Below are 69516 nucleotides of genomic sequence, written 5' to 3' on the forward strand. Positions count from 1 at the left end.
TGTGTGTGTGCGTGTGTGTGTGCACAGGTTTGCTCAGTGTGTGTGTCCTGTGATCAGATCACTCATTGTGTGTGTGTGCATGTGTGTGTGCGTGTGTGTGTGTGCGTGTGTGCATGTGTGCATGTGTGTGTGCATGTGTGTGTGCATGTGTGTGTGTGTGTGTACATGTGTGCATGTGTGTGTATGTGTGTATGTGTGTGTGTGTGTGCGTGTGTGTGCTTGTGTGTGTGTATGTGTGTATGTGTGTATGTGTGTGTATCTGTGCGTGCATGTGTGTGTGCGTGTGTGTGTGTATGTGTGTGTGTGTGTATGTGTGTGCGTGTGTGTGTGTGTGTGTGTGTATGTGTGCGTGTGTGTGTGTATGTGTGTGTGCGTGTGTGTGTGCGTGTGTATGTGTGTGCGTGTGTGTGTCTGTGTGTGTGTGTGTATGTGCAGGTCCCTCAGGCGGAGCTGGGCAGGTCCACCCTGGTTCTGCAGGTGTTTGACTTTAACAGGTTCACCAAACACGACATCATCGGGGAGCTGCGGCTCCCACTGGGTGAGGTTGACTGGAACCACGTCATCGAGGAGTGGAGAGATCTGAGAGAGGCGTCCGCTTTCGAGGTAACGACGGGCCTCTGTGCAGGAGAGCTTGAGTGACATCACCTTTCTCTCACTTCTGTTCTGATATCTGTTCTCTATGCAAGAGAGCTTGAATAACATCAGCACTCTCTCAGTCCTGTTCTGGTATCTATGGTCTCTGTGCAGGAGAGTCTGGGTGAGGTCTGCTTCTCCCTACGCTACGTTCCTGCAGCTAAGAAACTGAGCGTGGTGATCCTGGAGGCCAGGAACCTGAAGAAAATGGACCAGAACAGCCTGGCAGGTGGGTGGAGGACCAGGGACAGGTAGATACAGGTAGACACACAGGTGGTCAAAAAAATAACAAGAAGGTTCTGAAGGGTGATACAAATGTACAATTGTTTTTTTACCCTCGACTCCGTTACAGATCCGTATGTGAAAGTGCAGCTGATCTTGGGCAATAGGAAGTGGAAGAAGAATAAGACTTCAGTGAGGAAGAACACACTGAATCCCTACTTCAACGAAACGTTTTCCTTCAATGTGGCGTTTCACCAAATTCAGGCAAGTAGGACTGTAGTGGCATGATAATGATGATGATGATGGTGATAATGATGATGGGAACCCAAGGCTAAGTCATCAGGTCTGGGTCAAATAAATATTTGCTGAAATGCTTTATCTCTTTAGATGTAGGTTATTACAAATCAAAACTTACAATTAAAGAAAGACCAGAATTTCATCCTGAATAGTTGTGAAAAATGGGTGGTATTTTTTTAAATGGTCTTATCACAAGACAATGTATGTCTTTTCAGTTGACTAAATACTGCAAATTTTATAAACCCATCTGAAGAGGTTTAGAGAATGATTAAGATCGATTGATTAAGACGCTTGCAAGCATTCGTGGCAGTATCATGGCAATCATTTATTGACTTATTTCGCCTTTATTTTATCAAAGGTGGCAGCCATGTTACAGCCATTAATACTTGGCTAATACTCCTCGTCGCTGTCCTCATGCCCCTGCAGCAGGTCCAGCTGGTGGTGGCGGTGTGGGACCACGACAAGATGAGCCCAAACGAGGCCATGGGGAAGGTGCTGCTGGGGTGTGGGGCGTCGGGGAACCAGCTGCGGCACTGGGCCGACATGCTCTCGAACCCGCGCCGACCCGTGGCTCAGTGGCACACGCTGCTGTCCGCGGAGCAGGTGGACTCCAGCCTGCAGCTCAAGCGCTCCCTGGCCATCCCCTTCATCAACAAAACCTTCTGAGAGCCAGAGCCAAGTCTTTTTACCCCCACCGTCTGATAACCAACCTCCCATCTTCTGAACGCAAGCCTCCATCTTTTACCGCCATCTTCTGAACGCAAGCCTCCATCTTTTACCGCCATCTTCTGAACGCAAGCCTCCATCTTTTACCGCCATCTTCTGAACGCAAGCCTCCATCTTTTACCGCCATCTTCTGAACGCAAGCCTCCATCTTTTACCGCCATCTTCTGAACGCAAGCCTCCATCTTTTACCTCCACCTTCTGAGCACAAGCGTCCATCTTTTACCGCCATCTTCTGAACGCAAGCCTCCATCTTTTACCTCCACCTTCTGAGCACAAGCGTCCATCTTTTACCGCCATCTTCTGAGCACAAGCCTCCATCTTTTACCGCCATCTTCTGAGCACAAGCGTCCATGTTCTGAACACAAACATCTACAGTAGTGTGCAGTGATAATTACACACCACCACGTCTGTCTAAAAGGGGTCCTAATATATTACTTCTTTAAATTTTCTGGGTGAAAATGTATTGAACAATATTACTGTTGGCAATGAGAACAAAAAAATAATTCCCACAATTACATTGGGGTAAAAGTATGGCTAATAATTCTTTTTTGAAAAATTACTATTTTTGAAGGCTCATTCCATGATTGTTCATGCTAAACAATGTGTTTAAACCTGTTTGAAGCAACATGATGGTCAGTTGTTCCAGTATTTAAGGTAACACGAACTTTGAGCAGTGTCACAGTGTTAAACACAATGGCATGACGGCAGGAGCCCTCTGAGATTGTTTATAGCCGAATTGTAGCCTTACATGATGCCGGTTGGTCACTTGATGAAAATAATCATCTGGTGACATAAAAGTTATGACTTGGCCTGCTCAAGACCTTAATCCGATTGAGCAAATCTTGGATTTGCTGGATACCAAGATAAATAAATCTGTTGTAACAGTGAAAGAATCTCTTTGGAATGAACTTCAAACCATATGGAATGGTTTAATTTTAAAAAATGTGAACGATTAAATGCTGTAATCAAAGCAAAGGGTGGTCACACTAGATATTGACTTTTTTCTCCAAAAGAGACTATTATTTTTGTTTTAGCAATATATTGTTATCTATTTACTCATTTTCATCTACATGAACCAATATTACATTAAATAAATACTTGAATAGTACTTGGTTTCTGATTTATCTTCATTGTGTTAAGTGTGTCATCATCACTGCACACTACTGTACCTTCTGAACACAAGCCTCTACCTTCTGAACACAAACCTCCATCTTCTGAACACAAACATCTACCTTCTCAACACAAGCCTCCATCTTCTGAGAACCAGCCTCCATCTTCTTCCTCCACCTTCTGATAACCAGCCTCCATGTTCTGAACACAAGACTCCACCTTCGTATAACCAGCCTCCATGTTCTGAACACAAGCCTCCACCTTCTGATGACCAGCCTCCATGTTCTGAGAACCAGCCTCCATCTTCTGAACACAAACCACCACCTCAAACACACCCTCAGCCATCATGCCCATCACCTACAGAGCGTTCTGAATGTCTACCGTACTGCCATCACCGCTAAGCACCCAAACCAAGGAGAGCTTTCTGTGACTTCCAATGGGAAACACCGATATGAAGTAGCTTAGTAGGGTCTCAGGCCACCTTGTGTGACCAGTACAGCCTATCTGCTCTGTGGAATATGGTGTTTCGGTGTCTGAAATTCTGTAGGAGGACTGCGACACCACTCTTATTTGGGAAGATCAAGGACTTGCGGCAAGATAGAAGAGAATAATGCTGACTTAGACATTGTTCCAGAGTATTCCATTATTTCTTGATCAGGTACAAATCTGGTGACCGAGAGTGTCATGCTCATTAAAACTGTTGGGTGACCTTTTATACTTTCGATGGGGATGGTGCAATCTTGACAATCATGCCGTGCAAAAGACTCATTACCCTCAAGTGCCATAATATAATGGAACTGTGTTCTTGGTGTATTGTAATGTTGTTGCACCAGGAAAGAAAATGAAATGTTTAAAAAAAGAATTCACTAAATTCACTGAACCTTATGCCCCAATGAGATATTATTATAAAGAGGATTAATAATTATTGTTATTATAACAAAATTACTTTATATTGTCTTGAATTTGCTCCTTTATCTCAGTGTGTCACCAGGATCTAAATAAAGGTGTAGGGGAGTTGAAAGGTCGGTTTGCAGTCTTCTCTCTTTTGAAACCCACGAGGCGGCGCCGCTGGTTGCCATGTCACCGGTGTGCAGTAAATTGATTTTTCCGAGCGGCAGGCCGCCTCTCCGGCTGTCATAACAGCTAAGCGCTTTGATCCTTTAACGGCGTCACCCACACTCCCCAGGCCTCTAACGAGACGCCTGCTGCTGGTGACCCAGCGTTGCAGTCACGATTCACATCAAATGCGCCCGATGCCCGGGCAATTGCTTACATCACTGTCATAGCTGTGGATTTGTGTGAGCGCATTCAGATCGTTATAGGGATGAATTTAGCAGGGATATCACGATTTTCCCGTATTACCGAGATACCTGAGGCTGTCCAATTAGAGCGCGCTATGGCAAGTAAGGTAATTATCCTGCGTTAGTTCCTAATGACAGTTCTCCGTTCCCCGAAGAAGGAGCAGTGTTCCTGGGCCGTCTGCTTGGACTGCTGTACTCTGAGACAACGCGGAACACAGTCAGAAAAAAAAGGTAAAACAAAATCTCGGGTTGAGGAATAATCTACTTGTGTTCTAACTGGGACACTTGTATAATACTAGGAGTACTACTACTACTACTACTACTACTACTACTACTACTACTACTAATAATAATAATAATACGAACAATGTATAATACACCTAAATAAATAACAATACCAATACCATATATTTTGCATGCTTCAATTATGTTAAAAGTTAGGCTATCAGTCATTTGGGTTTAGGAGCATAAATACATAATTATTGGCGTGAGTTGTTGCAAATATTATCCGAATATGAAAACAGACATTGACAGTTAGCGTTTATTTAGTCAAGCACTTTAAAAATTTTAGCATGTGGTAGACCATTAGAACAATCTCAAGACGTCTTAAGACCTATGAGCAACAAAACTACATTTCCCAGCTCCCACTTCTTGTCGCGTTACTGAGGTAACATGATTGTCCACGTGAGCTTCTCTCAGCTGGGTGCTGCATAGCGCGAGTGAATGAAGAAAGGGTTTGTTTTAAAAATGTTATTTTCAGCCGTTAGTACTGTATGTTTACTTGTTTATGCTAACCTCCATGCTACGAATAGTGCATTTTGTGTGAAGGGTAATGTGGAAGCACCGTATTAAACGGGCAGACGCTGCAGTCGCAGTGGATTGGAGATGCTATACTTAGGGAAAGATCCGCAGTGATTGAAAAAAAAAAAAAAAAAAAAAAAAAAAAAATTGGATTTCACGTTTATGTGATGAGTAATAGGCTTTACTTCCTGCACATGTATGAAAATGTCCACGACCTGTGTCATCAGTGCCATCAGTGTTTTGCAAAACGCTATCATTTAGTACCCGTTCGGCTAAGCGTGATGGATCGGACAGGAATTCCATTAGACCTAAATCTGTCCGTTTTTCATATGCTCGAAGGATTGCGTGGGTGTTCATTTTTTGTTGCGCTGTTCAGCATATGTAACTGTTTATGTGCAGCAAACCGCTCTACTGCTTATGAAACCCACACGGATTCGTAAATGTAAAACTACGCATGGGATATGAAAATGTGTTTATTAATTACACGGGGCCTGCCCCCCCTCCTCCCTCTTCCCAGATGGGCAGAAAATGGAATCCTTGGGAAAATGGAAGAAAGATTCTATATCACGTACGTTGGATAAGAAGTTGAGTCTTATGAAGAACAGCAGGACAGGTAACTGATTTATTTGGGAAACGTGTGCATTTGTTGTTCTGTTGGACAGGGTGTTATGCGCACCACCAAATGTACTAAGTCGCAAACTTTTTGCTTGGGCCTGGAGCTTTCAAGATACTACATTCCCGCTCAAGATAATGCACACGTTAAACAGTTGTAGTCATGATTATTGTGACTGATTTGTGGTCATCGCTGTGCCCCTGTTTTGTTGGTTTTTAGGAATGATTGCAAAGCGTCTTCAAGGCACTTTCAAGTTTCACGGTTATTTACGGTCGGTGTTTCCTTCAGAATGTTCCGCGGGTAAGATGTTATTTTTTCCCCCAAAACTACTATTGAGGATTGTATGTGGATACATATTGTTGAATTTAAGACGTCAGAAACAAAGAAGGGAAAAAGGGCACGACGCGATTGGAATTGGGACTGTGTGCGCCGATCTTCCAAAGCAGGTGGCGCCAGTGTTTACAGAAGTATAGAACAATAATCCATTTCGCACATGGGGACGCTATCTTATCTATCCTAGCATTGACCCCTGCAAACATAGATATTTTTCCTTTTTGCCTTAATCGCCACTGAGTTTTTGATGTTAATGTTTAACGCGACTGTATGCAAGCTGTGGACCCTGATAGTCTGTTCTGAGATATGGCTTTTGTGTGTGATGATGCCGATTTGCCAGCATCCCCATGAATGTTATTCAGTTTAGTTAGAATAACAATAATAACCAATATTCAGAGAATCCCCATTTTTTCCTGAACTGATACAATGGATCTAAACCGTGGAGTTAACTTAAAAGGCCGAAAGCACTCCAAGTAGTTGACTAAGTTTGTTTCCTTGCAGTAAGGTTTTAATTAACATATTAATTAGTTTAGTAGCTCCATAGCAAATATTCCGTATTCAGACAGGGAAAACATGGAGATCAACCTTGAAAATATATAAACCTTTATTTGACCAGGAAGTCAAATTCACATTAGAACCTCTTTTGCAAATGAGACCTAGCCAAGACCGGGTAAAGTAGCAGCATACAATTATTAGCGTTTACTTTCAGTAACACAGGTTCAAACCTGAAAGGGTTCAAACTCTTAAGCTAGTGGGGTGCATCTTTGTGCACCGGTATTGTTACACCTGCCTTACATGTTATTGTGTTCGGTTAAGTAGATTTATATAGTCCAGCAGTATTTCCACCACAAAAATGGAAAACTGTAGGACAGGGGTTGCCAATTTCATTCTTCCATCGGTCGGTGTCACCAATTACACTGGCCGAATTATGAATACGATATTTAATGTTGGGACACCGTAGCACAGTAACTTCAGCTGTCATTCTTAAACTTACAAAGGAATGCAGCTGAAGTATTATTTACTAAAGTATTGGGCTAAATAACTACTAAAGAGTTTGGAACTCAGAAAAGGATAATCCTCCTCACCCACCCCCTCCAGTAGAGCAAAAAAATTAAATAAAGTTGTGCATAAGATGTGAAGTGAATAAGATTGTGATTATGAGTATTTAGTTGAATATTGTTGTGCTATATTGTTTACCTTGTGGTCTGTGTTCAATGCAGCCCTGTGGTGACATGGAAGACCATGAACAGACGCAGTTAAAGAAAGGTAAACCCTGTCGAAGGCGTAACCAATCCTGATCCATACCCTGTCTATTCAGAGCCATTTTCGTCAAGCCCACAGGTCCATGTACCCTTCCTGTGTAGCCATATTTATAATATTACAGTTATTACCTCGGGATTGTTTAATTACTTGAAGCGCTGTGTCAACAGTCAAGGGAATTACGGCTCGATATAAAATGAGCAGCCAGCTACTAATAATGCTTCTGTTCTTTCGTTGTTCTCCTTGGCGGTGTTGGGTCTTGTACCCGTGCTTAATTAGGCGGTGTGATTGCTCCTGTTTTTCCGTGTTGATGATCGTTAATGTGTGGCTGCTCAATCAGATGGAGCTCATTAAATGAACCTCTGTTCCACTCATTTTCATGAGAGTGATTTTGAGGTCGTTTCTGGGCCCCTGTAAACCTCCTTTAACATGGGGCCTTGAGGTGTTTTGGGGGTCCCTGTCAGTGTGCTTTAAAATGGGGGTCTCTCCTGGTGTTTTGGGGCCCCCGTCAACATTCTTTAACATGGGGTCTCATGGTGTTTTGGGGGTCCCTGTCAGTGTGCTTTAACATGGGGGTCTGCTGGTGTCTTGGGGGTCCCTATCAGTGTCCTTTAACATGGGGGTCTCTCCTGGCGTTTTGTGGCCCTTGCCGTTTCCTTTAACATGGGGGCCTCTCCTGGTGGTTTGTGGCCCTTGCAGGCTCCTGTCCAGCCCTGATTATGAGGAGGAACGAGCAGCTGGAAGCGCGGCGGGTTGCCATGGCGCTGACCCCACAGCGGGTTGCCATGGCGCTGACCCCGCAGCTGCCCCCTCGCACCCACCGGCCCCTCTGCCTGTCCATCTCCTCCGACAGTAGCGGGCGCTTTAAAGCCCTGGAGACACCGGAGTGGAAGAACAACCTCAAAGCACAGGTACGTCACCTGTAGCTCACCTGTAGCTCACCTGTAGTGTCTGTCTGTCTGTCTGTCTGTCTGTGTCTACTGTGTGTGTAGATGGAGCAGGATCACTGTGTGTGTCTGTGTGTCTGTGTGTCTGTGTGTCTGTGTGTATATTGACCTCTCTGTATACACTGTGTGTAGATGGAGCAGGCCCACAGTGCGGGGGCAGCCAGCAGCACTGGGTCCCTGGAGCGGGCCTCCCTCTTCTGCGCCTCCGTCTCCTCCACCCCGGCCTCCAGCTCCGGCCTGCCCAGCCCGGGGAGCAAGTCCTCCGGCCGCTTCGGCCTGTTCTCGCCCCCCTGGAACAGCAGCTCCGAGTCCGACTCCAACCCGCCCTCCCGCTCCGGCTCCAAGAAGCTCCGCAAGTACCCCCACCGGGGCGCGGCCGGGGGCGGGGTCCCGGCCAAGGGGGACGAGCCCGGCGAGCCCAAACAGGGCCCCCCCGCCGAGCACTTCCACTTCGCCGAGCCGGTCATCTCCAAGGTGACGGACTACATCTACGTGGGCAACCTGAACGCGGCCTACAGCGGCCACACGCTGTGCCGCAACAACATCGACAGCATCGTGGACATGAGCAGCCTGCCCGGCGAGACCAGCCTGTGCCTGATCCCCTGCACCTGCTCCCGCGGCGCGCGCCACACCTGGTCCCGCCTGAAGGTGCACCTGGGCGACCTGTCGGACCTGTCCCACCCGGGCCCGCGCTGCTTCCAGGACATCAACGAGTGCATCGACGCGTCGGCGGGCAAGCGCAAGCGCGTGCTGGTGCACTGCCGGGACGGCTTCTCGCTGGCGCCCACCTGCGTCATCCAGTACCTGATGGTGAAGCAGAACATGAGGCTCCTGGCCGCCTACGAGCTCCTGAGGTCCCGCTACCCGCTCAACATCCGCGAGTGCCACCAGGACGTGCTGGTGAGCCTGGAGCGGGCGCTGAGGCCCGGGGGGGACGTGGACCCCGAGTGCTTCAAGGTGGCCATCTCCCGCCGGGTGGCCTGGACCTAAACCTGCCCCCCTCTCACCCCTCACCCCCCCTAATGTTCACCTGCTGGGCCCACACTGCGGTGTTCTTATTGGTTACTGATTTCTTTTTCTTTTTTTTTTTTCCCCACCAGGAAAAACTGGAAGTTAGTGTATTTAAAAAACAAAAAAAACAAGTTGTAATCAAGTAGTGTTTATTGGTTTACTGACTCCTGGAGGGCGGCAGTGTCTGCTGGGCTGGAGTTAAACCTGCGGACACTGCGGCCCTCCAGGACTGGAAATAAACCTGGTGTCGTGTCCTGATTAACCACATCCAGTTTAAATGAACTGGCAAAAAAAAACTGGCTGCTCAGCTGCTCTGCGTGGGAAATGTTCCTCGTGTTTTTGTGTGTGGTGACGAAACAGCACGCCACTTTCGCCACCTTGGTTTTGGGTACTGGAGTCATGCTCCCATTTCCAAAATGCGGGAGTTCAGCGCCCTTGATTTCAGGGGTGTTGCTGGGAGATCTCAGGTGATCCGATGATGTCATTGAGTTGCGGTCGGAAGACCAGCCGCGGGAGGGGTGGACCAGCTCTGCTTTGGCTCCCAGTGGCGTTCTCACTGGGCCCACGGTACTCTGGAGCTCAAACTGGTTTCTGTTGCGTTCCCACTGGCCACGGTACTCTGGAGCTCTAACTGGTTTCTGTTGTGTTCTCACTGGCCATAGTACTGTTCTGGTGCTCATACTGGTTTCAGTTGCGTTCCCACTGGCCACGGTACTGTTCTGGAGCTCAAACTGGTTTCAGTTGCGTTCCCACTGGCCACGGTACTGTTCTGGAGCTCTAACTGGTTTCTGTTGCGTTCCCACTGGCCATGCTACTCTGGAGCTCAACCTGGTTTCTGCTCTGTCCACACAAAGACCACAGTACTGGTGAGGAGTGCAGACCGTGTTCACATTGATCTGCTCCAACAAATCAAGACGATCAAATGATTTAAAAGTTATTTGCAAATGTTTGACTAGGCGTCGCCCAACCCTTCCACCCCACCTTCCCCATATCACGTCAGCTTTGGAACGGACCAGGAGGGGACCACTTTAAACTGAGATGACTCACGTTTTTGTACCCTTGACTCTTGGCTGAGACGCTGGACTCCAGCCGGTCAGGCTTACAGAGGCCTTGGTGAGAAGGCCAGTTTGGATGGTGTGTCTGGCAGGAGAGGATCATCCAACGGTGGGGAGGACCTGACCCTAACATTCAAAGATGCCACTGAAGTAGCATTCTGCCCCAAGCAGTCTGCTGCTCAGTGTACTTCAGAGTTGTGCTTGTGCTTGTGCTTGTGCTTGCAGCCAGTGAGCTGTGGTGAGGTCTGAGATATGTTAGCACGATGCTAACAGCACCCCAGTGCTAACGCCATCACAGCGTGGTTCTTCGTGAATGGAGACCACAGGTCACAATGCACACCTCCTCTGTCCACCTCATCCTGTTCTACCAGCAAAAAGGAACATGAACAGAACAGGGTTAATGTCCTCCGTGAGGAAACTACTGTCCCGGGACAATTATTTTTAATTTTGAAATGCCATTGGGGTGGGGGTGGGGGTGGGAATAATGAATTGGTGCTTTTGGAAAAGGTGGCTTTTTCTGATTATGCTTCTCAGTGTGCTGTGGAACTGAGTGTCTTGGCGTGTGCGTGTGCGTGTGTGTGAGAGAGAGAGAGACAAGCATCAGGAGTGGATTGGTGGGATCCAGTGGGGAGTTCAGTCTGGGAAAGGGAGAGTATTGCACTGATTATGTAAAAATGCACATACAGGGTGTACCTGCTAGACCCTGCGGTTTGCCAAGCAGTAGGCTCCCTAAGTCCACGTTTACCTCAAATTATAGTCGAAGCGTGATTGTAGCTTGGACCCTTGGAAAACATTTTGTCCGAACATCCACCTTGTGGGACCCCCCTGCAGTCATGATTTGCATAAACCCAAAATCGCCACGGCTGCAAATTGAATTCTGGCAGAAAAGCTTCTATTTCACGATATGCACACGCTAGAAGGTTGATCTAGGGGTTTCCCAGGGTGCTGAATTCAGTGGAAGCGTTATGTATTGATTTAGAGGTCAAGGCCTTTTGAAATCCAATAATCAATGCGTGGGGAGCCTTACTGAAGAAGAATCTTGGTGAGCTGAAGTATTGCAAAGCCAGACGTGTGTTCAGGACGGCAAACGTTCGCGGGCAAACAATGTTTGCAGTAAACAGTTACTGTTGAACCATTTAAATGAACATTCCATTTAGTTTGCCACCAATGACCTTGTCATACAAATGAATGGGACTTGCGTCTAACAATGCTAGTTGTTTGCCTGTGATTTATTTTTAAAGGTAAGAACAAATATTGCATTGCTTAAAGTGTATTATAACAGCGGAATATTTGTCTCTCTTTTCCGATTTTCTTCCCCATCAGCAGCCATTTTTCACCATGCACTACGTTTTCAAACTGTTAACAAATGTTTGTGGCGAACAGAAAAAAAGTTTGAATATGCTGCTGAAGGTTAGCTAACGTTGGCTGACGTTCGCCGTCTTGAACGCACGTTAGGTTTCCATTGGTTGCATGGCAACAGTCAGCAGTTAGTTCCTTGTTGTTATGATGATGTCATAATGCTGCAGTGTCACATGGATACGAGACTTGGGGCCACACACAGCACACTGGTAATGAAATTGTGAAGTTAGTTATTTGGAGTATTTTTTTATTTTGATTTTTTATTTCCGTTTCTTTCCGTTTTGAAATGATCCTGCGTGATTGTGCTGTGATCCTCACACAATACTCTGTATACTGTACACTCATTGGAATATTTGAATAATGAATTTTGTTGTAGTTGTAGACCAAAAACCAGTCCTATACATTGAACACTTTGTGGTGTAATGACAGGTGTCATTCGCGGTTTGACATGGTTGAGTGTTGTCGAACTTTGTGCCCCAAGGGTCAGTTGGTATGCAGTTACAGTATTTTATCAGTGATGAGTCTAGTGATCTGTGAAAGCCAATTGTAATACAAAACCAGACCTTAAATCTCACACTCTTAATATTAACATGATTAGTGCATAAATGCCTATTTTTTAGATCTTTTATTAATTGGCAGCTGTCATTGATGTACATTGTATTTAAAATGAATATTTTCTTGTTGGCGGGTTGTTGTTTCTGAACTTTTGACTCTCAGGCGATTTATTTTTGACCCCACAATATTTTGAATGAATTGCAGAGCATATCACAAAGTATGCAATGTGTTTTTCATTTGCCATGTGTTTAAGGTCATACGTATTTGTATATGGATTTGCAAATATTAAAATGATCATGTCGAGGTGCATAATTCTGGCTCAGTAGTCCTGTTGTCTTTGTCAGTTTCATAGACACAGATTAAGATTAATCTTAGTCCTAAACTAAATTTAGTTTTGTATGTACAATCCCAATTTAAATTGTAATTGTGACTAGGCTTAATCTAGGGGCAGTTCACCCAAAAATTGAATTTGTTCCCATTTACCCAGGGTACCATCTATCCATCCCGATCATTTTACTGAGATGTGGAAAAAACAAACAAAAACGTTTTAGATGCAGTTCGCCGTGATGTAATGGACCTCTATGGACCACTTGTCATATCTCAGTGAATAATGGGTCGATCATATCAGTAAGTGAATGTGGAAATGCACTTTAATGTCTTTTTTGTGTGAACCTCCCCTTTAAGCTGGAGAACGAGCACTAGGGGCTTGTACAGAGGGGTAGATTAAGGGGAACCCGAGGGTGCGGGCTGATGAAAGTAGTTTGGGTCTCTCACTGCTGTAACTCAGTCCGTCTGTCAGTCTGTCTCTGCCCTCTGTCAGTCTTCACGCTGAAGTTTGGCCACTCGGAGGCTGCTCCTGAACCAAAGTATGGGGTTCTCTGGTGTGCTGGCTAGATTCCCAACCCTGACTCTTTCAACCTGCCACCTAATCACCTGCCAACCCGCCCCCCCGATTCAGTTTGCAAAATTGACCAAAATCACTGCTGTGAATTTAAACACGCCTATTTGCTCCTCCCTCATATACGATAAGAGGTCCTAGTTTATAGTAGAGCAGGTTTTGATGTCACCATTCCAGTCTAATGGCACGAAAACCAAAAGCTGAAAACACGAAGTTTAGGGTAACCTCCGATGCGGCAGCAGCTGAACACGGCACGTGAAACCATCTCCTGGCAAGTATTTTTATTTTAGCTTTTAAATATTTATTTAAATCATGATCCATTAGCGTAGCATTCGATGAATCACATTTTTAACACCGCACTATAAACGGTGTGAGCCTAGGCATTAAATGCGCTTAGTCTGCTTGTCAAATAAACCCTCGAACATCAGCTTTCTGTTTTGTTTTGTTGTTTCAGACAGATCTGCCATTAAAACCCTGGAACCCTCCCAAACCAGTCGGTGGAGATACCGCCCCTGGTGGCTTCTGAGCTCAACTGTGATTGGCTGAAACAGGGTGCACATCATCCTGGCTGCCTATTGGCCCATTACTCTCGTTCCTCACTACTCGAGTAACTCGAGTAACTCGACACCCCCCCCCCCCCCCCCCGAGCTTCACACCCCTCTTAATTAGCAGTGCTGCTCGCCTCCCTGTTCTTAGTGGAACGTTGTTACGGTTACCCTGCCCACGAGGGGGGCCAGTGTTACCCAAAACAGAGCTCTTCTAAAAATGATCTCCTCTTCCCTTCCTGTGGGCCTATACCCTGGTTCCCCACAGCCCCCTGAGGGAGGAGTCCAAGCCCATTGCCCACAATCCCCTCATAGTGCTGCCCCCTCAGTGAACTGACTTAAATGGTAAATGGTTGGCATTTATATAGCACCTTTATCAAAAGCGCTGTAAGATTGATGTGTCTCATTCACCCATTCATACACACACTCACACACCAATGGCGATTGGCTGCCATGCAAGGTACCCCCCAGCTCATCAGGAGCAGTTAGGGGTTAGGTGTCCGGCAACCCTCTGACTGCCAGACGACTGCTCTTACCGCCTGAGCTCATGTCACCCTTAAGAACTTAAGAACTTTCCAGATCCAAAATCTGTAGAATTGGACCAAATTATACTACTGGACACTTCAGACTCCTGCGTCAAATCCTGGCCCCATCTCTATCCACTTGGATGGATACATTTGGCGTCGAACAACCCAAGACAAACTACCTGTCTACATTATCTGCTGTTTATCTCCCTCACTTTGACTCCACTTCTCTATCTCTCTCTCCCTGTTTCTCTTTTTCACTTTAATCATCATCTGCTCAGTACCTTTTCCCTCTCTGTCTAAATTGGGTGTTGTCTGCATCAATAATAAAATGAGAATAATCTTTTTGGAGGGGGTTATTTATAATGGAATGAGCTGGGATGGGGGGTGATTTGGGAAGTGTGTATGTGTGGGGGGGTTACAGATAGGGTTTCAGTTGCCCCCCCCAATCCCATTGGTCTGCTGAAGAGGCCACTCCCATACACCGCATTACTGAACTTCCACAGTCTTCAGAGACCACAATATAAACTGAACAATCGTATCAACTGACTGACCAGCGAGACCGTTTCAGTCCTCACTGCCCTGCCCTCTCTGCTGCTTCTCTCGTAGGTGAGGTACGATGCGCTCTCTCTCGCTTCATACCTGCGCTCTCTCACGCTCTATATCTGTAGCTCTTGCTGCTCTCTCTCTATGTAGCTGCTCTCTCTAGCTCTGTAGCTGCTCTCTCTCTGTAGCTCTCTCTCTCTCTCTATCTCTATGTAGCTGCTCTCTCTAGCTCTGTAACTGCTCTCTCTATAGCTCTTTAGCTGCTCTCTCTAGCTCTGTAGCTGTTTTCTCTTTGTAGCTGTTCTCTCTCGTAGCTCTGTAGCTGTTCTCTGTAACTGCTCTCTCTGTAGCTCTGTAGCTGCTCTCTCTGTAGCTGTTGTCTCTGTGTAGCTGTTCACTCTAGCTCTGTTGCTGTTCTCTCTGTAGCTCTGTTGCTTTTCTGTCTGTAGCTCTTTAGCTGCTCTCTCTCTGTAGCTCTGTTGCTGTTCTCTCTGTAGTTCAGCTGTCTCCCTGTCTCTCTTGCTACAGCGATTTTACAGTTTAACACCTGGAGAAGCGGGCTGTGCATCGCTTGTTGCCATGGTTAACCTGTGCGTGTGCGGTCTGCGGGTCATCATGAGTGGCGGAGTTTCTGATTTCGTGACAAACACGTGCGCTGTGCACAGTGTCTTAAAGGACAGGAAACCAGTGGGTCTGATTCACAGATCATGTCTGAAATGGTATTCCTGTAACACTCGTGGCTTGACCAGTTTTGAGAGGGGAGTTGCGGATCATATGTAGTTATTTTACTTGACCACGGTATCTGAGTGGAATTCATAATCTGATGGTAGGACGTGACGGATGGAATTCCTGCTTGCAGTGATTTCTCCAAAGCAATATGCCTGTGCTCATCTTTGAGTAAACAAACGTTTAACTGTCAATATTATTTTCAAGCTGTAATTTCATGAGGTGAGAGAGACTTGTGCTTTGGCTTTTCAGTCTGAAATGTGATCAGCGCAGATTACTCCACGTTAGCACGTTAGCAAGCTATTGTACTCAATGGGTGTCACTTCTCAAACTGTTGTGAATGGGACATTACTGTATTTATCGAATCTGTTTTTATTGCTTTTTGTTTTAAAGGCAACTCCAATTAAATCTACCACTAATTTAAGGTCATGTTTTAGTCTGTGGGAATGTTTCCTGTTATTAATCGGAATGGCTGTGATGGAGACTCTATCCACTCATCGTGCTCTGTGAAGTGCTGCATGCTCATGAAAGCCTTAATTAGCATGATTTAATGAATAGTTAAGGCTTATATTCATGAGTGAGGTTGTGGGTCGAAATTTGGTATTCCAGTCTGGCTGGGTAGACTGGCTGGCCGCAGCAGCAGGCAGGGATGTTGTGGGAACTCAAGGGAACGTTAATCCCACTGGGAACGTTAATCCGACTGGGAATATGAATGGAACCCATCTCATTTCATGCTCATGGAAGTGATGATATTTCCTTTTATGATAATCAGCGATATATGGGCTTCATTGTTAAGATCTGAAAAGGTTCAGCTGTTCACTGCCCTGTTCTATATTTACTCTATATTGACATTTATTTCCAGCATATTTTTTGGGATGTTATTCATTAGTCGATGCCTTTTGGGATCAATCAAACTACGTTATGTTGAGTATGTGGCTGTGTCTTGAGCGTGAAGGTGAAGGAAATGTGAAGTTTATGCTCATGGGTTTAGTGTTGGGAAAGTTGGCACGCTAGATATTCCTGAGGTGTGGCATAGTCTTGGCCTGCTCAGGAAAGTTCTGGAAAGTGAGGCAAGCACTGGCCTTTGCGGTATCCTTTTTTTTTCGCCCCCAATCTCACGGGAGGCAAGCCTATCATAACCACGATATCCAGCTGGCAGCTGATGCAGACCATCCTGACCAAATTTAGAAACATGATTGTGCTTTAGCTAATTTGCCCGGGCTTGTGTTCGGATAATATTTCCCCTCTAAGGTCCCATTAGTCTCATGTGCATCTCCATGCGGACTCCGCTAATGGCCATGTGTAAATGTGAGAATTCCCGGTGGCAAAATGGCATTTTGTGTGTATATGTTGGGGGCCAGTTTCCCTGGTGCTAAATATCGGTCTCGGTGTGCATGGCAGTTCAGTGGAGCCGAAAGGTTAATTGCAAAAGGGAAATAAACGCGGAGTGCTCCTCTCTCTCCTCAGACCGTGAAACGAACGGACGGCCAAGATGTCGGAGTGAGTACACCGCTTGCATTGTCTATGTCGTTACTGTGATTCATACTTCAATATTTTTACGTGTTCCGTTATTGTTGTGAATTAATGCAGCATTTATCTAAAAAAAAAAAAAAAAAAAAAAATATATCATTGAGGGAATAGTTGTCATGTACCATCATGTACCCAAAGCTGTTTGTGGCTTCTACAAGGTAATCGTCGTGAAAATATACTGAATAAATCTACTGTCTGAACCTTCTTGGGAAAATGCCCAAGAAGATTCATGAGAAGTTATTGACAAACAAGCGAAACATAGTACAATCTGTCCCGAATGTATATCGGATGGGGGCATTAAGCAAGCTGTCCAGACCTGGGTTGGTCTGAATCAAAGTGTTTCTGAATGGCTAAAGGGAACTACTCTAAGAAAGTAAAAGCTAGGGTCACTTTGGGATTGGTTACAAATGACTATAAATATATACACTCACTGAGCACCTATCAGGAACACCTGTACACTACCAGGAGATTCAGTTAATGTTCAAATCAGAATGGGGGAAAAAATGTGATCTAAGTGACTTTGATTGTGGAATGATTGTTGGTGTGAGACTGGGCGATTTGAGTATCTAAGAAACCTTTGATCTCTTGGGATTTTCAAGCACAACAGTCTCTAGAGTTTGCAGAGAATGGTGCGGAAAAAAAATAGAAGGTGAGCAGCAGTTCTGTGGGCAGAAACACGTTATTAATGAGATAGGTCAGAGGAGAAGGGCCAGACTGGTCAAAGGTGACAGTAACGCAAATAACCACACATTACAACAGTGGTATGGAGAAGAGCATCTCTGAACACACAAACCTCTAAGTGGATAGGCTACAGCAGCAGATGACTTAAATTAAATAAGTATAATAAATACCTACTAAAGTGCTCACTGATTGTATCACACACATTGTTTCGCATTGTCCTTGCAGGAACTTTCGGGTTTGCTGGGGGCTTTAATGCAGACTGCATCTTTCTCCCTGCTCATGTTCTCGACCAACTGTGTGGCAATTTAGGGTGTTCTGTTGATGCCTGATGAAATAAAACAATGTATTATTTTATAACGAAATGGAGAATTATACGCTTGTGCAGTATTACTTTAAATCTACTTCTTCTCATTTGTTCTCAAATCTGCGACTGTTGCTCCAGCGTTATGGTAATCTTTTAAATGAATCGAATGAGCTGTGATAACTCATCTTTTTAATGGCCCATCTGTCTGTGACCCCAAACAGGAAGAAGATGTCCTCGAGTCGCAAACACAATCTGAAGGTAAAGACCTGCAGTGGAGATTCTCCGTGGTGTAACCTCTGCAAAATCCAGACCCTGAGGGGATGTGGGAGAGACGTCTGAGCAAGGCCAAAAACTATTAATGTGCAAAGATAAATAAACTGACTGTGATTTGTGATTGTATGGCTTGGCTGAATATGATATGATTTGAAATGTTGCTATTGTAGTGGGAGTAAGATAACATAGCGTAATTATGAGAAGAGGCCATTCAACCCAACAATGCTCACCATTTCCGACCACTAAATTGTACCAACTGCTTAGTTTAGCACCATATTGAGCCTGGTCTTGAAACCCCCCCCCCCCAAGATATTATCAGTAGTTGTATCAATGCTATTGTTATTATATTTTTTATTATTGATGAAGGTGATTATGACAATGGTGGTGATGATCACGCTGAACCTTTGCCCCCTGTTTCCACAGAGCTTGATGCTCTCGATTGCGAAGGGCTTGCTGGAGGTGGAGGAGAGGGAGAGGGAGGAGGAGAGGGTGAGGTACATGGATGAGAAGTGTCCCTCGCTCTCTCTGCCTTCAGGCTCACAGGAGATGCAGGTACAGGGGCGCGCTCGGTCTAAACTCATCCCCTCATTTCATCAGACGCTTCATTTTCCTGCCCCCGCGATTCGGGATTTCATGTGGGCAGTGGCGTTTCGCGTACACCTGTGAAAATAAGGACCCGTTCCTAGTTACAATCACCTCTTAACGTACAGTGTCTAATGAACATTGTGTGTCCCCCCCAAAAAAACGTTCTCTTCAGGAATTCTGCAAGAAGCTCCACCATCAGATTGATGAACTCGAAGAGGAGCGATACGACCTGGAAATTAAAGTGACCAAGTGTAGCAAAGAGGTAGAGACCCTCCCAATTCCTAAACTTCCTGTTAGGCTAGTTTTGCCCCAGTTTTCAGAACTCTCCTCAACTGAGGTTCCTGATGTTCCTGTGGTCCCTGTGCTCTTGTCCTGCTGACCAGATTGAGGACATGAAGTTCAAGGTGATCGATCTGAAGGGCAAGTTCAAGAAGCCGGCCTTGAAGAGGGTGCGCATGTCTGCCGACGCCATGCTCAAGGCCCTGCTGGGCTCCAAGCACAAGGTCAACATGGACCTGAGAGCCAACCTCAAACAAGTGAAGAAGGAGGTCAAGGAGGAGGTTGGTGCCCCCTGCTGGTGGCTGCGCAGTACTGAACAGACACCACTTTTGGCTGCTGATGCATGTTGGGATATTGGATCTCCGGCCCAAGATGGCTACCGCAGATTCATCTTAACAGAACCGTGTGCAACAATTTCATGTTTTTGGAGATAAAAAAAACATCTCTATCTTGTGCTAGAGAGAAAAAAATAAAAATAATAATTTTAAAAATATGTAGCCTGGACTGGATCATTTTATGAGCGGTCACTGGGGTATGGCATAGCCACTCATCTGCTATGCCTGTGTACCCCGAATTCCCAAGTCCTACATGAGACCAACATCACTTACTGCGTTTAACTGTTACGCTATTTGTAATATGCTATGAACTAATTTCCCAGTGCTGTACACAGTCCTGTATCATTGCCACTGTTCTGTTCTTCCCCTATGGAATGTCATACTACTCCCACTTTTACTGAAAACCGTAAGCCGTAATTGGGGAGTGTTACTAATAACTGATGCTGTTAGCCATCATAGTTTACATTCATGTCTAGAATATGTGATCTCAAATAGTATTTATTTATTTATATATTTTTTAAACTTTCTACTTTAATGTTCTGCTTGCAGGACAAGGAAATGCGCGATGTTGGCGACTGGCGAAAGAACGTGGAGGACAAGGCGGGGATGGACGGCAGGAAGAAGATGTTTGAGACAGAGTCTTAGATCGGGTTTCCGTTACTTGGCTGCTTGGCGCTTTCCTGAGTTGCGCTCCATTGGTCGATTTGCGCTGCCCATTTTCGGGCATTTTCAGTCTTAACGAACATTCTAACGGGTTATTTACACATGGCGGTCCTCTGTGGTTTAGTGTGTTGAGGTCGGAGCGGGCGGAGATTGTTACAGTATCTGCCACCATTTTCAATTTTCCCCACTTCTGTCCATTTTGCAACCTTTGATTTGAAACCCGCATTTGCCTGCCGCTTAAAAGTTCACTCGCGTCAAAAATATATTTTGCTGAGAAATATATTTTGTTATTTACAACATGTAAATAAATGATTTGAAGGCAACTTATGTTTATTGATTTTTTATTATTATTTGTGAGAAAAGATTTTGCATTTCTCTTATTCTGCCTATTCAGCTGGCTGCGTTTTTAAGATTTGACCGCACGAGGAATTGCAGTCTCCGGAACCGGTAAAAATATGCAAACATTGACCAAATCTCTAAGGTGCACCCCTTTTCAAACTCCGGTGAATAAGCAAAAACTGCTGGTAAAATCCCAGATGGACTCTGTCTGATACAATCTTCAGTCGTCACAGAGCTCGGTCTGGCTGCAGCCAAAGAGTTGAGACTGTCCGAATTTGTTTTATGTATTAGAAATCCAAACTTGGATGCTAACTCATTTTGTATCCTAGTCAGGGCTGTTTTCTGAGGCAGAAGATAATACCAGCAAGGTGATTGCTCATTTGATACTGTTTCTAGTTCGTTACTGTGCGGCTTTTGTGAGCATTTGGATGCGAAAACCGAAGTAACCCAAGTTGCGGATTGAAGTGGCATTGGTTGGCCAGTAGGGGCCACTCTTTCCTTTGTGCCAAATAGAAATCAAATGGAAAAACAGTGTTGTGCAGGATGCAGCTCTTTGAAAGAGATGTTTAAACGGTGTCCTGACTCACTTTGTCCTGACTCACTCCTTTTTTTAAAGCGGGGATGTTAACCGGGTCTCTCCATTTGCCAAGTGCCCATAAAATCACTCACTCTGATTGCCTGAATTATCCCTTGAATTACCCACCCATTTTTTATTCCCCTGGTCATCACTGTAAAAGAGGACCATGATGTCAATTTACCCACCTGCTTTAAATAAAATGAAAATGGTGTCCCAAGTTTAGGGGAATCCAGTGCAATATAATGTTAAATAATATATCATAATACTTGTCTGCAGGCATTATCATGTGCATTCAAATAGAAAATAAACTGGTAAAAAGCAACAACAACAAAAAATGATAAACCTGCATTAATTGAAGCTATATTACTACTTTTGTGTCATGCACTCTTACAATTAGTCATTTGGGATGGTATTTTTATCTAAAAAAAAATAAAATAAAATAAAATAAAAAAAAACACTCACTGCAATGTCACCTTTAGGAAGGCAGGTGGCGTGGGAGTGGTTTCTGGGACACACACAGGGTGCAGGTTCTGTTCACAGGTTGCCCACAATGCTCCGGTGTTCTCCATGGAAACGTGGGGTGAAATGACAGGGATGCAGAATTCAGAGGCAGTCTTTCAGGATCTCCTGATTCGGCGTAAGTCATCTTTTGGAATGCATACTAATCTACTTTGGCTGAAAGAAATAATGTTTAATGCAGTGGATTGGCTCGCACACAGGCGATGCATTCTTTAGTCATATTACGTTACATTATTGGCATTTGGCAGACGCTCTTATTCAGAGCGACGTACAGTTGATTAGACTAAGCAGGAGACAATCCTCCCCTGGAGCAATGCAGGGTTAAGGGCCTTGCTCAAGGGCCCAACGTTTGTGTGGATCTTATTGTGGCTACACCGGGATTAGAACCACCGACCTTGCGTGTCCCAGTCATTTGCTGCCCCGGCCTTCAACGGAGTAGTGCTGAAGATGAAAAGTCTTGCACACCTTCATTCATGAACAAACCAAGTCAAGTGTGTTCAGGGTTCTTTCTGCATTTTGAGCAGTTTATTAGCAATTATTCTTTTAGCTGAGGGTTACAGATATATTTCTGGGCATATCTAATTGTTTTTCCAGCATCTTCCTGAAATTAGTTTTCCAAATTCAAGGAACTGTGAGTGTGAGTGGAGATTGAAATACATAATATTTTATATGTTTAGTATCTTTATATAAGGTTTCAACTGTGTGCGTGTGTTTAGTTCTTGGTTTCCTCCTCTGTTTTATCTGGATGTAAAGGATTTTATGTTTATTTCATTTTTTGCAGAATGGTCGTTCCTTCAGCGATGAGATGAGGAATCGGGCCCTTAGACCATTGCTGATTGCAGCCTTTCTCTTGCGGCCGTGAGTGCGTGTGTATTTCTGAGAGAGCGCTGCACAATTGTCATTTCCCAGCCTGGTCTTTGAAGCAAAAGCATGTTGTTAGACAGGGGAATGGATCACAGTACAGATAGAGATGGGATCACAGTCCAGATAGAGATGGGATTACAGTACAGATAGAGATGGGATCACAGTACAGATAGAGATGGGATCACTGTACAGATAGAGATGGGATCACAGTATAGATAGAGATTGGATCACAGCACAGAAAGAGATTGGATCACAGCACAGATAGAGATGGGATCACAGCACAGAGAGGGGTACAGATAGAGATGGGATCACAGTACAGAGAGGGGTACAGATAGAGATCACAGCACAGAGAGGGGTACAGATATAGATCGCAGCAGAGAGGGGTACAGATAGAGATAGCAGCAGAGAGGGGTACAGATATAGATCACAGCACAGAGAGGGGTACAGATAGAGATCACAGTACAGAGAGGGGTACAGATAGAGATCACATCACAGAGAGGGGTACAGATAGAGATCGCAGCAGAGAGGGGTACAGATAGAGATCGCAGCGCAGAGAGGGGTACAGATAGAGATCGCAGCACAGAGAGGGTAGAGGTGGGGGATCAGCCCCACAGCTGCACCGCTGGATTCACATTCACATGGAGACTTGGCGGCCTGCCGGACTGCCGCCGACACTGAGCTGCATCACACGGTGTCCCAGCAAAGCCGTCTCGACGGGGGCGGACATCTTGCTCATCCCTGGCTGCTGAACAAATAAGTGAATGCCGCAGTAGATAATAAGAATACCGACCCTGAAGGACGCGTTATTTATAATGGCGCACTGGGTGAGAAGGATGGTACCGTATTTCATGACCTTGGGAAGCAGTTGGTCCGGGCGGTAATCCTCTTCCTTAAGGAGATAGTTGGGATTTGCGGTTGTATCGGCGAATGCAATAAATACCATCGTAATGTTGGCACTGCCTTTGAATCGGCAGTGTCTCTGTTCCCCCGGATTGATCCTATTGCCCGCTCGTCCTCCGACAGGTGAGACACTTTACCTTCTCTTCCCCGGTGTGGTCTGTTCTGCCTCTCGACCTGGCCATGACTGCTATAGCATCACCACAATCCGGGGTCTTCTGGCCCACTAAAAAGTGCGTTTGTGGAATGCTTAGTATTCAGTTGCATGTGGGGTTATGCGTATGTTGGTAAAACTTATTTTTGATGATATTTTACTGGAAGAGTTGATTGTAACTCTGTTGCAATGCTCGTAGCATTTGTACTGCTAATACTATTTATAATGTTAATGGTTTAGACTCTGATAGTGATGTCTCCTTCATGTGCTTGATGAAGTTTAGCTTGAAACAAATGTCATTGGCCATGTTTCTTATATTAATGAAGTTCGGAGTGGGATTGTCCAGGTCTAGTCATTAATTTTCTTTTTTTGTCAAAGAAAATTGCTATTCAAAGTAATAGGGACCGTTGTAATAAACCATGAGATGTTCAAGATGACCACAATAGAGGCGCAGATTGCAGGCCCTCTAAAAGATACAAAATAAAACTATAAAACAAAGGAAACTGATAGAAAATATGTTGAGCATCTTAACTACAATAGTTTTGCCTTTGAATTCATCTGCGATCATGGAAATAACCGGATTAGTAGAGATCACTTTGGTCACTGGCCATGATGTGCACAATTTGTGAATGTCCAGCTTCATCTTTGGACATTTTATTTATTTATTTTTTTTGCTATTGTGAAATTATGTTCCCTTCCCTTATTTCTAATTAAAAACCAAAGGGTGGTGCAAAGAAAGCTTAAGCTGTTATTTTAAAGATTGTTTTTATATAAATCATCAACACATCTTTTTTGAAATTTTATTTAGACAGGAAAAAGGGCGTATAAATGAGTATGTGTGAGCAGAGTTGTATAGTGGTGTATTGTAGCCCAGAGTTGATGTACAAACTGGTGATGTGACATTCTGAAACTGAACACCACCGGCAAGCAGTAAATCTGAAAGTGACCCGACGGCCATTTTTCTGCCTGTCAACACCAGCGTTGGGGCGGTGCTCAGAAATCTGTCCCAATACCCAACCTTGTCGGCCGGGTGCTTGAGTTGTGTTGTTTATTCTGCTGTTTGTGCCTCGGTTAGGGGGCTTTCTGGAGTAATTTGAGAGCGGATTATTACCCAGCTGTTGGACCTCGCCCGCGCGACTTGTCCTCCGAGCCAGCTGATGTGTGAAGGCACTGATGCAGCATAAAATATAAATTCAGTTCATGCAAAGAATGTCTGTGAATAGTCTGAACAGGAGTGTTCCCTTCATAGCTGAACACAGCCTTCCAGCTTCAGCCGAATTGCCTTGGGCTTTGGTCCTAGCTGCGGGAGTGTAAGGGTTTTGCCAGTCTGGGTTTATGTTGTTGCGTTCATTCCTTTTTCACAGTGCAATTTTCAACCACTATGGTAGCAGGATATGTCGTTTGAAAGCGTTAAAGCTCACACTTCTATCTCTATAACCTATTTTAAGATGCCATTGCTTTAGCGAGAACAGTTCCTTATTTTTTAACATGTGGGTGGCAAAACAAGTGTGGAGAGACCTCACCGTCTCTGCATTTTGGAAATCCACTACACAAATCAAGGTAATGTCAGTGTCCTTTTCACGGCAAGGGTCCAGCGAACCAAATGCATAATAGTTTTGTATTCTAAAAAAACTACAATACTCTGTATCCACTAAAAAAACAGAAAATAGTTTCAGTGAAGAAAAAATATTCCACTTGCACTGCTCCTACTTCTGTAACTTTGCTTTAATAATATGTAGAGTCAAATCCTGATGGATTGCCTTTCAGAAGACACCAGGATTATGCCTGTACTCAAAAGGGTTCAAGAATAGTAACCATTTAAATTTTGGGTATATCATTTTCCAGCTTGTGTTAAGAAAAGGAGGGGGTGAAACTTAAGAGGGGGGGTTAAACAAAACAAAAACAAATATATCTCGAAAATTAGCGAAGATATTTTTTCAGGTACAGGTCAGTCATAAATTACATGGCTTCAGGGTTTTACGTTTTGAACAACTTCTGTCGCGGTGATATAATGGTGCGAGGCTCACTCGGTTGAACTCGGCAGACATGAAAGCTCCAGAGTCATGTTAACAGTTTAAGTCCCCAAGTCTCTCGGAGCAGTGCCTATTTCTGCGACGTGCCGTCATGTCTCAGCCACTTTAACAATTTTCCAAGGGGTTGGACTGAGACCTCGGGGAGGATAAGTTGGGTTTTAATAACCTCATGGGGGGGCTGGCCTATTATGATTGAGCAACTGTTTGAGCATTACTTGCCCTCCACACCCTGACCAAATTTAGAAATGTTCTGCTTGACTCAAATAATACTGCTCACAGGGGCCTAAGATGGTGGCTAAGATGTCCCCGGAGAAAGAGAGGAAGAGGTCGTCATCACTGATGCTTAGTAACGCTGGTCAAACTTTAAGCAGTTAATTTCATTAAGATCTATCTGTGTCCCCTCATTTTGCTTATGTAATTGCTGGGTCTTTGAACATCCAAGTTCTCAGATTTTGTATGGGATTGCTTAATTTTGACCTTGTTCGTACATTATGAGCAGACGCAGTAGTTCAGTCGGGAAGTCACGAGAGCTTGGACCAGGAGCTGGGTAGTGTCCCTGCTGAGGAAGGGTCAGATTCAGCAGATGTTGTGAAGTGCAAAACCAACATGAATGTGTTCAGGTGGCGATTTGGCCCTTGATAGACATGGCACTGTCGATGAAGAAGTCCTTAGGAAGGCAGAATTTGCCAGGGAAAAAGAGCAGCTTGATCTTGTCAAGGTTTTGTTTGAGCTGATGGGCAGACCTCCAACTGGAGAAGTCCACTTGGGAAGCAGAGATGCCTGCCTCAATCTGAGCGTCAGAGGACAGGAAGACCACCCTGGCGGGAGTGTCCCCTGCTTAGTCTAATCAACTTCAAGTCACGTTTGGTAAAAGCGCCAGCTAAATAACAAATGAGAAATTATAAGATGGAGAGAGGAGCTGAGGGTCATCAGCATAACGATGGCATGTGGGAAGTAACTTGTGGGAAGTAAAGACTGAGTCGAGTGATCCAGTGTATGCAGCAATGACTTGCTGATGCCCTAGCACTTCTTTAACAGTCCCTGCCACAAAGACAATGAGAGAAAGGTTAATTTACAATCTATGTATAATTCAGGAGATTTTAGAATGAGGACAATATTGTCACAAAAATGTATTCGTTTCTAATAAATGTCTATATATTTTAAAATGATACCTAATAAAGGCATAATTAAAATGCACTGAATTCTCATTTCTTTTGACAGTTTGATAGTCTGCAAAGATGACTGAGTAAGTATTCACTTTGTGTATTTTTACATTGTTCATGGTAACGATAGAAAATGGTTGTCACTCATTCCAAGATGTGGATAACCATATTTACTAGCTATGCAATACTGGCCTCTGTGGATTATTTAGTGGCTAGACAACTCCAATAATAGGGTCCTGTTTCAGTCTGTCCTGAATGTTTTACTGTTGGCTTAATAATGACAGTAGTTTGATAGCTGTTGAAATGATATATATAAAAAAAGAAATGATTCTGTGGCAGGAAGCTATAACTGGGAGACCTTTAACTTGGGTACATAAGGGAGAAATTATGGCTTTAGAGGCCATTTTCTTTTTACCGATAGTTCTAGTCGTACACCCAAGCAACCCATAAACTCTCGGCAGGTCGATTTGCTATTCGTATTTTGTGTTTCAATATTCATAAAAATGCCATTCACAGTGATGGAAATGCTCATTTATCTTTTCTCCGTAGAAAAAGGATGTCGTCCAGCCGCAAACACAGCATCAAGGTAAAAATCACCTGCTGGTGTCTTTCCGCTTGTCCAACATCTAACGTATGGTCAGAGGAGCCCTTTGCAGTGTGCATCTGAATCTCGCGAAGGCAGGGTTTTTAGCATACAGAGCCTACTTGTGAACCTACTGTAAAGCTGGTACACTTCAACACACATTTGATCATGTCCAGCCAAATTTAATTGAGGAGTCCATTCTGGATGCTAGTTGGAGAAGGAGTCCATTTCAGATGTTAGCTGTAGGAGGAGTCCATTTTTGATGTTTGCTCTTGAAGGACTTCATTTTGGATATTAGCTGTAGGAGTCAGTTTTGGATGTTAGCTGTGGAATGAAACCGCTACATACTAATGCTGTTCTGGTGTTGGATGGGAAGATTTAAGTTGAAGTTTATCGTGGAAAAGCATCATTGCGTGACACCGAAGTGTATGAACTGAGATGTTCTGAAGTCTATGAGGAACACAAAGTCATATTAATAGGCCTAAATGTATTCAACAAATACACAATACCATTAGTGAAAAAAGATAACGGGTGTCTTAACATGCCTGCAGGGCATGATGCTCCAGGTTGCCAAGGAATTGCTGGAGGCAGAAGCGATTGAGAAGGGTCAAATACGGGCGACGTATATGGAGGAAAATTGCCCTCCCCTGGTCCTCCCTCGGTCTGTGGAGGAATTAAAGGTAACAATTTCTCATCTCTCTCCTTTTTTTCCCGTAACCCTAACTCTGCTTATGTATATTACATGTTTTTGTACTGCAATATATAGTACATATGAAGATAATATCATTCAAACCATTTTCAACATACTTTTATAAAAAATGTCCTGTTGGGCTGATGTGGGGTGGTGTTACTTATACTCGACTGTAGTTTCTGACATGGTTTCAGTAGTATACTTTGCTTTCATTGTGTCCCACAGTTCATCCGATCTAATTGTGTGCATAGTTTTCTGAATAATAAACCATCCCATTGTCAATGTCTCTCTGCAGGATCTCTGCTGCGAGCTCCATGCGAAGCTGGATGTGGTGGATGAGGAGCGATATGATCTTGCAAGCAAAGTCAACTTGGTCGTCCGTGAGGTGGAGTATTTCCTGTCTGTCCGTTGCATGCATTCATTCTTCTTCCTGGGTCAGGGGTCAGTGTTGCCTACCCATGATCCTTTAGACCAGCACTACTCGACTGTGTACCTGCAGGTATTTGCTCCTACCTTGTGCCACACCACCTGATTTCACTGATTATTTTATGTGCTTTGTTCAGATAATAAGATAATTAGCAAAATCGGGTGGTGTACCACACAGTTGAAGCTAATTCCTGCAGACACTGGACAGGACGCAGGACGTGGAGTTGAGTAGCGCTGCTTTAGACTCTGACCCTGGTTACTCAATCCTCACTGGATGTATTAAGCCATCAAAAGTTCCTTCTCTCTGCCATCTGAGCCAGAATGAACTGCACGGACAGTAAATGTACTTTCGTGCAGAAGGTCCTGTTGCCAACCAGTAGTTCAGAATTGGAGAGGGAGGACTGGCACAGGAACTGAGAGGGCTCTTTCCTAAAGCTTATTCTTTACCTCCCACCTCCCTTGTTCTTTGCCTGACCCTGAAGTCAATCGAGGTCGCCGATTTCAGGAAATTCCATTAAATGTTAAATGTTCATTCTAAGCGGCAGAAGCCAAAGTTAGGAGGCTCCTTGAGCAAGAAAACAACATGAGCACATCCATTCCGGAAGCATTTTTTTTGGAATGCGTGCCGTCCAAATGATCGACCTGTGGATCCACCTCGCGTCTGACAAGGCTTCGAACTAGTGTTCCACTTGCCTAGTTCTCGATTCCACCATCTTCACAACCTTTTCTTGCCTTTTTGCCATGGTGGGTGGAGTTAGGAGCAAGGATAGTGGACAATTAGACAGAGGCCTATGTATCTGCAGAGTCAGCAGAATAGGTGACACGGCTATTTGTCCCGTTCTTCCTTCCCCGAAGGTAGCGGATCTAAACTTCAAAATGGTCGACCTCAAGGGCAAGTTTAAGAGGCCCCCGCTGAAGAAGGTGCGCATGTCCGCCGACGCTATGCTCCAGGCCCTGCTGGGCTCCAAGCACAAGGTGACCATGGACCTGAGATCCAACCTCAAACAAGTGAAGAAGGAGGTGAAGGAGGAGGTGAGTGCCCCCTGCTGGAGTGAGATGCTTCCTGCATCCAACTTCTGGAATCCCAGACATGCCCCAGTTCACCTCTCGAGTAGGCTAGATAGGGGTGGGCCTTTGGCTCCAGAAAGGCATCAATTTCGGTTTCTAGAGTGATTCTCCCAAGTAAAGTTCCCAGTTGGAGTCCTCCAGGGAATGACATTTAATGGATTGGACGGTAGCCTGGGGATTGCAAGGAGAAAAAATAATTGTAACAAAATTAAATTAACCTTTTTACATACTCTTAAAATAGCATTTACATTTACATTTACTTTTTTGTCATTTGGCAGATGCTTTTAATCCAAAGCGACTTACAAGTACATAGGTTCTTCCACAAATTAAAGCATCACATCCATAACTAGTAAAGTACACATGAAGTGTTGTTGTAAACATATAGTCATCATAAGTGCAAATTTCTTTCTGGGGGTTAGACAAGAGGGATAGGGATATCAGAAAGGGGGGCGGGGGAAATCAGGAGGGAGGACTAAGGTACAGTTTGAAAAAGTGTGTTTTTAGTCTGCGTCGAAATAGGGGGAGGGATTCTGTTGTCCTGACAGTGGTAGGCAAGTCATTCCACCACTGAGGAACCAGAACGGAAAACAGGCGTGAACGTGCAGCTCGACCGCCAGGTGCTCGTAGAGAGGGAACCATAAGGCGACCAGAGCTGGCAGACCGGAGTGGTCTAGCAGGGGAGTAGGGAGTGATTAAGTATTGTATGTAAGGTGGGGCAGTCCCTTTAGCAGCCTGAAATGGCAACACTAGGGCCTTGAATTGGATGCGTGCGGCAGTAGGAACCCAGTGGAGGCCAATGAGGAGTGGGGTGACATGAGCCGACCTGGGCTGACTGGTGATCAGGCGAGCTGCAGCATTCTGGACCAGCTGGAGGGGCTTGATGACACAAGCTGGGAGACCGGCTAGGAGGGAGTTGCAGTAATCCAGGCGGGAAATGACGAGCGCCTGGACTAGGAGCTGGGTGGCTTTCTCCGTTAGGAGATGACGGATACGGCGTATATTGTAGAGACATTTTAATTTCCATCTATCATTTTCATTCCCTGAACTGTTTCAACTCCCTGGTTGTAATTAAAATGTCTGTCACTAAATCAAGAAATTTACATAAGCTGTATATTTTTTTTACCCAGCCAAGAAAATATTTATTTATACCAACTAATCATGTTAATTTCCTCTGTGGATCTCATTTTCTGTGGGGAAACTAAAGGAATGTGTGGTAGACTCTTCTTCAGTCTGTCTTCAGCAGGTTCACCCTGTTACATTTCTGCATCATGCTCTGCTTGCAGGACAAGGAGCTGCGCGATGTTGGTGACTGGCGTAAGAACATCGAGGACAAGGCCGGCATGGGCGGCAGGAAGAAGATGTTTGAGACAGATGCTTAGATGAATTTGGTTTATGTGATGTAGTCTACTTCCCTCAAACCTCTTAAGTCCAGCAGTGCTTTAAAATGGACTCCTTGTCTTAATTTAAAATTGGATCTCTTTTTTGCACATAAGCATTTCTTTGTGGCAGTTTATACGGAAGTGTAAATGTTGTGGGTCTGCAGGTTTCTGTAGATAAGCCTTCATGTTAGCCACATTGCTGCATATCAAGTCAGTCCTTCAGAAAGTATGTTTCGGTGCCAAATTTACTTTTGTAATTAAACCATCTAAAGGAAATGTTGTGGTTTCTCTCAAACCTCTGTGACATAAGTATCTCTAATTTAATTTAAACACAGTCTTCCTGTATGTCAATCAATGGATTATACAGAGATACAGCAATGACTTGTTAAAAGCCTGGTTGATTTTGGCAAAGGTTGAAAAAAATAAAAAATAAATGGGGCCGAGCACAGAGCCTTGTGGTACGCCACAAGTTGAAGGCATGCAAATAGGACTTGAACTCCCCCAGAGCAACATACTCCATTCTGTCTGATAAGTATGAACTAACTGATCCAGCTCAGTGCTGTCCCTGATTGGTCAATTCAGTCTTGTATGCATTCTAAAAGGATGGAGTGGTTGATCGTATCGAATGCTAGGCTCAGGCCCAGCAGAATGTCGAGGCATTGGCACGTGGCATCAGCCATTATGCAGAGGTCATTGGTGGCACTGAGGAGCACAGCTTTGGTGCTATGGGCTGACTGGATGGGGGCGACATGGCTCAGGCAGTAAGACCAGTCGTCTGGCAGTCGGAGGGTTGCCGGTTCGATCCCCCGCCCGGGCTGTGTCGAAGTGTCCCTGAGCAAGACACCTAACCCCCAAATGCTCCTGACGAGCTGGTCGGTGCCTTGCATGGCAGCCAATTGCCGTCGGCGTGTGAGTGTGTGTATGAATGGGTGAATGGAGAAGCATCAGTTGTACAGCGCTTTGGATAAAGGCGCTATATAAATGCCAACCATTTACCATTTACTGGATACTGCTCTCACAGAGCTTGTAGTCGTTTTTCAAAGACGTTAGAATGAAAAGGGAGGTCGGAGATAGGCCGGTAATTGGCAATGGCTTCAGTTGCCAAGGTCGGGCTTCTAATTACAGTGGTATTGAGAGCTTGGGCAAGGTTAACTGCCTGGGTGATGAGTGGGCTGCATGTAGGCATATTTCGAGCAGGGTGGTTGGGATAGGATCCAGGGTGCGTGAGGATGGTTTCGTCTGGCAGATTGTGGTCTCAACTTCCCCCCCTGAGTGACTGCAGTTAGGCGGGGGGAGGCTAGGACACTGTTAGAGGCTCCAGGATGGGAGAAGAGAGGATTATCATTTTGTATTATTGACCTTTATTCTTACTGGGTAGATTGGCTGAGCATGTATGCTGTTTTGCAGCAATGCCCTTTTAATGCCCCCCCCCCCCCCCCCCAGTAGCATTCATTTTTATTATGGGTGGAAACCCACACAGGCGCGGGGAGAACATGCAGATATCCACAGGCTGCAGATCAGGGATCTGATGTTGATGACTTGTCATTTAAAGAGGTCGATGAGACTGTTACACTGTTCCTCTGTTGCCCCGATGGGAGGTTGGGATTGGGGCCTAAGTAGGTGGTTTATTGTGGTAAACCGGTGTTCAGTTGTTCCGTGTGTTCCATTGATGGATGATAGTAAGGGTTCAGTAAGGTATTCAAATGCATGGCCAGAAGGGGCCCTATGCTACTAAACAGGGGTAGCGGAAGTGGGCTTTTTGGCAAAACCATACGCACCTTTCCAATCACAATTTTCCCCCACACCCCCTGCCAGCCTCCCGGTCCATGACCATAATGTCCCCACCCCCCTGGTAATCTCCACCCAAAATGGCATGCCCCTGCCCCCGCCCAGTCTGGTCCAACCAGTCTATTCGGAGAACTGCAGTCTGAAAACTTAATAATAAATATGGTAGAAATTCAGGTAGAAACAGCCTTTAAGATAAATGCATTAATTTAATAATTATAGATTCCATAGAAATCATAAAATCAATAGAAATTATATTTATTAAATTTATATTGGCAATCATTGGTGCGTTATACCTTTTGTACATAGGATACATCACAAAGTACTTCATATAACAATGAAACAAACAGGGAAAGTCTGTGTACTTAAAATTAATATATATAGGTATATAGAAGATAAAATATCAGGCAAAGAGTATGGAATAAGTCAAAATAAAAAAGGCTATAAAATATGAATCCTATAAGAACTATAAAATGAAAAGAATGATAAGTAGTTTAAAGATAAAACTAAATCGATAAAATGTAAAAATACCTGAGTGCACTATGGTAGGAAGTTCAATCATTTTAATGAAAACTGAAAGCTGCGTCTCAATGTAAGTTTAACACCAACACAATATTAAGAATAATAACAGCCATATCCATTTTGATAGGAATAATAGGTATGACCAGCAGGAAATGTTTCTTGCAGTGCGTATGCCCTCTGGGGTGAGAGGTCAGGAGTGGGTCGCTCTCCTCAGGTCAGTTCTGTCGAGGAATGATAATGTTTGGATTCCAGACTCTGTCCTGTCAGTCCTACCAGGACCTACGTGTGAAACCCTAAATCAGGTAATCATCTCCTGCATCTTTGTTCACCCCATGGACTGATTGATTACTTAAACGGTTCCTGATTCTGTAGTTTTAAGGACTAAGAAATTACAACTTGCCTTCAAGTTACATCCTGCAAACTTAAACCCGCCAATGCTTGTTGTGAACAACTGTGCTTTAAAGCATTACCATGTTGTACATTATTATATAAATTGATCAATAAAAAAAAAAGAAAAAAAGAATCTTCAAATATGGCCAGTATTTTGAAGTAGTTGCCACAGTTGCCCCATATTTCAGTTTTTCTGATTAAGTAGGCGATTTGTTTTTCAACAGAAACGTCCACTTCAGGGTTGATAAGGACTTCTTTTACACTTCAAAGGTAAGCTAAGAAAAAAAAAAACGTGTGAAGTACATTAAACCTGTCATCTGTTACAGCTTGAAGACTAACGGGATGAAATACACAGCTATGCTCTTATGTTGAGACAAGGAGGAAATCTTTAAGGGCCGAGCAAATTTGCGCGAGTTTAAATAAATGGTAAAGTTTGAATGATAGTCCTGAAGGAGGGGTGGGGGGCGGTTATTTATATATAGGGAGCTGTTAAGAGTTTAGAGTTTCAGGAACACCCTTTCCCCATTGGCCTGAGATGGAGACCCGTTGCGGGTTCTCTATAAGGAGAACTGCTCACTTTTGCTGACCCGACAGAGAATGCCATTAAAACCCTGTTTCTGTCACGAGCGCCCGTGTCAGTGCTGAAGCCCAGCTCCTTACTTTTCCTCTCCCAGGTGAGACTCTCGCACGCGGCTGGTGTAATATTCTGCGATAATGGTACCATTTTCAGTGTCAGACTGCTTTAATATCCTCAGCATCTAATGGACACGAGTCTATCAAATGCTCTACCGGTGTGACTTTTCTATTTTTGCAAAAATGTTTGTTAATTTATTCTTTTTTTTTTTTTAACTCTTACTTTTTTTCAATATCAAAAATGGCACGTTTGATACCCTTTCACCCTGGCATTTTGTTTAGCGATATCTGTTGGGCGGATGTGTCTGATGGAACTGGTCCTCCCCAAGCTCTTTGCCACGGCTGCCTTTGGATGCGATAGTCAGGAGTATTCAAATGGGATGCTGCATGTGCAGGAATTTGCATGTCAAATTCAGAAGGGCGAGCATTATATATATATATATATATATATATATATATGTGTGTGTGTGTGTATTATATAGCTATTGAGGCTGTTTTAACCGAGACTTCAATACTTTGTATTTCAAACTACTTTAGGGTAAAGTGTCTTATTCATGGTATTCTGAGATCTGTTTATCCTGATTTCCTCAAACGTGCTGGGATTGAAGTTCTTAAGAGGTATTTACCTTGGTGTGATTCCTGTATGTTATCCCTTAACATTCGTTTGCTGTGCTCCTCGTTTGATATCGCTGGCCTGTGCTGTAGAACAACTTTCAAGGAATTTCTCTGAATGGCGCTTACACCGAAATGACGAAATGCGTAAAAGTGTACAAAACTGAGAAACGTGAAAAGTACAAGCATTTTGTGTGTAAAAAAAAAAAGAAAGAAAAGTTGTTCCACAACTTGGAGAAGCCTCAGCTGCTCCGCGGTCATCATTGCCGCTCGTCCGTCCAATAGGATCACAGAAACCTGAGTAGAGAGATGGAAAAATAGCAGCCGTTTGTCGGGGGGTATCACTTGCTCAGACTGGGTTACTGCAGTTAGCCACTGTATCGCTTTGACATACAAACTGCTGCATGGGTCATTCTTAGAGAGACACTCTAAGATCTTAGCGCATCTTTTGGGAACGAGCTATCCCTCGTTTTTCTCTCGGAGTCCGCAGCTGCTGTTATTCCGCGATGCCGTTTGTTTGTTCCCTGCCCTGTGTACCTGCGACAGGTGAGCTCCCTGGCAATACCTGTCGTAGTTCTATCCAGTTGAGAATATGTGCAGATTTGTGTTTTCTCATGAAGGCGCTGTCACTGTGCTTATGTTTAGTTCTTTATTTAAATGTTTTTTTTTATGTGAAACGGAATCTAAAGTAAAATAGTGCTGGCATGGTTTTATGGACGTTTTTTTATGTTGGATGTTCCCATAAAGATTAGTTGTCATGGCATCACGTGCAGGTGATATTCTAAGAGGATGCTTCCAGGGAAATAATTTCATTGCGTCACCTGCTTGGTTAAAACATCCCCAAGGTTATTTTACTATTCAGGGGAGTAAACTATACTAAATGTGACAAATCGGTCCCTTGGTTTGTTTTAGTCTGTAATCGCCACAGAGACTCTGAAATGTGCTGCAAATAGGTACCAATGTGTCTCTGAATCTCAGCACTGGTCATATTAAAATTTATTTTCTTGTAAAACTTTTTTTTTTTCAATATGGACAAATATATGAAGTATCTACATTTAGTTTGTAGACAAAGTGGCCATTGTATGCTAAATGCACAAATTCAATTTGTTTTTAATCAGTAGATCTTGTTACATGCAATATGTTTTTTTCCCCCCATATACCAACTGGAATTTTAATGGTTGACATCTGACCTTCTGCATGAGAACCAGAGATGTATTGCATAGAGCCTGATGGAAGCATCCAGTGGGGATAATGTTTGTGAGGCAGATGCTGAAATAGGGCCGTAGTGATTAGCACTCAGCACTCAGATGTGGTCATGGGGGGTGAATTTTGGCCACTGCCAATGTTGACACTTCGATACATGGGTTATAAATGGCCTGTCAAAGATGTGTTGATCACAAAGTTGATCTGGGCAGACAACTGTCCTCCCTAAATCCTGTCCAAATTTAGACCACAATTTTTTTTTCCCTCCCTACGTACTTGGCCCTTTATATATCTTAAATATGCTATAATTCTGCTGTTCGTATGTTAACAACCTGATGCACAAATCTTTAGAATTGCCTTCAACCAGGTTTTATGGGAAGTAAAAAACTTTTTGGTTTTTAGGTGAAAGTACTTAAATGTTGTAATTTTAGATTAAAGGGTAAGCAGCACATCATGACATCCTTTAAAGATATTAGACTAATCATTTTTTATTATACTGTAGGCCTATGGGATTTTCATTCATTTAAGATGAAATTGTGGTTAGTATTATATTGTGGTTAGTACACTAATGGTTTATGGCTCTCAGCGACTAACCTCCCTTCCCCAGCAGAATAATGTATGGCAGGAGTCCTGTGTGTGTTTTTTCTTCTACTTATCTGTGTCTGCCTAGATATAATGGGTGAAAACGTAGCAGTTTCAGAGAACTACAAATGCTTGTACTTCTCTCCATGTTAATGGAATAAAGCCGGACCACAAAGTCTTAAAATTATTCTGAACTGATTTATTCCTTGACAGTTACATTTATGCTACATTAGTCATTTGTCACACGCTGTTATCCAGAGCGATGCACAATAAAGTGCAAATCATAACCAGAGAGATACACCTGAAAACCCAAGAGTTCGGAAATACGGAACCCTTATATATTAATCAGATAAACTGAATAACAGCAATAGCAATAGCAGTAACAGTTTGGGCAATTATATTATAAGAGTAGTAAAATAATTATACATAAGCACAACAATTACAGCATACATCATACAACATACAAGGCTAATTAGAAATTACAAGGAGGTTGTTGATGGAAACACACCAGCAGAAAATGACTACGGTGCATGACGTCATGGGGGAACACAGACAGTTTGACTATTAAACCTTCAGGTTATATAATTATGACAGAAATAACAGATTCTGAATCAAAGGACAATATCAATGACTCTGACTCGGTAGAAGACATTGGCATTTGGTTGAACTTGGGCAGATAAGAGAGAGGCAGCTCCATCATCAATGAAGACATATGTGCCATGGCAGGCATATAGTACATGCCAAAACCATTATCCCTCCACTATGATGTACGGATAAGGAGACTGGGTGCTTTGGGCCTCCACACTTGATACAAGTGAATTATGGTCTCATCTTTTCCAGAACTCTGCAGGCTCTTTTAGGTACTTCTTATCACACTGGTCATCCTGTTCTTTCCCACTGGTTTGCATCTTGCAGTGTAGACTCTGTAGTTCTGTTTATGAAGTCTTCTATTAGTCACTGATCCACACCTGCCTCCTGAAAGGTGTTTCTGATCTGTCAGACAGATGTTTGGCCCCCTTTCTTCTTGATGATGGATTTTGGTGAGCCAAAGGTTTGGCATGTATCTCTCGCTGTTTTGGTCTTAGTCTCAAAATGGCTTCCTTGATATGTTCCATTGTACATGTAGGGCTTTGTGGTCATAGATGGGATACAAAATGGGGATAGGAGAGTAACGGGATGAATAGAAATGGCCAGTAATGTATGTATTTATGTCTTTACTGACAACTCATTTTCTGTGTCCGAGTCATCATAAAAAAAACAAAAAACTTTTTGGCACTGCCAATAACAGACCAAAGGTAATCAAAAGCCTAGAATCAAGACTAAATACTAATGTCCCAAATGTTATGGAGCTCACTGTACAAATTGTGCTATATAAAGGATGATTGGTAGATTGATTAGACTGTTTAATTGTACTTCCCACTTTGATCCTACCCACTTATAGTCTATAATAGAGAAATCAATAGAAGTCTGCATTATATGCTCAAACTATATTTCAATGACCCGCTGTTTAAATGACCCAATGTTTATTTTCACAGGGTGTGACCAGAAAAGAGAGCCAAGATGTCAGAGTAAGTCCTCTGCCTGCATTGTTTTCAGTGTTGAAGTTAGCAACTGAGATTGTGATGCAAAGTCAGGGAGTTATACAGCCCTGGGACTGGTTTGTTTGCATGCAGAAAGGTCTGAACTGATTTTATTTTTTATTAGCACTTATGTTTCCGTGAGACGCCTGTTCAAGCATGACAGTTTTGTGTAGACATCTAGGGCCGTCTCAAATTGCAGACTTGTGGCCTAGTTAGTGTGTAAATCAAGCATGGAGGTTCACAAGTGTGCCCCAAACTCAAGTGCAAGTGCCTATCGAATTCGCCGGATGTTATCTTGTTGTACTTGGGAGGACTGACTGAAAAAAGTCTGCTTCAGAACACATTTTCCGTTTCCCAGAAGCCATTGCATTTTCAGAGCTGACAGCGAAGAAGAATTGGAATTTTGAGGGGATTAAACTACATATGTTCGCTAACGTCACCGACTGGGAATATATTTATTTCATTTTAACCTCAATATACATACTGTTTAGCACCCTTTTTACTTCATAAATAAAACTATACAAACATATTTTCACCACAAATTGGTTTAAGAAATATGTTTTTTCTGGTATAACGTAGCTAGCTGCTAGTCGAATGCGAGTCAGATTATGGTCAGAAGACGTACTATCGTGACCTGATAGTACATTTGGATCTCAAATTAACCAATTTCTTATGTTCTTGCATTCTAAGTAGTTGACTTGTTGGTGCATTCGTAAGTTAAGCCAATAAGAACACGAGTGCATCGGACACACTGCCTCGAGTCGGAAGCATAACCTCAAGGTACGGGGGCGACATGGCTCAGGCAGTAAGAGCAGTCGTCTGGCAGTCGGAGGGTTGCCGGTTCGATCCCCCGCCCGGGCTGTGTCGAAGTGTCCCTGAGCAAGACACCTAACCCCCAAATGCTCCTGACGAGCTGGTCGGCGCCTTGCATGGCAGCCAATCGCCGTCGGCGTGTGAGTGTGTGAGTGTGTGTATGAATGGGTGAATGAGAAGCATCAATTGTACAGCGCTTTGGATAAAGGCGCTATATAAATGCCAACCATTTACCTCTGGGATCATCAAATCTGGCCCTCGAACCAAAATCCAACCCTGGTTTTCTTTTATCCAGTCCCTAGCCCAATATGAAGTGGCTCCACCCAAATACGAGGGGTTTTGGCTTTGGTTGAGAAAATTGGGAAAGTTCATTGTAAAATTTAGTAGGGTTTTAATAGAGGCTGAAAACAATAGTATAGCAGTTGTTTTGATTGGTTGAAAAGGTATAAGTTTTGAGAGTGCCATATTGCAGTGGAGGGCCGCAGTGTCTGCAGGTATTTGTGGTTTCCTTTCAATCAGCAGCCAATTAAGCCATTGAGAACAAGGTGTGTGCACTCTTTAGCCAATTAAAGACTCTGAAATGTATCTCTTGTGCTGAAGTACACCAAAAACCAGCAGACACTGCGGCCTTCCAGGATTGGAGTTTGACACCCCTCAATTAACTGATTAGTGCTACCAATCGGCTAGATTGTCTTCTCACCTTCACACCTAATTTTCTTCACACCTTCACAGCAAGAAGATGTCCTCGAGTCGGAAGCATAACCTCAAGGTAAATCCCTGTCCAGTCCCTCCTCTTTACCCAGAAAAAAATTTAATGGTGCCTGCGCTTAAATCGAATAAATAACATAAAAAAGTGAATATTTATCCTCGTATAAGAGGGCTCACCAAACGCCACTGTCTTTACCACCCTGTCTTCTCAAAATGCCGATTAATTTAGTAGTTTACCACGTTTGAAAGCCACCAGACACTAAACAGTGAAGCATGTACTTTTGGGCAGCCTGTGGCCTAGTGGCTAATGTGTTTGACTGGGACCTAGAAGTTTGGTGGTTGAAGCCCCAGTGTGGCCAGATTAAGTTCAGTGCAGCTGTTTGGCCCTTGAGCAAGATGCTTAGTGTAATGAACTGTAGGTAACTTTGGATAAAAGGGTCAGCCAAATAGTTTATTTTGCAGAAATTAAAAAATAATAGATTTCAAATTGTATGGCCACCCCACTAAAGGAGTCCTGTAGCTCAAAGTAAACCTGATCAAGAATACTACACCTGCTCGGAAAAATATATATATATATATATATACAAAAAATAAATGCCAATCCTACTTTTTCATTGAAAGCCTGTATGAAATATGACTGTTTAATGGTGAGAAATTGAGTAACATGCCCACTTCTTTCTGTGTCTGTCCCTGTGTGTGTCTGTCTGTGTGTGTATATGTCCCTGTTTGTGTGTGTCTCTGTGTCTGCATGTCTGTCTCTCTGTGTATGTTCGTTTGTGTCTCTGTGTCTGCGTGTGTGTCTGTGTGTGTATGTGTGTATATGTGTATATGTGCGTGTGTGTATGTGTCCCTGTGTGTGTCTATCTCTGTGCTTGTGTGTGTGTGTGTGTGTGTGTGTGTGTATGTATGTATGTATATATGTGTCCCTGTGTGTCTGTGTCTCTGTCTGTGTGTGTCCCTGTGTGTGTCTCTGCCTCTGTGCTTGTGTGTATGTGTCTGTGTCTGTGTGTGTGTGTGTGCTTGTGTGTATCTCTGTCTGTGTGTGTGTGTGTGTCCGTGTGTGTCTCTGCCTCTGTGCTTGTGTGTATGTCTCTGTCTCTGTGTGTGTGTGTCCCTGTGTGTGTGTGTGTGTGTGTGTGTGCGTGTGTATCTCTGTCTCTGTGTGTGTGTGTGTGTGTGTATCTCTGTCTCTGTGTGTGTGCTCCAGAGCTTGATGCTGAACATCGCTAAGGGCTTGCTTGCGGCCGAAGCGAAGGAGGCGGAGGAGGAGAGGGTGCGGTACATGGAGGAGCGCTGCCCGCCCCTGAGCTTACCTGGATCTCTGCAGGACCTGCAGGCATGTCCTCAGCCAATCAAAGCACCCCATTCACCGCTGTGGTGTGGGGAGTGGGGTAGTCTTTATAGAGGGAATCTTGTTTGAGAAGTTGGTTTTGATTTTGGGTTGATTGGGGGGGGCGGTGTGTTCTATGACTGTACTGGTGAAAGGGGTATCAGGACTCATCTTCAGCTCATGTTAAAAAAAGAAGAAAATGGTGAAAAAAAAACATGCAAAGAATCCTGAATATAAACATCCTGTGTGGATTTGCTGCCTGTTTTTTGACCGGCCCCTTCACTCTCTCTCCACAGGAGCTGTGTAAGAAGCTCCACGCCAGGATTGATCAGGGAGAGGAGGAGAGATACGACATGGAAGTAAAAGTCGACAAATGTGATAAGGAGGTAGTACCACCTTAGTCTTACAGTACACTGTTAACATTATTCAGTTTTCAATCCAGCTGGAAATATCTCTCTCTTGCGCGCACGCGCACACACACACACACACACACACACACACACACACTCTGATACACACTCTCTCTCTCGGTCTCTGGCCAGGTTGAAGACCTGAAGATCAAAGTACAAGACCTGAAAGGCAAGTTCAAGAAACCAGCCCTGAGGAAGGTGCGCATGTCTGCCGACGCCATGCTCAAGGCCCTGCTGGGCTCCAAGCACAAGGTCAACATGGACCTGAGAGCCAACCTCAAACAAGTGAAGAAGGAGGTGAAAGAGGAGGTGGGTGTAATCTCCTGGTGATTGAACAAGCACTTCTTTATTGCTTCTCCATGTTAGCCCAACTATCCATCCATTGTCCTTCAATAGACATGCTATTAGCCATGTAGTTGCTATTAGCCAACATGTAGGAAGTTGGTTCCCCCTTCTGGAAATAGTGTAGTACTGCAATATATAACATAGAATTGTGTGGCAATGGCATTACTACACCCCACAACCTAGGTGCAAGCGTGCAGTCCTTTAATTTAATTGCTTAAACTGAATTATATGTAGCATTTATTTATTTATGCACATTTCCTATCTGGAGTCAATATACACTCACTGAGCACTTAATTAGGAACAAATACTGGGTAGGGCCTCCCCTTGCTCTCAAAACAGCCGCAATTCTTTGTGGCACGGATTCCACAAGAAAAGCATGTCATCTCCCAGCTGTTCCTGGATCTTATTTCTTCTGTAAGGAGTGAAATCCTGCATCCTCATCTGTACCTGTACCTGTACCTGTGACTCACCTGTGTCTGTACATTACCTGTATCTCACCTGTACTTGTGCCTCAGCTGTGTCTGTACATTACCTGTGTCTCACTCATACCTGTACTTGTGCCTCACCTGTGTCTGTACATTGCCTGTGTCTCACTCATACCTGTACTTGTGCCTCACCTGGTGTCTGTACATTAACTGTATCTCACTCATACCTGTACTTGTGCCTCAGCTGTGTCTGTACATTACCTGTGTCTCACTCATACCTGTACTTGTGCCTCACCTGTGTCTGTACATTCCCTGTATCACACCTTTGTCTGTACCTCGACTGTTTCCCACACAGGACAAGGACCTGCGCGATGTTGGCGACTGGCGTAAGAACGTTGAGGACAAGGCCGGCATGGGCGGCAGGAAGAAGATGTTTGAGGCAGAGGGTTAGACGAATTCTGATGCTGGGTTCACAGCTGCCATCTTGAAATGCTCTTGTCGGCCGAATAACTTTCTATTTGGACTCTCTCTTCATTCATACTCTCATGTGCACATGGTCATCTTTTTTTAAATTATTGTATTTTGAAGTGAAAATTCAGTTTTTTTTTTTGTTTTCTCTGTACTGAAAAATGTTACACATAAAATGTTACTCAGAAACACAAATCTAGGCTGACTTCCAATGCTTCATTGTTAATAAATAAATAATTTAAATCACAAATCTTTGGAATCTCAGCTTGCTACTCTTGGTCAGTCAGTTCTATTCTGGATGGTAGCCTTTTTGATAGTTCTCTCCACACTAGTTTCATGACTCACCTGCAGTTTGATTGGACACTGGATGTCATGTGACCGATGGCTCACCAGATACCTGTTAGAACTGTGCTGTTTGCTCTCGGCCTTGGAGAACTGCAGGGTGTCCATGTTGTCTCTGCACTTCAGGCAGTTCATTAAATACCTCATCTGGCTTGATTTTGAGGTGAAATCGGACACACACAGTGTTCTGCTGCTCTCCAAGGCCAAGTGCAATTGCCACTGTGTTAGAGAGAGAGATACGCCTATGTACTGAAAAGAATAGTTTTGAAAAGAATATTATTGAATAGAATAGTGGTGGAACACAGTATAATTATGTAACCTAATTTAAAGAACTTAAATTGTTCATTTAACTCATTTTAATTCAGCATGTTCATTTAATATTATGAAGTATTTGTGACTAACTTTCCACTGCTAATTCAACACTCTGTCATTAAGTATGTTGAGAACTTCTTTTAAGTAGGGCAAGACTATATGTTAGTTCAAATGAATTAATTCATAAAAAGATTGTTTCTACATGTTACAAATACTTCATAATGGTGTAACACCATATGTTTGCTTGAATTACACTCAAACCCATTAAAAAAACCAAAAAACTTTCACTTTAATGGAACATCACTTCATTTTCAAAAGAATGCACCCTGCACAAGTAACAACTTGCAAGTCATATTTTGAACTGTATACATAACTTAATGCTGCTTAAACTTACAAAGCAAATGACAGCATGTCTCCAGTTAGACCAGTATATGTATATTTGTAAATGCGAGATGTCTTTAGATGTCTCTTACTGTAGAGGTTCACAAGCTCAAGATCCATACGCTTTGTTTTCTTCCAATACAAAATGGCTGCCATACATTGTGCATGTGCAAATGAGCATGTTGTTGAATGCACTTAATTGGTCAGCTTTGCTTTTAAATTTATTAATGACTAACAATTTCCAGGTAAATTAATTACCGAAAATCAAGTAAAACCAGAAAAACTGAAAAGTTGAGTAAAGCAAAAAAAAAAAAGCTCCGAATTTCTTTTTTGCAGTTTATAGTCGATAGATAGCATGGTAGCGCCCCCTACTGGTCCCTCTCAATCTCCTCATCACTAATCCACACAAGAGAAGGCAATGGAAGTACCTGCCGTAGTTTGCAGGTTTCATGAAATTCCTGAAAGTCACCATGGAGACGAGGGCGAACGAGCTGAAGTGTGTCCGACGGAATTAAACGGGTGAGACACCGATACTTTTTTTACTGTTTAAATGTATCGTTTCATAGGTGCCTGTTGAAGGAAGGAAAATATTTTAGCCCATTTTAGCTTGTCATATTTTAAGTGACAGTCTCCCTTACAAGTGTGCTTACTAATGGAAACGCCACTATGTTCAGATTAGAAGCTTCTGATTGCACTTCTTTCAATTCAAGCTGCATGGGATAGGTGTTTGATGCATCCTGTTGTTAACTGAATAAACAATGCTCTTCAGAGTAAAACTTTGGTCAGTTATAACCACAAAATTATATTTATTTTAATGAAACTTAAATAGCAAACACAAGAAAACAGCTGTGATAATATCGTTGCTGAACCCTGTTAGTGCTGTTTTGGTGGTTTTATTAGGATAGAATGACATGTACACTTGTCTCTTGTCTTACAGAACTTGATGCCTTCGGTCTGCTGACCGGAACTAAGACGAGTTGCACAGATAATGCCCCCCACTGGAGACTTGTAGAAGATGACAGGTAACTGGTACGTATGCAACTAGTCAAATCATCCAGGTATTGTAATTACTATACATAAAAGGACTAACTACACAGGTCAAGTAGTTGTTCAGAAAGCAAATGCGCAACTTTCATCCAATGTAGAGTATAAACCAAGGTATGGTACTTCACGTTGGATATTAACAAGGTATTACAATTTCAAGATGAAAATACAAGGCATAATTTTCTCATGGTTTGATAATTACATAAACCGCATGCATATACGAACGAGATGATAAAATAGTAGTCACAAGTGGCATAAACACATACCTTCAGTGATTCCGCATCCATTCCGCATGTGTAAATACTCATAACATCGCCTTTTAATATACATTAAAAAATTTAACAAGAAGTTGTAATGCTCAGTATGTTGTTAGCATATGCATGTAAATTCCTCGCCATGAGCGTTTGTATTTTTAACCTGGTGACGAATATGGGGAATATACCTAATATCAATCTGCCATCCAACCGGTTAAAACTGCACTAGTTACCAACCAGTCCGAAACATGTTAATTCCTCCAGATTCCTCCTGTTCACAAGGAAGAAGGACACGTCTCCAACGCTCTCCTCGTGGGCTATGAGCTGGTTGCATGTTTTTTGCGCGCTGTCAATGCTTGGTTTAAATTACGTCCGGTTTTAATTTCTGTGCGCCATGTGAAGGAAGGTGGGGTTATATGTCAGGGGTTGAATTTATGTTCACTATATTTAGCTGTAGTTTGCCGAGAAGGTTCTCTCCGGAGGTTCTGTACACAAGATTAGGTTTGCATGCACCGTTACCTCAATCGAATATAAAAGCAATCGAGTTTTTTTAAATGACATTTTTTTTGCCCCTTGGCAAACGCCCCGATCGTTTCGGTTATGAGCGCATTCATCGTGATGAAACGTTTTTTCATTTCTGTTTTTGAACTTGCCATTATAATTAATGTAGGCTATTTTAATTCAGGAATAGGAGTAGGAATACTTCTTTCATTGCATTTTAGCTACAAAAAAACTACAGAAGCCCCTTTACACCAATTTACCTATTATTATTATTATTATTATTATTATTATTATTATTATTATTATTATTATTAGCATTATTAGCATTATTATTATTAGCATTTTTATGTATCCAAAATAATTCGTTTAAGGGTCTCGAAATGGCGGTCCCCTCTGCCTGAATCCTAGCCTCTCCCAGAAGCGCACTTTGCAGAATCATCAAAAGGACTCTGCCAAAACAGATTACATTACCTATCCAGAGCAATTTCCATAGTTTAGGCCGACCGTCTTTCACATACAAAACGTCTTTTCTTAAGACAAAAGTCTTTACTTAAGGCTACAACAGCAGTGCACTTCACCATCAAACCTGTAATGGTTTAATATGTATGATTATGGATTACAATTGTCTGTTGTGGGGGAAAAATGTGTAAAAAATACATGGATCATACACTTATACAATAATACAAAACAAAACCATGAACTGGCCCTTCTGGTTTGGTTATACGGTTAAGCTAAATGTAGTATATTTTAATACTTTGCAATATATGGACACATTTATTGGTACTTTCAGGTTCTGTTTTATGTTTTTCTTAAGTACACTTGTGCTTCTGGGGGTATATTAAATTAATTCAGTGGTAAATGGTGAATATATTCTGTATTATCCTTACATCCCTGTCACCCATGGATCTCCTTTTGGCATCAGATATGCTTTTGGTTGTATAATAACTGCATTCCAAATTAAGAAACTGGCCAAAAGAAACCATACCACTGTCCATTTCCCAGTTCACCGTTAGGCTGAAATTCAGTTTTGTCATTAACTGTCATGTTAACGGCCCACCCTGCAGTCCTGCTCTTGCCAAATACTTAGAAAGTAGGCAGCTTAGGTAATGCCTTCACTGAAACTGAAGTTTGGTAATGCTAATATATTCAGGGTGTGTGTGTGTGCGTGCTTGGTGCATATGCGTACGTGTGTGTATGTAGGCGGTTTCCATGTGTGTGTGTGTATGTGGTGGGTTTTGTGTATACATGTATGTATGTGTGTGTGTGTGTGTGTGTGTGTGTGTGTGCAGGTGCACGTGTGTATGTGGGGGATTTGGTATGTGTTTGTGTGGTGTGTGTACGGGTGCATGTATGTATGTGTATGTGTGTGTGTGTGTGTGTGTGTGTGTGTGTGTGTGTGTGTATATGTGGGGTGTTTGGGTGTGTGTGTGTGTGTGTGTGTGTGTGTGTTGGGGGTTTGGGTACGTGTGTGTGTATGTGAATGTGAGGGCTTTGGGTATGTGTGTGTGAGTGTATAGGTATGCGTTTACCTCTACAGGCTACAGAGTGTTCCATCACCCCAGCCCATGGCTTCACATCGATAGTTCATAATAATTCAGTAAATCAAGCCCAAAATGTCGGGTTGCGGTATTTCGGCATGTTTAGTAGATTATCATCTGGAGGCGCTATTTATACTGGCGAGAGCAGGAGCGAGTTGGGCAGATATTTAAGGAGCCTCAGCTAATACCATAATGAGTGCGATATCCCTCCTTGCCAGGGCATGCCACAGATATATATTTTCAGCCGCCTGGGAGGGTTCAGTCCTCCCGTCAGTTACGTTCTTCATCCTCCACTCCCCTGCTCTTCCTCCATCCTTTTCCTCTCAGGTGAGCCTCTGCTCTCCCTCTCTCTGTCCTCCCTCTCTCCTGCTATTGTCAAATGCCTCTCTCTCCCTCTCTCTGTCTCCTTCTCTCTGTCTCCCTCTCTCCTGTGTCTGTAAATTGCCTCTCTCTCTCCATCTCTCTGTCCTCCCACTGTCCTGTGTCTGTAAAATGCCTCTTTATCCGTCTGTTCATCCCTTCAGGCTGTAGGGTTCATGGTGTGATGAGGCGCTGTTGTTAGGAGCAGAAAATGAGTTCCTAAAACTGCTGTATAATAGTGTAGATTTGTGTAATTTTTCAGTTTTGGCCAAGTCCATTGGTAGGAAAATATTCCAATCAAACAAAATTTGGGACACCGAATACTCCTTTCTCCCACCGTACAGGCTGTAAATGCTGCCTTTCAGTGCTATTCCGGCAAATTCTGAACTTATGAACCAAAGGCAATGATTTTTGGAAGGTCCCCTGCAAGTTTCATCAGTCATAGACTTAAGATTACAGTGTTAGGACTTATAAGGAGTGAATTGCGAGTGAGAATCAGTTTTGTCATATAGCTTGTAAAAAGATGTGTGCGTTTAATGTGAGAATAAGAGAGGAACAGATGTGAAGGTAGAGCGGTATTAGCAGGTATTCCCGGACCGCTGCAAGGCGCGTTCTGTTTTGGTGCCATGGCTGGAACGCAGCTGTGGTTTCACACACTTGCACATTCTGGATTAGGGAGGGAACTGAATATATGCAGCCGGAATTCCGTGGTAAATGTTTTTAAAAAGGAAAAAAAAAAGTCTTCCTCTGTCAAGTCGAGTTAATGTACTTTATTTCATTGTGTATTGTATAATTTTTCCTAATGTGATCCATGTTTCCTACAATTTCTTACGCGTGTGGTGCTGGTTTTTATTGGAAGTGTTCTTTCTGTTGGAAAGCTGATGGTTTTTGGTTTGCCAGAATACTTGCTGAACTGGATTGATGCAATGTTAATTTTTCAAGACAGGATGAGGATTCAAGAGTTTTAATATTTTCAAAGCAAAGTATTTATTTAACACAAACAACAACGAAAACAGAGGCATTTCATCTGAGCCTGATAAGATAATATTCATAAGGAAAAAAAATCTTCTTTCCGAGTTGTAACTGGTTTGTTTTCTAGCAATTTGCATTAATAGTGGTCCTGGGTTCAAAAAATGAGACTTGAACCGATAGTATTCTCGTCAGTTCCCAATCTATACTTACTGTATTAGCCTTCTTTACCCCAGCTTGCTGTGTGTGTCTATGTCTCTGTTCACTGGCTTGCTCTCTTGTGTCTGCATATTTGTGTCCTGTGTAAAGTTTGTAAATAATATGCGTCTTTACTGTTAATGTTATTCTGTGATGCTGGGTGATAAATATATATGTTTTTTAATTATGACCATTACTGCTCCAATCATTCTACTGCTACATAACCATACTATTTCTGCTACTGATACTACTACTCAACTCTACTACTACTGCTATGATTACTACCTGTGCCATTAGTTCTAAATAATGCTTTTACTGATAGTAACTATTTGTACTATTACAACAACTGCTGCTGCTGCTACTGCAAGTCACAAATTCTCTTGACTTGCAAAGAAGGACATTTCTTCCTATAATTAAATAATATTGACCTTTAATTCTAATCTAATCTTTCATTCTATTTCTAATCTGCTCAGGTAGCGACAGAAAAGGACCGCCAAGATGGCAGAGTGAGTATTTTTCCAGCTTTGCGTTATGGGCAGTTTTCCATTTAATTATAACAGTGATTGAGTTTTCTGTGAATGCTGAATGACTTGTTTTTATCTTCCCCCCCCCCCACCGCCAATAATCCAACAGCAAAAAGATGTCCACGACTCGGAAGCATAACCTGAAGGTAAAGTACTTTGCCTTACTGTAACATGACTACACATAAAGAAAACATGAATCATCATCGATTGCGGACCTGTCTATGCATTAGCCCTTTGCTCCTGGGCTCGTGACGCTAACGCTAACACGTGTGCTTGGGTCTCTGCTGCAGAGCTTGATGCTCAGCGTGGCGAAAGGTTTGCTCGCAGCCGAGGTCACCCAGCGTGAAGAGGACAGAAGGAGCTACATGGAGGAGCACTGCCCTGCCCTGTCCCTCCCTTCGTCTATGCAAGACCTGCAGGTAAAAAGAAACCCCCCCCCCCATGGAGTAAAAACCCAAACAGGATAATTCTCTGTGTGGTAAAAGAAAGGGACTGACTGTTTGTAACCGAAGACGAGACAGGCTGAGGTCTGGAGCACGGAACTGTGGTCCAATCTCCCTGCTTAATGTGCAGTTCCCAAACACATGAGTTACACAAATAGCACTGGGGCCTGGGCCCCCGCTGATGGATTAATTACCAGACATCTCAAGACTGAGCCAGACATCAGTGCGTCATCCCAGTCACACACACGCACTCACGCACACACCCAGACACACACACGCACTCACACACACACCCAGACACACACACGCACTCACACACACACCCAGACACACACACGCACTCACGCACACACCCAGACACACACACGCACTCACACACACACCCAGACACACACACGCACTCACACACACACCCAGACACACACACGCACTCACACAGACACACACGCACTCACACACACACGCACACACCCAGACACACACACGCACTCACACACACACGCACTCACACACACACCCAGACACACACACGCACTCACACACACACCCAGACACACACACGCACTCACACACACACCCAGACACACACACGCACTCACGCACACACCCAGACACACACACGCACTCACACAGACACACACGCACTCACGCACACACCCAGACGCACACACGCACTCACGCACACACCCTGTCACACACACGCACTCACACAGACACACACGCACTCATGCACACACCCAGACACACACACGCACTCACCCAGACACACACACGCACTCACCCAGACACACACACGCACTCACACAGACACACACGCACTCACGCACACACCCAGACACACACACGCACTCACGCACACACCCAGACACACACACGCACACACCCAGACACACACACGCACTCACACAGACACACACGCACTCACGCACACACCCAGACACACACACGCACTCACACAGACACACACGCACTCACGCACACACCCAGACACACACACACGCACTCACACAGACACACACAGACACCCTACACTCACACATGCGCACGCACACACACAGACACACACACACGCACTCACACAGACACACACAGACACCCTACACTCACACATGCGCACGCACACACACAGACACGCATGCACACACACATGCGTGAGTGCACACACACACACACGCACACACACAGACACATACATACGCACACATACGCATACACACCCTACACACACATACCCTGTGTATACACACATACACCCCACACACGCCCTGCATGTGCGTGGTCTTAGGTTGATGTTGGGGGGGGTGGGGTTGACTGTGCTGGTGAAGGGGTTATATGAATCCTGCATATAAACGTCCGGTGTGAGTTTCCTGCCTGTTTTGTGACCAGTCCCTTCGCTCTCTCTCTCTCCACAGGAACTGTGTAAGAAGCTCCATGGGAAGATTGATCAGGGAGAGGAGGACAGATACGACATGGAAATGAAAGTCGCCAAATGTGAAAAGGAGGTAAAGTCTCTCCCCCCTCATAGAGCCCCTCCCCAAACCGATAGAGCCCCCCCCCCTCCTGTACGCCTTGTTCCCTGTGCCTCTGTGACAGAATGTCACAGTGTCAGCGAAAATTATTTTTTACATTTCAGGCATTTAGCCTTTAGCCTGTTAGCCTGCTCTTAACCAGAGTGTCTTAGAGCACACGGTTAACATTATTCAGTTTTCAATCCTGTTAATACGGCTAGAATTATTTCTCTCTCTCCGTTGCGCTCTCTTTCTTTCTCTCTCTCTCTCTCTCTCTCTCTCTCTCTCTCTCTCTCTCCCAAACACACACTCACTCTACAAATTAATACACTTGTATTGCCAAAGCTTGTCGGATGAACAAAAATCTCTCTCTATAAAACACTCTCTCTCGCACAATTTATTTTGCTCTCCGACCAGGTTGAAGAGCTGAAGATCAAAGTGCAAGATTTGAAGGGCAAGTTCAAGAAACCAGCCCTGAGGAAGGTGCGCATGTCTGCCGACGCCATGCTCAAGGCCCTGCTGGGCTCCAAGCACAAGGTCAACATGGACCTGAGAGCCAACCTCAAACAAGTGAAGAAGGAGGTGAAAGAGGAGGTGGGTGTGATCTCCTGGTGATTGAACAAGCACTTCTTTATTGCTTCTCCATGCTAGCCCAACTATCCATCCATTGTCCTTCACATACATTACATTGCTATTACTTAACATGTAGCAAATTAACGTTAGTTAGAGTTAGAGTAAAAGGTACTCTAACTCCGACTTCTGATGGTCAAGAGAGGGATACCAGCAACAAACACCTTCAAACCACAACACTGTTTATCCTTCCCCCTTCTCTTTAAACACCCTGACATTGAAATGCCATTGGCTGTGGCAATTAGAACCAATTTTCAACCAATGACCTTGAATTATTGTACAGTTATTCAATGTTTTGGCACAGAGTGTCGGGCCTTCAACTGTATATTTTTAAACCCAGGCAGAGGGTGAGTCAACACGTCAGTGAGCCTTTTTCAATGACAGGAAGGGATTTACAATGGTCTTGTAACAACGTTTTCACACAAAAATCTTACCTGTACCTTTAAGGCCAGCTTATAGTCCAGCGACTGAGCATTGCTGCAACTGACAACCTGCAACGGCTGTTGCCGGTCACAGCCACGTTCGGTTTACAGTATACAGTGTGCGACTGGAGTGTGTTTATACTTTTTGCTAAGGACAACAACCACAGTCTACATCGAGCGACAATGGAACTTCACTCGAGCAACACTCATTAAACTTGCCTTCAGAGTTAGTTACAGAATGTGTCAGAATGAGGCTGTCTTCAGCAGGTTCACCCTGTTACATTTTACCATAATGCTCTGCTTGCAGGACAAGGACCTGCGCGATGTTGGCGACTGGCGTAAGAACGTTGAGGACAAGGCCGGCATGGACGGCAGGAAGAAGATGTTTGAGGCAGAGGGTTAGACAAATTCTGATGCTGGATTCATAGCTGCCATCTTGAAATGCTCTTGTCGGCCGAATAACTTGGACTCTCTCTTCATTCATACTCTCATGTGCACATGGTCATCTTTTTTTAAATTATTGTATTTTGAAGTCAAAATTCTTTTTTTTTTTTGTTTTCTCTGTACTGAAAAATGTTACACATAAAATGTTACTCAGAAATACAAATCTAGGCTGACTTCCAATGCTTCATTGTTAATAAATAAATAATTTAAATCTCAAATCTTTGGAATCTCAGCTTGCTACTCTTGGTCAGTCAGTTCTATCCTGAATGGTAGCCTTTTGATAGTTCTCTCCACACTAGTTGATTCTGAAGTCGGTGAAGACTCACATGCGGTTTGATTGGACACTGGATGTCATGTGACCGATGGCTCACCAGATACCTGTTAGAACTGTGCTGGTTGCTCTAGCCCTTGGAGAACTGCAGGGTGTCCATGTTGTCTCTGCACTTAAGGCAGTTGATTACACATCTTATCTGGCTTCTTGGAGCTGTTGCTTTTGCTGATTTCGGACACGGGTACACTCTCCAAGGGCAAGTGCAATTGCCCCTGCTTTAGAGAGAGAAATACAACAATGCAAAATAAATTGTGGAATTTACCTACAATTATGATCAGTGGTTTGCACGCAATATTAATCTATATCTGATTGATTCAGTTAACTAAACTTGACTTTCCTTTGTTAATCAAACAAATTCCAGTATTAGTAAATCAGTCCCTTGGGCCAGTAAATATATTTATGTAAACATAGGACGACTTCTTACAAAATATTCCTGCTGCAGCGCTTAGCAAACTGAAGAGCCGCGCGCAGTGTGTTAACATGGCCGGCATGCATTATGAATGTGCAATTAAGTGCATTATGGAATGCACTTTACTGGTTAGCTTTGCTTTTAATTCAATTAAGTTAGTCACGACTAAAAATTAGTGTTGTGTTTTACTGTTTAGCGCAGCAGATCGCACAGATCTCTGGTCCTTTTATATTTTTTTGCGAACCCTCTGTTAGCCACAAGGGGGTGCTAAAACCCCTTCTATCCAGCGCATGATGGTTTGGAGGATTGTACTGCATAAAAAGTACATCACACACAGGTTATCCTGTTTTTAAACTGTACCGTCTGTTTCAAACTTAAGAAGGAGCTGTTTAACCAGCACTTCTAGAGAATCAAAGACCAAAATATTAGACTGATTTTAACTCCTGTGATTTGGGAGTATTTCACAATCTTCAGTAGAAGTTGTGAGTGTTATATTAACCTATTGCTTCCACTATACAAACAAATAAACAATAAAAAAATTAAAAAATGCCATTTGTAGTTTGACTTTGATACTTTTTAAACGAATGAACATTCAGAGGCCAGATTTGAGAGCGCTTCTTGATGCAAAAGGAGATTTAGAGACAGCTGTTCAGAGGGGGTGGAGGATGGGGTGGATATTTAAGGAGCTGGTCAGTTCATTGGTCAAAGGGAGAATTTGTTTCCATAATGAGAACACAAGGAGGGCATCACTGAACCGCACAGAAAGGAGTGTATATACATTACACCTTCAGAGCCGGCGCCTGTGTGTGTGTGCCAGAACATCCCTTCCATACGTCCATCCATCCATCCATCCATCCATTCCTCCTCCGAGTCCTTCTCTTCTTCTCCACTAAGAGGTGAGACCCCTTCTGCTCATCGGTCTGTACACCACATTAAACAGGGCTTCAAAGGGGACGTCCCACAGCTGGTCTCCAGGGCGATGCGTATCGAAATGCCCTGTCACCGGCGACGCCATTTCACCACCAACTTCACGGCGTGCCAAAGAAAAGTTGGTACTGCTTTATTTTACAGCCTGCTAATTACCTCCGCATATGGAGTAAATACCAGGTACTTATCAGGTAACTATTTTGAATTTCAAGTACATTACATTACATTAAAGGCATTTAGCAGACGCTCTTATCCAGAGCGACGTACAACGAAGTGCAAATCAAACCCAGGGACAAGTACGTTCAGGACCCTCGAGGAAAGTGCAGTTCTGAGTCCTAGCGTGATCACAGACATACTATGAAACGGACAGTAAAACATATTTATATAGTACTTACGGACCTTTTTTCATAGTATGTACTTACCACTGAAATCAAAGTGGTTACCTAGTGTAATGGTAATTTTCTCAATTTATTCTTAATTGACAATGTGTGTTAACATAAAAACAATCAAATAACCTCTCAGTGATAATCCTTATTACTATTACATCACTTTCTGAATGAAGTGCTTACTATGAGTCTTTCTCTGTCTCTCTCCAGCAGACAGACAGCCTTTCACCTTAATGTCTCTGCTTCTCAGCTAGCATATTCTGGTCTTACAGCAAGGTCAACAAGGGGTATTCAGAAGACAAAATACTGATAAATGTTCGTGTCCAGCTTCATGTCTTTTTGTTTGGTAAAGCCCCCCCTTCAGGAAAAGTGTGTATAAGAGTCTTACTATGTCTGATTCAAATCAGAAAGCCGGTAAGCTTTCTCACTTTGTCATTTCTTTGCAAATAAATACGAAAGTTAAATAGAAGAATAGCTGTTGTTGTGTTTTTACTGGATCTGTTTCATCAGACGATGCTCACCTGTGATATCTTATTTGTGCATGTTAAAAAGGGAATTTTTCCCTGCACAGTTTGGCGACAAGGATGGGATCGCTAATGTGGTTCTTCCCTATACAGAACAGTCTCGGAGTCAATTACACAAGTAGCTGTATATTTTCCTGATAAATGGCAGGTAATGAACTGGCTGTAAAATGAAGCGTTACCGAAAATTTAAACTTAATCTAGCTGGCGGTCGTGCCGCAGTGACCTTGTGGTCAGACGTGCCTGACTCGGAGTGAAAATGTCGGGGTGTAGACCCCAGTCTGGTGGGGGGGGGGGGGGCATAGAGGGGGGGCATAGAGGGGGGGCTTTTCCTCAGCCCGTGGAGCTGTGACCGTATGTGATGGAGGTCAGTGACGGTGCCTCCATAGGCCGTGGCTGCATCGAAAACTCACCCTTCCGTTGTGCCTCAGGGAATGGAATTGCGTGCATGCGTGCATCTGTGTGAGGTTAATGTTGTGTGTGTGTGTGTGTGTGTGTGTGTGGAGTGTGTGTGTGTGTGTGTGTGTGAGGGCGAGGGCGAGGGCGAGGGTGTGGGAGAGATGTATAATGGGATGAACATGACATTATATGTTATTGAATAAAAGGAATATTTGTGTGTGTGCATTTCCATGTCTGAGAGATATAATGGGATAGTATTTGAATATTGAATATTAAAAAGGAATATTTGTCTGTGTGTGTGTGATAATGGGATCAACATGACACATGAAATTAATTAGATATTAAATATTGAAGGCATATTACTTTTACAGCAATAACAATGGAGAAAGAGTGGAGTGGGTAACTATAAAAATCAACATGATGTTGCTGGGCTAAAAATGCTCTTTATTTGATTGGCTATAACAGTACTTTACCATTTCGCATTATCCAATCATGTCCCTTCTGCCAGTAATGTGTTTAGATACATATGTTTTTGGTTGATGTATTAATCCATTTGAAGAAGGGGGGTGGGGGGGTGGGGGTGGGGTCAAATTTCTGAACGGATTTCAGACAGAATGATTTCAGACCAGTTTTCCTGTGATCAGTTTACTTCTGTGTTTTGGGGTGCGGGGTGGGGGTTGGGGGGGGTTAGGGCATATGCAACATGTATGTCTGGCATTTCCAGAAGAAGCTCCAGGGGGGAGGGGGTTAAAACCCAAAATGACCCCTGCCCCAGGCCACGCCTCCATGAATGTATAATCTCCTAAGGTAACCCTTGTGAACTGGGGAAGGTTTTCTGTGGCCTTGCCTTACATCGCCGCTGATGAGCAGAAACATAACGTTTTAACATTATAACAGCGTGTTAATCTTATTGATTCATTTCTCTTTACCAAACGTGGGATTGTTGTTGGAAATGAGCATTGGCCAGAAACGCATGCATCGTACATATACATAATTGTCAGTGTTCTCTGTGCTTGTCCCTTACATATAAATAAATAAGACAGAAGTCTTTAAATAGCAGCGTTAAGAAGCGGAGAGCCCGGTGGTGCCAGGGCAGGGTGTCGGTAAGTTCAGGTGCTGAAGCACGTCTCTCTGGCGGGAGGCACGGGCCACCTGTCCGGGGTTCGGGTGTTTATGGGGTCCAGACGTCAGGCTCGCCGTAAGACAGCTGCCCTCCCGACCCCCAAAATCCAAAAAGCCTAAATTTAGAAACACTCTGCTTCTCTCGAATCGCCAAGACTCTGCCAAATCTCGTCTCCTCCTTCCTGTCCCTGCTTCCTGACTCTATTACACATTTCCTCTTATTTAGCCTGATTTAAACGGCTGAAAATGTCGCATTTCCAAGGGCATGGGCTGACTAAACTGTGCACACAAAAATAATATGTCACTAAGTCTGTTTTCATTTCACAGGGTGTGAAAGCAAGCAGTCAACATGTCTGAGTGAGTATTCAATCAGCGCGTTTCCCCCATGGGTATAACTGCTCTGTGTTATTTGAAACTACCATGGTTTTTTTTCAAATTTAAGGTTTTCTAAAAACCGGTTTAAAGGAAATGAGTTTGATCAGCCTTTGGCCCTTTCCCTGCTTATGTTATATATCATGTGCATATTCTGTGTGAATAACTTCCTGTCCTCTCTTGTCGAACAGGAAAAAGATGACATCGAGCCGCAGGCACCATCTGAAGGTAAAAGGCAGAGGCCCCTGTCCCTCCTCTCAGACTCATTCACTCACACACTCACACACTCACACACACACACACACACTCACACACATACATACACACTCTCAGACTCATTCACTCTGTTCATTCACTCTGTTCATTCACTCTGTGTTCATTCAGTCACACACATACATACATACATACACTCACACACACACACACACACATACATACATACATACACACATACACACACACACATACATACATACATACATACATACATACACACACACACACACACTCACACACTCTCAGACACGCACACGCACACACACACACTCACACACACACACACACTCACACACATACATACACACTCTCAGACTCATTCACTCTGTTCATTCACTCTGTTCATTCACTCTGTGTTCATTCAGTCACACACATACATACATACATACACTCACACACACACACACATACATACATACACACACACATACACACACACACACACACACACACACACACACACACACACACACTCCCTGACTCCCTAACCTGTTCTCCTGCAGAGCCTGATGCTCCAGATCGCTGCCAACATGCTGGTTGCAGAAGCAGCAGAGGCCGAGGCGGAGAAGGCAAACTACATGGCAGAGAACTGCCCCGCCCTCTCCATGCCTGACTCTATGCAGGAGCTACAGGTGTGTGTCCCCTCCATCTCCCTACCTGGTCATAAAGCTGGCCTAACTGGGCATGAGCTGGTCAACCAGCATGATCAAGCTGGTCATAAAGCTGGCCTAACTGGGTATGAGCTGGTCATGAAGCTGGCCTAACTGGGTATGAGCTGGTCATAAAGCTGGCCTAACTGGGTATGAGCTGGTCATAAAGCTGGCCTAACTGGGTATGAGCTGGTCATAAAGCTGGCCTAACTGGGTATGAGCTGGTCATAAAGCTGGCCTAACTGGGTATGAGCTGGTCAACCAGCATGATCAAGCTGGTCATAAAGCTGATCTAACTCAGTATGTGCTGGTCAACCAGCTATTGCTAGTTGCTTGTCTGAGCTTGTCAACCAGCTGCCAGCTGTTTCAAGACATACCTTGAGCTGGTCAAACTAAGTCAGGCTGGGAGCTGGTCTGAACTGGTCAACCAGCTGTTTAAAACCTAGCTTGAGCTGTTTTTTTTCACCATAGTGTCGTTAGCCCAGGCTACGCATAACCCTTGGCTAAGTGTTCACACTGGCTACTTTGAGGAATCCCCACCGTGCTTGGGAATATCCTGGGTCTGACCCCGAAAGTCTGGAGCAGAGTCAATTAGCCCAGGGCAAAGATTGTGCAAGTGTGAACACATGCAAACCTGGGGTGAAATCCCCTTAGCCCCGGGGTAAGGACACTGTGACTAGACCTACCTGGTTCTATCGATTGCTTTCCCAGAATTGAGTAAGTTCATATTTCAGTGATATTGTACTTTATCTACAGTATATCCAGCACAACAAGATAACACTGCCTTTCCACTGTCCCTTTGCCTGGGAGTCAGACCGTCTGGCAAATCAGTAGCACTAATTGTTCAATTAATTACCTGGGGAGGAAAGAAAAGCAGGACTAGATCTGATGATCGCTGTAGTAAGATATCACAGAAATGGCACTTTCTGGGTAACTGCAGAACCAGCAAATTTATAGGGCTGGCTTTCAGGATATATTTTCAATTTCATTTTGTTTAGCGCTTTTTACAGAAGACTGTCACAAAGCATACTCTGCAGACTAGAACAGAAGGGTAAACACCAGGTCTGAACCCTCAAATAGCATGAGGTAAAAAACAACATATGTAGGCCTACAGTGGTTTGAGTTTGCATCCATCGATTAAAAACGTTACCCAGCTACCCATCTGCAAATGTGTTTGCACATTGCCACTACAGGGATCCACAAGTGGCAGGCCCTCTTTCTGAATCATGTTAGCAGCTGGTTCTCATCTTGACTGCCCCAGATTTACTGATTTACAAATAAACAAAATGGCGGATCCACAGCTCTACTGACAGTGGGCTGCTTGTGGCCCACTTTTTTTTTTGTGGACATGAAAAATTATATTTTTTGTGTATTTGTGAGAAATGAAGATTTTCTTGTGGTCACATTCTCTGATTTCTCCCTTCCTCAGGATCTGTGCAAAAAGCTTCATCAGTCAATCGACAAGGTGGATGAGGAGAGATATGACATGGAGAGCAAAGTGAACAAAACCGACAAAGAGGTAACACACACTGTTTCACACTCTCCCTGTCACACTCTCTCTCTCTCTCTCTCTCTCTCTCTCTCTCTCATGCTCACTCTCAATCTCTTCCTCTCTCCCTCTCTGCCTCTTGTACTTGCTCTCTCTCCCCCTCTCCCTCGCTCTCTCCCCCCCTCCTCCCCAGATCGATGAGCTGAAGTTAAAAGTGGTGGATCTGAAAGGAAAGTTCCAGAAGCCGGTCCTGAAGAAGGTGCGCATGTCTGCGGACGCCATGCTCCAGGCCCTGCTGGGCTCCAAGCACAAGGTCAACATGGACCTGAGAGCCAACCTCAAACAAGTGAAGAAGGAGGTGAAAGAGGAGGTGGGTGCCCCCTGCTGGAGAGACTGCAGTACTGCACAGAGAACTCTGTCCAGTGCCACTTGTGACATCATCGCAGCCAGGTTCCAGAGCCAATCAAACGTCGATGTCTACTGGGCAGGAGCGACACATAGCATTAAAACTGCCTGTGTCGTTATTCTATGCTGACTGACACACAGGAGGGGCCTTCAGCAGCCAGAATATGTCCGGCACAGAGCCTGTTCCATGCAAGGCGCAGTTTTCACAAGGTCCACATTTAGCCCCCTGACTCAAGGAACATTTCAGGAAGCAGAGAGGTTATGAACCAGTGGACCAGCAGCGCTGACTGAATGACTAATAAAAACCTTTTACAAAAAGAGACATTCTCAAACAAAGACATCACAGAGAAGATCCTGAGATGACAGACTATGACCCTTTTTCTGTGTCTGCATCATTCTGTTACACGGTTAGAAAGACAGAGATAGATATCTATTTTTTGCTCAACACAGAAATGTGCAAAAAAACTAAAAAGACGCTACAGAGGCCGTCTTTGCAGGTGTTGTAGTCACGTAACGAGACCCTCATGTAGAAAATCTTAGCTTGTATTAAGTTACCACTGTGACGCTGTGGCCCGCAGCACGTGGAGCTGAGGAGCGCTGATCTGAATGGTTTTCTGTCCTCACCCGTTCTGTCTCTCTCTGCCTCTCTCTCCGTTCCACAGGAGAAGGAAGCGGTCGGTGACTGGCGCAAGAGCATCGAGGACAAGGCCGGCATGGGCGGCAGGAAGAAGATGTTTGAGGCAGACGCTTAAAAAAGGGGTACAGTGATTTAAATGCTGTTCAGTTGCCAAACCGCACTCCATTAGCTTAGCCACGTAGCACCCTCCATTCTGGCTCTCGGTAGTTACACACGGTGTGGGTTTCCACTTAGTTTTATGCATTTCGGTGGTGGTACTTTGCAGTGGAGCAGGCAGAGCTGGACATCTGCAGCCATTACAGTATACAGTGTCACCTCTATTCCAGTTAAAAAAATCAATGTTTTTTTCCTTTTTTTTTTTCTTAACACAAACAACAAAATGCTGACAATAAAGAAACATATCATCCGACTTGTGTAAATAAACCATTGGAACAAAACAAATAAAGCATTCTGTTCATTGTGATGTGATTTTTGAAGTTTTTTTTGCATGCCCTTTCACTGTTGGTGCATTAAGTACACTGGTTTCACAAAGCATTCTGCATGCCACATGCCACCTGGTAACCTTGGTAACCTGGACTATGCTCTTCATGTCAGGCTGCTCTGTCTTTCTGTCACTTCCTGGGTAACCGCAGAACCGGCAAATTTACAGGGCTGGCTTTTGGGATACATTTTCGAAGTAATTTCGTTTAGCGCTTTTTACAGAAGACTGTCACAAAACTAAATACTCTGCAGACTAGAACAGAAGGGTAAACACCAGGGGCCTCATTTATGAAACTGCGTAGGATTCACGTCAAAAGGTTGCGTACGCATGAAACCCAGGACGTGCGTACGCACAAAAATATTCTGATTCATAAAACAGTGCACACGCACGTCCCATGCCAGTTTTCCTTTATAAATCACAATCAACTCTAAATGTGGCGCAACTTTGCCAGCTTCATGTCCCGCCCACAGTTGCCTATGAATAGGCAGTGAAACACCCCTAATGAATATGCATTTCATGAAGACGACAATGGCAAACGCTGAAAAGAAGGCCAAGAAATGGGATTTCAGCCATTTGATTGCCTCTGAAAAGCTACAGGTGTGGGAATTATCCTGATTGATTGTAAATGATGAACAGTTCTGCACAACGAATGTGATGATGACGATGATAACAATAATAATAATAATAATGATGATAATACACGTTATTTGTCTAGCACCATTGAAAACACAGTTACAAAATTAAGAGATAAAACGAACAAAAATTCATAACAATAAACACATTATAAAACATAATATATGAATATGATAACAATATATGAAACTATGCACTCGTATCTGCCCGACTGAGGCATTGTAAACGGCATCAGTGCAGCGTAATTTGTCCGACTGTTCACCATATTATTTATGAGAATACATTTAATAACATGAAGTATTGTTTAACAATTTGTCTACATATTTGAGGGATTATTTTACAACAACATCTCCGTTTATATTTATCATCCCATTTATTCCATTTATTCATCCCATTGCCATCGGAGTCGCAGTTTCTCATTTCTCCAGTTAATGTGCGTACGCATGGGTCAGAGTTTCCGTGGAGGACCGCACATTTTCCCGTCAAGTTCGTTTTTTATAAATGCTTAGAAAGTGGCGTACGCATTCTTTTGTGCATACGCAACGTTTATAAATGAGGCCCCAGGTCTGAACCCTCAAAAAAAACATCAACAACAACAGAAAATCTCAAACTCTCCAAGCGGGGAGAAAACCCCCGTAAACAGTGGTGAGAAAAATCTCTCTGCTGGGAATAAATCTTGGGAGGAACCCAGTTATGGAGGGGGAGCCCATCCTTCACCGGCCGGTGAGATGGTAGTAATGGTAGAATGGTAGAATTGTATGGTCAGGCACTTCTTGCATGTGCATTATGCATAAAGTCAGGCCGGCTACAGAACAAACAGCATTGACGTCCCCCAGAGCTTTGTGTACATTAATAAAACGTTCACTTGAACGATGCACCCTAAGGGCTTCATTACACTGTCATAAAGATAGCATTATACATCACAACCAGTCATGACAGCCCTGGGTCAGATGCCATTGCACGGTCATGATATATTCAGCGGCCATTTTGTTGCGATCATTTTGTAATGCCTATTTTTAAGTCTTAGGACAATGTTAAAGGAATACGCCAACGTTTTGGGAAACGTTGACAAGACTTAGACGCGATGTCCAATTTCATTTTCGTGCGTTCACTGGCTCTGTTTCCATGTTAGCATAACGTGTTAGCTTGGCATAAAGACTTGAAGCCTTCTTCACTACCTCTGTCAAAGTGCAGAAATACACCTTACAGCAACTCTGAAGTCTTATTTACACAAGGTATCATGTATATTTGAAATACACATGCTGGAAAAAAATGGTAAAAGCAATCTGAAAAGTTGGAACTATAAGCGCTGAACACTCATGTATCCTGTAACCTGATAATTCAAAAATATATCTTACGTAACTAAGCATGCTCCTTCTTCAGTTCACAAACTGCAGTGTGTGCAGGCAGGCCGCAGTTTTCCCGTTGACCAGAGGGGGTCACTGTTTTGCAATGACACACAAACATCCAGCCAGTTGAATATCTTCCTACCCAAAAGACGCTATGGCTATGTCCAAAGCAGGCTGCGAACTACTAGGCCAGGTCATGACCAGGATGTTTTCCAAGGATATGGTGAAAACCCAGGGTAGCAAAAAACCATGGCAAATGAGACCTGTACTGTACTGTACACACACGCACACACACACGGATGGTGCAGTGGGTAGCACTGCCACCTCACAGCAAGGAGGTCCTGGGTTCGAATCCTGGTCGGCCAGGGCCTCTCTGTGTGGGGTTTGCATGTTCTCCCCATGTTCGCGTGGGTTTCCTCCCACAGTCCAAAGACATGCAGGTTAGGCTGATTGGCGAGTCTAAATTGCCCATGGACATGAGTGTGTGAGCCCTGTGATGGACTGGCGACCTGTCCAGGGTGTATTCCTGCCTTTCGCCCGATGTATGCTGGGATAGGCTCCAGCCCCCCTGCGACCCCGTTCAGGTTAAGATCGGATTAAGATAACGGATGGATGGATGTTTACTGTTAAAGGGCCAGTTAAAGCAGATCAAACAAGGTGAGCTGCTTAAACAAGGTGAGCACCGTCACCTGCTCTTTATGTAGTACGTTCCGGTTTGTTGGAGTTGGAACCTGCCCACCCCCACCCCCCACCCCACTGGCTGAGCGCCCTGCTTACCATCGGCCTTCAGCAGTCCTTATATGTCCCTGTGCGTCTCCATCCCCCCCCCTCTCAGTCAGTCAATATTCAGCGCACGTCTTAAGTTACACCCGACGCCTCAAATGCAAGCCTGCAAGGAGATGTGTTACTAAGAATATCTACAGCCCCCCCCCCCCCCCTTTCAACTGTATCTGCAAGCTTGCTCCATCCCCCCGGGTCCAGTCTCTGGGGGTGTTATGTCATGTCGGGTTTCGGGCTGTACTGTACCTGCCCCGGGGCCTGACTGCGACATTCCCGCACTTTACAGCCGACCATCGTGCTAATTACGATGCACGAACACATAAGCCAATCACAGCCTCTCTCCCCCTCTCTCCTCTCCTCCCCTTCCGTGTGAGGTGACCTTTCACCCCGCTTTCAGAGTTTAGTGTGGAGAGAGACGACCTTTCCCCACATCCATTCTAACAATACGCTGGAGACCATGTGAGAAACATTAATAAATAAGCGTTCAGACGGCTGTTTGCTACACCTGGTACTGATATACTTAATACCAAGATTTACAACTGAGGCACACAACATTAAGTTATTATGTGAGGAATGGTATGACTTAATGCCATTCCGGACTTATTTCAAATTGGTAACTTACTCGATTGAGTCCAGATTGAAGGAACTAAAATAGAAAACAAGACAAAAACAAAATAAAGAAATGTTTATGCCATGTATGGGACATGATGTAGGATTCCAGCGTCACGCTCTGTTTTTGGGGTTTGGGTTTCTTGTGGTCTAGAGTGTGTCTGCGCATGTTTATTTATTATCGTGTATGAGTCAGACAGGCCAGTAAACCCCTCCTGGATCCCTTACCCCTCCACCATAAAGCCATTTATAACAGGAACAGGCATCGCCCCCTGACCCTCTGTCACCCCCAGTAACCAGGTCAGCAAGTCGCCAACCGTCTGGCCCTGCTTCTGGAGTCTGCCAGGTGTCTCCCTCCTCAGGGCGAAAGCCACTGATTCACACTGAACCACAGCGTCACAGAAACGCTGTTTCAAACACAACTACAGCGTCACAGAAACACTGATTCAAACACAACTACAGCGTCACAGGAACACTGATTCAAACACAACTACAGCGTCACAGAAACACTGATTCAAACACAACTACAGCGTCACAGAAACACTGATTCAAACACAACTACAGCGTCACAGAAACGCTGTTTCAAACACAACTACAGCTTCACAGAAACACTGATTCAAACACAACTACAGCGTCACAGAAACGCTGTTTCAAACACAACTACAGCTTCACAGAAACACTGATTCAAACACAACTATAGCTTCACAGAAACACTGATTCAAACACAACTACAGCATCACAGAAACGCTGTTTCAAACACAACTTCAGCTTCACAGAAACATTTTCACACTAAACCACAGTGTCACAGAAACACCGTTTCAAACACAACCACAGCTTCATAGAAACATTGTTTCAGACACAACCACAGCGTCACAGAAACGCTGTTTCAAACAGAACTACAGCTTCACAGAAACACTGATTCAAACACAACTACGGCATCACAGAAACGCTGTTTCAAACACAACTATAGCTTCACAGAAACACTGATTCAAACAAAACTACAGCTTCACAGAAACACTGCTTCAGACACAACTTCAGCTTCACAGAAACACTTTCACACTAAACCACAGCGTCACAGAAACACCGTTTCAAACACAACCACAGCGTCACAGAAACACTGATTCAAACACAACTACAGCTTCCCAGAAACACTGATTCAAGCACAACTACAGCATCACAGAAACACTGATTCAAACACAACTACAGCTTCCCAGAAACCTTGTTTCTGACACAACTACAGCTTCCCACGAACCTTGTTTCTGACACAACTACAGCGTCACAGAAACACTTCAGAGAAGCACTGTTTCGAGTACATCCACAGCATCTGAGAAACACTGTTTCGACCCTGAAGCAGAGCCAGGTTCCAGGTTTTTGGAACAGACGTTAAACAGAGAGCATTCCTTGCACTCAAATCCAGAGCCTGGGCCCTTTCACAGCCTGTGAGATCACCGCAGCGGGTTTAACAGCCCATGAGTGCTTTTTAAAAGCCTCTTCCTGCTCAATGCGGGGAAGGTTTATCCCCGCGTGATGAGGTGAACACGCCAGGTCCTGAGAAGGGCAGTTAGAAAAATGCACACTATGACCGAGCCTGTCTTCAGTCTGGGAGTGCTAGACAAGCACAGTCTGACCCCCCTTCTCTCTCCGAGTGGGAACGCTTCTCTCTCATAAACACCAGAGATGCACAGACTTTACGGCCAACGCCAGCATATGAGGAAAGACTCTGGAACACACTGACGCAAAATTTAATGAGCCCTTTAATGATGCAAACTTTTGACCATTTGACCAAAATGTTGGACCATCAAAGGGCTCATTTTGAGTCTGTGTGCTCCAGACTTCTTTTTGAAATCTATAGTAATTTCCTGCATCTGAGAAGCATTACCATTTTCATTGGCTGATACACAGTGACCTCCTTGTTGTATTTAATGTCTTGGTGATATTTCATTTCTCTGGGCGTTGTTTTGATATTAGTCTCAGCTTTGAATATGATTTGTGCAGGTATGGTAATCCCTGCTAGTAAGCATCACAGCCCTGGCTCTGTAGTAACACACTCTGGGTGTTTTATTGTTTTTAAGGTGAATTATCTGTTGATGCTAGGATGTGGAATTAACCCTTTCAGTCCCAAGCCCAACATGAAGTGGCTCCACCCAATTACCAAGGGGTTTTGGCTTTGGTCCAGAAAATTGAGAAAGTTGAGAAGATTTAGAATGGTTTTACTAAGGGCTCAAAACAATAGTTAAGCAGTCATTTTGATTGTTTAAAAAGGTCCAAGGTTCAGAGTGGCATACGGCCCTCTTGGAACAGAAATAGTTAAGAAGCTAAATCTCCCACCTTTCAGTTACAAGCCTAATTCTCTGTCCATTAAGCGACACTGTCCCTCAATGACGGCTCTTGGCACTTTAGGAATTGTGATTAAAGTGTGAGTGAGAGCCGGCACACACACTCAGGTACGCCCGGCCTGGGTACTCCAGCTCCACTGAGCCACACCACATGAACACCTGCGCGTATGGAACGGGGGGAAAATATTTGTCACGTTTCTGAAGTGGAAATGTGTGACCTGAATGGAACCTTAGGGGTGAACAGCTGCCTCTGCCTATTTTGGGAAGGGGGTAGTCACCTCCCCGCCCCCCCGTCTTCACTGTGTCTTGGTAAATAGACTCGTGTCTTACGCACGCATCTTGAAGGTGCTGATGACTCTGGGTAACATAATACTATCAGCACTGTTCACCAATCATTCTTTAATTTATTTTTAACTTTGCCTATGACTTTTTTTTCTTTTCTTTTTTTACTTCGCTGGTCTGCTTCTTTTACTGGCTCTCAATTTGTCTTTGGTCCAAAACTCCATTACTTGCTGGCCATAAATGCTTAAGGTGCTCAGCGCTAAACGCTATCTGCTAAATGTGCTGAACACTAAACACTATCTGCTAATGGAACTCAATGCTAAGCACTATCTGCTAAAGGAACTTAACGCTAAATGCTATTTGCTAAAGGAACTCAATGCTAAATGCTATCTGCTAATGGAACTCAATGCTAAACACTATCTGTCAAAGGAGCTCACTGCTAAATGCTATCTGTCAAAGGAGCTAACTGTGTAATGTCCTGGGACAGAGCTATGACTTCACCAATGTATGGGAGATACTGTAGCAACCAAGAGGAAAGCCAGAGAATCTCTTTTTTCCAAGCATGAACTCTGATTTGGAGGTGCGATAGTTTCTATTAAGTATATGAAGCTAACCTCTGAGATACTTGGGCCCCATGATAAAGTGTTTATTTTCAACTCATGTGAAAAAGTGTGTTGTGGGAGCATATGAATTCAAATGCATCCTACAGGCGAACAGCATTTTTGACCCCAGTATTGTTTTTTAGACCGTGTCGTTTTTTAAAGATACATTTCGGGCGATAGATGTAATGTGTGGCATGTTGCAATAAAAAAAGTTTTAAATGAGGAAGACAGTTTTTTTTCTTTCTACTGTACACATTGTAAAAAAACAGTAACGGACGAAGAAAGCTTTCGTATGTGTCATTTCACATCTGAATCAATAGGGGGCAGTCTTGTGTAGGGTTTTTCTTATCAATCCACTTCATGGCTCTGCTGTAAGTGATACAGTACATGATGCGTGAGTCGTGTGTTTTCTTTATTTAGACCACTAACCCTTGAATGCCCCTACAGTATACCTGTATACTGTAAAGCCGACAGGTCATCCTTCAACACGCATAAAACCTATATGGGCCATTCGAAACATAAACAATAAGAATAATAAAATAAAAAAAATTATCGATTCATTAAATAACTCCAGACATGGAACTATTTTCTGACGCACCGAACTTGAAAGTCGTCAAACGTACGTCAACCATGCTGACATCTTTATATCATGATTAAGGTTCTGTTCCACCAAAAAAAAAAAAGTTTCAGTCAAATGTTTCTTTTTCCGTTTACTGCTTCAAATCATCCCTCCACTAACTTTCAGGATAACCTTTTGAATGATTACGTCACTTGTATGGAGAAATTAGCATAATTATTTACCATTTCTATCTTTGGAATCCAATTTCTCGAAACCAGATTTTGGACGATATTACAGGACTCTGAACCATTTTACTCAGTGCCTAGTCATCTTATCATCAAACTTGTACCTGTACTCCATATCGAGGAGAGTGTTTTGAGTCAACTATGTTTTTAGGGGCGGGTACAGCATCACAAATCTCATTGTAAGATCCTGAAATTTCATTTTTTTTTTTTTTTTATGAAAAATGACTACTGGGTACTAGTGATAAAAAAATGTCTCAAAACAATCTTCAAACATATCTCATTTAGAATCTGAAAGGATTATAACGATATCTTACTTGGTTCAGATTAAAGACTGCTATATAAATGTTCGAATTTGCAATTCATCTTTATTAAAGAACATATTTTCTCGGAATTTACGTTTTCAAGTCCATATCTCACGATAATTGAAGTGTGTACCTCATAACCTTAAATAGAGCGATTTGTCGAAAGGTCGTACAATTTTTAGTGTGGAACCATAATTCCTATATTATTCGTTTTGTTTTAAAAATATCTGAACTCGTCGGTTAAGCCAGGTTTTGTCGTAAATGTTTATTTTTTTTATTTTACAGTTTCCGGTCCCCCGGCCACTGTTACAAGCTGTAAAAGACACATCTGCTGCGTTCGCAGCGCTAGCCGCTGCGTCAGGGCCGGTGTGCGTGACAAACCTGAGCGGCTTCAATGGAGAAGCCGGCGTGCCGATGCTGGATTTGGCCCCACCGTCAGAATCTCATAAAGCACTTTTGCGGTATTACCGCGGTGCCGTGTTTAAAACATTCCATGTGTCCTGATTATAATTCCGTTAGCCGTGTACGGGTAGCCTGGTTCATACTCAGAGCTGCGCCGTGGCCATGAGCTGTTCTGTTTCATGTTTAAGTTTTCTTACATTTCGGGTTGATTTCTGATAAGAAAAGTCTGAAGAGTACTTAGCGGGCTTCATTGTCCCCGTAAAGCGTAACATTTTCTTTGGGGAAAGCAATTTGAAACATTAAGATGATTGAGAGCCTTTAGACTCAAACACAAGAAATACAGTGCACACCTCTTTAATATGACACTGCGCAGTATATATATACATTACAGTAGCCTGTGTATTAGGATCGTTCAGATGAGTTATGGGACATAAACGAACAGCCCAATAAAACGGTCCAGAGGCCTGCTGTATATCAGTTCAGCGGCTAATATAAGAGGGGCAGTGAAATGGCAGCAGTGCGTGTAAAAAT

At 43.7% G+C, this 69516-nt stretch overlaps 7 protein-coding genes across 11 annotated transcripts in view; all 7 read left to right on the top strand.

Annotated features, from left to right (window-relative positions):
- syt8 (synaptotagmin VIII) overlaps positions 1 to 1818 on the top strand; it is a 5252-nt gene extending 3434 nt beyond the window's left edge. Inside the window, exons 6-9 of the mRNA XM_061222089.1 lie at positions 436 to 603; positions 748 to 862; positions 986 to 1119; positions 1579 to 1818. Coding sequence (XP_061078073.1) covers positions 436 to 603; positions 748 to 862; positions 986 to 1119; positions 1579 to 1818 — 657 coding nt within the window. The remainder of the gene's footprint in view (positions 1 to 435; positions 604 to 747; positions 863 to 985; positions 1120 to 1578) is intronic.
- Positions 1819 to 4934: 3116 nt separating this feature from the next.
- On the top strand, positions 4935 to 9280 carry LOC133111979 (uncharacterized). Of its 2 annotated transcripts, XM_061222634.1 has the most exons (6): positions 4935 to 5023; positions 5608 to 5703; positions 5923 to 6003; positions 7257 to 7302; positions 7996 to 8207; positions 8376 to 9280. In XM_061222634.1, the coding sequence occupies exons 4-6, from the start codon at positions 7269 to 7271 to the stop codon at positions 9231 to 9233; spliced, it is 1104 nt and encodes a 367-aa protein (XP_061078618.1). In that variant the 5' UTR covers positions 4935 to 5023; positions 5608 to 5703; positions 5923 to 6003; positions 7257 to 7268; the 3' UTR covers positions 9234 to 9280. The 2 variants fall into 2 exon arrangements, with proteins under 2 accessions (XP_061078618.1, XP_061078619.1); XM_061222635.1 differs by lacking the exon at positions 4935 to 5023 and having other exon boundaries at positions 5643 to 5658.
- Positions 9281 to 17205: 7925 nt separating this feature from the next.
- LOC133111394 (troponin I, fast skeletal muscle-like) lies at positions 17206 to 20094 on the top strand. Of its 2 annotated transcripts, none has more exons than XM_061221722.1 (6): positions 17206 to 17228; positions 18199 to 18235; positions 18674 to 18802; positions 19008 to 19097; positions 19219 to 19395; positions 19999 to 20094. In XM_061221722.1, the coding sequence occupies exons 1-6, from the start codon at positions 17206 to 17208 to the stop codon at positions 20092 to 20094; spliced, it is 552 nt and encodes a 183-aa protein (XP_061077706.1). The 2 variants fall into 2 exon arrangements, with proteins under 2 accessions (XP_061077706.1, XP_061077705.1); XM_061221721.1 differs by lacking the exon at positions 17206 to 17228 and adding an exon at positions 17995 to 18018 and having other exon boundaries at positions 18197 to 18235.
- Positions 20095 to 22925: 2831 nt separating this feature from the next.
- Positions 22926 to 31062, top strand: LOC133111309 (troponin I, fast skeletal muscle-like). Its single transcript, XM_061221518.1, has 7 exons — positions 22926 to 23434; positions 26717 to 26741; positions 27208 to 27244; positions 27793 to 27921; positions 28228 to 28317; positions 29214 to 29390; positions 30710 to 31062. The coding sequence occupies exons 2-7, from the start codon at positions 26734 to 26736 to the stop codon at positions 30803 to 30805; spliced, it is 537 nt and encodes a 178-aa protein (XP_061077502.1). The 5' UTR covers positions 22926 to 23434; positions 26717 to 26733; the 3' UTR covers positions 30806 to 31062.
- Positions 31063 to 34086: 3024 nt separating this feature from the next.
- Positions 34087 to 42861, top strand: LOC133111308 (troponin I, fast skeletal muscle-like). Of its 3 annotated transcripts, XM_061221516.1 has the most exons (8): positions 34117 to 34176; positions 34673 to 34753; positions 38068 to 38100; positions 39658 to 39694; positions 40841 to 40969; positions 41260 to 41349; positions 41506 to 41682; positions 42499 to 42861. In XM_061221516.1, the coding sequence occupies exons 3-8, from the start codon at positions 38093 to 38095 to the stop codon at positions 42592 to 42594; spliced, it is 537 nt and encodes a 178-aa protein (XP_061077500.1). In that variant the 5' UTR covers positions 34117 to 34176; positions 34673 to 34753; positions 38068 to 38092; the 3' UTR covers positions 42595 to 42861. The 3 variants fall into 3 exon arrangements, with proteins under 3 accessions (XP_061077499.1, XP_061077500.1, XP_061077501.1); XM_061221515.1 differs by lacking the exon at positions 34673 to 34753 and having other exon boundaries at positions 34087 to 34176; XM_061221517.1 differs by lacking the exons at positions 34117 to 34176; positions 34673 to 34753 and adding an exon at positions 35274 to 35293.
- Positions 42862 to 47219: 4358 nt separating this feature from the next.
- LOC133111307 (troponin I, fast skeletal muscle-like) lies at positions 47220 to 52699 on the top strand. Its single transcript, XM_061221514.1, has 7 exons — positions 47220 to 47310; positions 48984 to 49016; positions 49144 to 49180; positions 49325 to 49453; positions 50890 to 50979; positions 51403 to 51579; positions 52345 to 52699. The coding sequence occupies exons 2-7, from the start codon at positions 49009 to 49011 to the stop codon at positions 52438 to 52440; spliced, it is 537 nt and encodes a 178-aa protein (XP_061077498.1). The 5' UTR covers positions 47220 to 47310; positions 48984 to 49008; the 3' UTR covers positions 52441 to 52699.
- A 3488-nt stretch (positions 52700 to 56187) lies between these two features.
- On the top strand, positions 56188 to 60868 carry LOC133111377 (troponin I, fast skeletal muscle-like). Its single transcript, XM_061221674.1, has 7 exons — positions 56188 to 56261; positions 56904 to 56933; positions 57140 to 57176; positions 57728 to 57856; positions 59304 to 59393; positions 59557 to 59733; positions 60431 to 60868. The coding sequence occupies exons 2-7, from the start codon at positions 56926 to 56928 to the stop codon at positions 60518 to 60520; spliced, it is 531 nt and encodes a 176-aa protein (XP_061077658.1). The 5' UTR covers positions 56188 to 56261; positions 56904 to 56925; the 3' UTR covers positions 60521 to 60868.
- Positions 60869 to 69516: the final 8648 nt, after the last annotated feature.

The sequence above is a fragment of the Conger conger genome, chromosome 15 (genome assembly GCF_963514075.1).
Source record: "Conger conger chromosome 15, fConCon1.1, whole genome shotgun sequence".
Classification (NCBI taxonomy): domain Eukaryota; kingdom Metazoa; phylum Chordata; class Actinopteri; order Anguilliformes; family Congridae; genus Conger; species Conger conger.

Bases quoted from the DNA above. Each gene is read 5' to 3' on its own strand.
- LOC133111979 (XM_061222634.1), top strand. From the start codon at position 7,269: ATGGAAGACCATGAACAGACGCAGTTAAAGAAAG. The intron at 7,303-7,995 runs GTAAACCCTGTC...TGGCCCTTGCAG, and splicing joins ACAGACGCAGTTAAAGAAAG to GCTCCTGTCCAGCCCTGATT. The intron at 8,208-8,375 runs GTACGTCACCTG...CACTGTGTGTAG, and splicing joins AGAACAACCTCAAAGCACAG to ATGGAGCAGGCCCACAGTGC.
- LOC133111308 (XM_061221515.1), top strand. The intron at 39,695-40,840 runs GTAAATCCCTGT...TGTGTGCTCCAG, and splicing joins GTCGGAAGCATAACCTCAAG to AGCTTGATGCTGAACATCGC. The intron at 40,970-41,259 runs GCATGTCCTCAG...CTCTCTCCACAG, and splicing joins GATCTCTGCAGGACCTGCAG to GAGCTGTGTAAGAAGCTCCA.
- LOC133111377 (XM_061221674.1), top strand. The intron at 57,857-59,303 runs GTGTGTGTCCCC...TCCCTTCCTCAG, and splicing joins ACTCTATGCAGGAGCTACAG to GATCTGTGCAAAAAGCTTCA. The intron at 59,734-60,430 runs GTGGGTGCCCCC...TCCGTTCCACAG, and splicing joins AGAAGGAGGTGAAAGAGGAG to GAGAAGGAAGCGGTCGGTGA.
- LOC133111394 (XM_061221721.1), top strand. From the start codon at position 17,995: ATGCCTGATGAAATAAAACAATGT. The intron at 18,019-18,196 runs ATTATTTTATAA...GTGACCCCAAAC, and splicing joins CTGATGAAATAAAACAATGT to AGGAAGAAGATGTCCTCGAG. The intron at 19,098-19,218 runs GTAGAGACCCTC...CCTGCTGACCAG, and splicing joins TGACCAAGTGTAGCAAAGAG to ATTGAGGACATGAAGTTCAA.
- LOC133111309 (XM_061221518.1), top strand. The intron at 27,922-28,227 runs GTAACAATTTCT...GTCTCTCTGCAG, and splicing joins GGTCTGTGGAGGAATTAAAG to GATCTCTGCTGCGAGCTCCA. The intron at 28,318-29,213 runs GTGGAGTATTTC...CCTTCCCCGAAG, and splicing joins TCAACTTGGTCGTCCGTGAG to GTAGCGGATCTAAACTTCAA.
- LOC133111307 (XM_061221514.1), top strand. The intron at 49,454-50,889 runs GTAAAAAGAAAC...CTCTCTCCACAG, and splicing joins CGTCTATGCAAGACCTGCAG to GAACTGTGTAAGAAGCTCCA. The intron at 51,580-52,344 runs GTGGGTGTGATC...CTCTGCTTGCAG, and splicing joins AGAAGGAGGTGAAAGAGGAG to GACAAGGACCTGCGCGATGT.